This window comes from Hyperolius riggenbachi, chromosome 1 (genome assembly GCF_040937935.1).
Source record: "Hyperolius riggenbachi isolate aHypRig1 chromosome 1, aHypRig1.pri, whole genome shotgun sequence".
Taxonomy (NCBI): domain Eukaryota; kingdom Metazoa; phylum Chordata; class Amphibia; order Anura; family Hyperoliidae; genus Hyperolius; species Hyperolius riggenbachi.
This window is the reverse complement of record NC_090646.1, coordinates 194,562,013-194,634,101: the sequence shown is the minus strand read 5'-3', so window position 1 is coordinate 194,634,101 and position 72,089 is coordinate 194,562,013.

The following is a 72,089-nucleotide window of genomic DNA, read 5'->3' as shown; positions in this document are numbered from 1 at the left end:
TGGTGGCCATTTTGAAGTTGGCCATTTTAAATCCAACTCTTATTTTTTTTTTTTATAGGAAGAGGGTCATGTGACAAATAAAACTTATTGGGAATTTCACAAGAAAAACAATTGTGTGCTTGGTTTTAACGTAACTTTATTCTTTCATAAGTTATTTACAAGTTTCTGACCACTGATACAATGTGTTCAATGTGCTGCCCATTGTGTTGGATTGTCAATGCAACCCACTTCTCCCGATCTTCACACACTGATAGCAACACCGTAGGAGAAATACTACCACAGGCTTCCAGTATCCGTAGTTTCAGGTGCTGCACATCTCGTATCTTCTCAGCATAGAAAATTGCCTTCAGATGACGGTGTGGTATATGGGGTACAAAGATAGTGGGGCCATTCCTTATCAATGGAAACCTCAAGGCCACTGGATATGCGAAATTGCTACATGATGATGTGTTTCCCTCTTTATGCACTGAAGCTGGCACCTTCCCTGAGTTTTTCCAGCAAGATGGTGCACCACCACATTACGGGTGTCAGGTCCGAGCATTCCTAGATAGTTTCCTGGAAAGTGGATTGTTCATCGTGGGCCAATTGAATGGCCCCCAAGGTTTCCCGATCTGATCCCCTTAGACTTTTATCTTTAGGGTCATCTGAAGGCAATTGTCTATGCTGTGAAGATACAAGATGTGCAGCACCTGAAACTTTGGATACTGGAAGTCTGTGCTTGCATTTCTCCTGTGGTACTCAAGTTTCCCCCCTCACATATACTAATGTGACACAAACAGGAAGTTAATATCACCAACCATTCCCATTTTATTCAGGTGTATCCATATAAATAGCCCACCCTGTACATGCCACTGTAATTAAAACCCACACATTGTATTTGCCCTTTTGTCCCAGTAATTGCAACGTTTAAAATTGTTCCCTAGTACAATGTATGGCATCAATTCAATACTTTATTTGGAAATAAAGGTGCATTTTTTTTTGTTTTGCATCCATCCCTAATTACAAGCCCATAATTTATAAAGTAACAGTAATATACCCTCTTGACATACATATTAAAAAATTTCAGTCCCTAAGGTAACTATTTATGCAATTTTTTTTACTGTATATATATCATTTTTTTTTACAAAAAAATGTTGGTAACTATTTGGGAGTGTTGGAGGTAGGGGGATCATTTTAAATGTTAAAAAAATGTCTTTTAATTTAAAAAAAAGTGTGTAGATGTATTTTTACTATTTGGCCACAAAATATCCTCGTGCATAACTTCCATATGCATAGTATTACTACGCAAAGAGGAAGTAATGCGTGGATGTGTAAGTATCTGTTATTGTGAATGGCGGCGCTGTCTAACTGTGTTCCCATTTATTGATCTTCCGGTTAATGATCTGCGGTGGTAACGATCTCAGGAGTGCACGGGGGTGAGTGGGGAAGGGGTAGCTACGTCCCTGCAAGGAGATATGGGATTTTGCAGGCATGTAGTAACTCGCCCCAGGGATGGGGAAGTGGTTAAATGAATATTAGGCCTAATAGCCCAACACAGCTGTGTAGTGGTTTAGGTCTGGTTCACAACGATGCTCGGGGACATTGCGCTTAGCCAATTCTAAACTCTTCTGTGCAAAAGAGCAGAGAGGTGTTTTGCTTCAGTTCCCCTCATTTGGTAAACATGCCACATTTTGACCCCTGCAGGGTGACACGTAAGAGTCGCACTTAGCCAATCCTGGATACTATATGTAATGTCTAGGACAAAACAAGATATTAAGAGGATTACTTTCATGGTAAGGTGAGCCTCACTGTATGGTCCTCCAGCACTGTTAAGGTGTGATGACACCTCAAACAAATGTAATTAAATCTCAACTGTCCTTACAGTCAAGAACTTTTGACCATCTATTTTCCATATCTCTTTTGCTGGAATTGCTTGTATACCTGAATAGTAGTTGTTCTATAACGTTAACTTCACCTGTGTGTGTTGTGCGTTTGCATCTGTGTTTTCTAAACTTGTGCATGAAAAACTGTATTATGTTGCCACATTAACATTTCTAGAAAAATAAAGCTATATTGCTATTTTCTAATGCAATAGCACATTTTGACTTTACCTGATTAAAGCACAGCATGGTTAACACTATAATTACAAAGACGATTAAAGGGAGCAGGAAAAAGTCTGTAAAGAGGGTCAGGGGGAAACAAAAGCCTAGCTTTGTGGCAATGCGATTATCTTTCTTGCCTGTGTTTGCCAAATGCATAACCAATTTGCTCTTCATGTGAATATTAAAATGTGGCTCTACACAAAAGGAGATGAATGAGCAAGTTATCAAGCCACAATGGGCAATGTTATAAAATGAATTAAAGTATCACATTGTATTAATTTCAGATGCCTGTAGGCCTTCTTTGTGAGCTTCTCTGGGGACATCAATTGGCATGATAATGGCAACTTATTAGTTTACTCCAAGCAATGTAAAATCGCACAGAAAGAGACACTGGAGATACAAAATTTTAATTAAATTCTTATCTTGAACGACAAATTCCCTTTTCAAAGGAAGATTAACTCAGCAGCATCTGCAAATACTGGGTGATTACATCATTTTTAATTTGAACATGCAATATATCAGCATATAGAATTCACAACTTCAATGAATTCAAGTTCCCCTTGTCTGTGAAGTAATATATTGCTCAAATGTATTCATGATTTCAAGTCACACCCCGGTGCTGAAAATCTAATGTGTATACGTGACCTCCTAGGTATTAAGATTCCATCCTAGTTGTAGGATTGACATCATACTCTAGCCATGTCATGGTAACTCAAATGCATACGGGTCAAGTAATCCTGAAATACAGTTTTCCTTGTGGGCACACACGATTGTGTTCATGTGACCCCTCATCCTAATTTCATGTGCTGTAACATAACATCCTGCCACTTCCCATGACATTACTGATCCAAATTGTATGTCTCCCCCCCCCACCACCATCACCCCCACACATCCCCACACACCCACACACAATTAATGTGCCTTTCCACACTTCACGTGCTCCAATTCCTGTCTGCCTCTTTTATGTTACTTTTTCATGTTTCACTACAAACATGTGCCTTGCTATTGTCAGTACCCCATTTTACATCCATTCACCGTTATATGAGTGCTTGCAGAATAGTACTTTTGCTGTTACGTAAAGAACCAAACTAAAAATAGCTTTGAATATGTAAATATAAATCAGAAATATAATACTGCCTCACTAAGTCCTCTTTCATATTAGCGGCCAGGCGCATGCTACCACTCTCTACCAGCGCTGGGCAGACGGCCCCCAGAGTCACATCTGTGCGTGGTTGCAATCATGCTTAGACACGGCATGATGAGCTCTCTGTTGCATAGTAACACCACTCTGTGTCCAGACATACTAGGTGTTACAAACTCTGTCATTTGGCTGCATTTTATTTGCTCTTATTTGTATTTCTGGGCAGCAGATGGGTCACTGACCTACTTGACAAGTGCGCAGTTCAGCCATCCATCTGAAAGAGTCCTAAACCTCACCCACTGTTTTCTGATAAGTGGGCCACTGGATCAAATAAAAGCACCATCTTAAACATGCAAACTGCAAATGCAAAATACATTTGAGGAGAACGCAAAAAGCACCACTACCACACCTCACTGGCTGGTAGCTCAAGACCAGCTCACTGGTGCCAGATTCTTGGAGGTACACCACTTCTGCAAATCAGTGTGCAATGAACAAACTTGGAGATGGCACAAAAAAGTCTTCAGCAGTGAAAAGCTGTACTGGAGCAAACATAGGTGCATAACATGTTTCTCCTCACACATGGGTGATGCCTGAAACATGTTGTGTACCTCTGTTTGCTCCAATACCGCTTTTCACTGCTGAAACATTTAGTGCTGTCTACAACTTTATTTATTCCTGACTATGTGAGCCTCCAGTCTTGGAACCTGGAGCAGTTGTAGATATGGGGGAGAAGCTACATTACTTAATACGGTAATAGGAGGGATAAAGAAAAATGGGGAGAATGGTATATGAATGTATATAATATACTGTATGTAGTGAGGCCATTAGTATTGACTCCATATTTTATCTTGCATCCACTTAAAGCACCTGCTCCTGTGATGTATGCTCTGTCGGCAATGCTGTCCTCTTATTTTATTCTTGTGTTCACATTCATCACTTGACTTCACTCCCCACAAATGGCCGAGTGGCAACACACATTTGGAGTGATGTTTGGTGATGAATGTGCCTTCCAGGTTGGGCATATATCACAGATGCAGATAATTATGCAACATCACACTCTGTAAACACAAGATGAAGTTACTTCTATAATTTATTTGTGGCTCTTAGTTAAAAAAAAAAGTGGATCTTAGTTTAAATGGTGTACTGGATTTTATAACAAAAAAAACTTCCTTCTGTAGCTTGTGTATTCCTGCCAATGTACTAATTCATGGTCCCTGACTAAATGCATCATGCTCTAACTTCGATTAAAAGCCTTGTTGCTGTTGATTTCTTATTAATTATTTCCTACTGAACAGGTCCCTACCTTAAAAAGTCCTGCTATTACATCAAAACACTGCTGATCTTACTGCCAATTTATGACTCAACAGTTCCCTGACTGAAGGGGCCAGCCATTAAGTAAAAAGAAACCACTACTGCTATCTTATTGCCAAATTCCTTCTAAGCAGGTCTCCGTCTAAAAGGGGTCCCGTTATTAGTGAAGTTATTAGTGAAAACAAAACTACAGTTCATGGGGCCCCCCAGCAAAACTTTGATGGGGCCCCACAATGTTCACATGCCATCCTTTGCCTCCCCTGGGTGACCCCATACTGTCTTGGGGCCGTTCTAGCAATGGTCATAAAAGAAGGGTGGCCATCATGATCTTCACACCAACAACAAGTGTAGCCACAAAAACACCTGATCTGAAGTATAGTCTCCTGTATCAGAGGAAGGGGGGTTAGTAGTGGCTGGATGGTGTAATGGTTAAGGGCTCTGCCTCTGACACAGGAGACCAGGGTTCAAATCTCGGCTCTGCCTGTTCAGTAAGCCAGCACCTATTCAGTAGGAGACCTTAGGAAAGTCTCCCTAACACTGCTACTGCCTACAGAGCGTGTCCTAGTGGCTGCAGCTCTGGCGCTTGGAGTCTGCCAGGAGAAAAGCGTGATATAGATGTTATTTGTCTTGTCTAGTGGTTGGAGCCCCCCACAGTAGAGATGTAGCGAACGGTTCCAGGCAAACTTTGGAGGTTCGCGTTCGCCTGCACCAGGCGAACTTTTGCGGAAGTTTGATTCGCCCCATAATGCACTATGAGGGTCAGCTTTGACCCTCTGCATCACAGTCAGCAGGCACATTGTAGCCATTCAGGCTACACTAAGCCCTGGAGCCCCACCCCCCCTTATATAAGGCAGGCTCCGGCGGCAATTAGCCTCACTCATGTGCCTGCTAGAGACAGAGTAGGGACAGCTGCTGCAGACTTGTTCTTCTAGGGACAGATTAGTTAGGCTCTTGGCTGCTTATCTTGCTCCTGGCTGATTGTTATTGCTTTTATAGCACCCCTCAATAGCTCTTTTCAGAGCTCATCCTGTACTTTTTTTTTTCTGTGTGTCAAACTGACACTTTTGTTGCATGCACAGCCTTGCAATTGATAGTGTGTGTGTGCCACTGCCAGCACCCCAGCACATTCAGTGACTACCTGTGTGTGTGAGCTGCACATTGTACTACCCAGTACTGCATATACTGCAGTACCTGTTGTGTTTACTTAACCCACCTCATCACTGCATATACCTAGCTTTGTGTTGAGTGAACTCACCTCACTGCATCTAAGTACCTTTACTGTTCAGTGAGCCCAGCTCACTGCATCTTACTACCTGTTGTGTTGAGTGAACTCACCTCACTGCATCTAAGCACCTTTACTGTTCAGTAAGCCCAGCTCACTGCATCCTACTACCTGTTGTGTTGAGTGAACCCACCTCACTGCATCTAAGTACCTTTACTGTTCAATGAACCCAGCTCACTGCATCCTACTACCTGTTGTGATGAGTGAACCCACCTCACTGCATCTAAGTACCTTTACTGTTCAGTGAACCCAGCTCACTGCATCCTACTACCTGTTGTGTTGAGTGAACCCACCTCACTGCATCTAAGTACCTTTACTGTTCAGTGAACCCTGCTCACTGCATCCTACTACCTGTTGTGTTGAGTGAACCCACCTCACTGCATCTAAGTACCTTTACTGTTCAGTGAACCAAGCTCACTGCATCCTACTACCTGTTGTGTTGAGTGAACCCACCTCATTGCATCTAAGTACCTTTACTGTTCAGTGAACCCAGCTCACTGCATCCTACTACCTGTTGTGTTGAGTGAACCCACCTCACTGCATCTAAGTACCTTTACTGTTCAGTGAACACAGCTCACTGCATCCTACTACCTGTTGTGTTGAGTGAACCCACCTCACTGCATCTAAGTACCTTTAATGTTCAGTGAACCCAGCTCACTGCATCCTGCTACCTGTTGTGTTGAGTGAACCCACCTCACTGCATCTAAGTACCTTTACTGTTCAGTGACCCAGCTCACTGCATCCTACTACCTGTTGTGTTGAGTGAACCCACCTCACTGCATCTAAGTACCTTTACTGTTCAGTGAACCCAGCTCACTGCATCGTACTACCTGTTGTGTTGAGTAAACCCACCTAACTGCATCTAAGTACCTTTACTGTTCAGTGAACCCAGCTCACTGCATCCTACTACCTGTTGTGTTGAGTGAACCCACCTCACTGCATCTAAGTACCTTTACTGTTCAGTGAACGCAGCTCACTGCATCCTACTACATGTTGTGTTGAGTGAACCCACCTCACTGCATCTAAGTACCTTTACTGTTCACTGAACCCAGCTCACTGCATCCTACTACCTGTTGTGTTGAGTGAACCCACCTCACTGCATCTAAGTACCTTTACTGTTCAGTGAACACAGCTCACTGCATCCTACTACCTGTTGTGTTAAGTGAACCCACCTCACTGCATCTAAGTACCTTTACTGTTCAGTGAACCCAGCTCACTGCATCCTACTACCTGTTGTGTTGAGTGAACCCACCTCACTGCATCTAAGTACTTTTACTGTTCAGAGAACCCAGCTCACTGCATCCTACTACCTGTTGTGTTGAGTAAACCCACCTCACTGCATCTAAGTTCCTTTACTGTTCAGTGAACCCAGCTCACTGCATCCTACTACCTGTTGTATTGAGTGAACTCACCTCACTGCATCTAAGTACCTTTACTGTTCAGTGAACCCAGCTCACTGCATCCTACTACCTGTTGTGTTGAGTGAACCCACCTCACTGCATCTAAGTACCTTTACTGTTCAGTGAACCCAGGTCACTGCATCCTACTACCTGTTGTGTTGAGTGAACCCACCTCACTGCATCTAAGTACCTTTACTGTTCAGTGAGCCCAGCTCACTGCATCCTACTACCTGTTGTGTTGAGTGAACTCACCTCACTGCATCTAAGCACCTTTACTGTTCAGTAAGCCCAGCTCACTGCATCCTACTACCTGTTGTGTTGAGTGAACCCACCTCACTGCATCTAAGTACCTTTACTGTTCAGTGAACCCAGCTCACTGCAACCTACTACCTGTTGTGTTGAGTGAACCCACCTCACTGCATCTAAGTACCTTTACTGTTCAGTGAACCCAGCTCACTGCATCCTACTACCTGTTGTGTTGAGTGAACCCACCTCACTGCATCTAAGTACCTTTACTGTTCAGTGAACCCAGCTCAGTGCATCCTACTACCTGTTGTGTTGAGTGAACCCACCTAACTGCATCTAAGTACCTTTACTGTTCAGTGAACCCAGCTCACTGCATCCTACTACCTGTTGTGTTGAGTGAACCCACCTCACTGCATCTAAGTACCTTTACTGTTCAGTGAACCCAGCTCACTGCATCCTACTACCTGTTGTGTTGAGTGAACCCACCTCACTGCATCTAAGTACCTTTACTGTTCAGTGAACCCAGCTCACTGCATCCTACTACCTGTTGTGTTGAGTGAACCCACCTCACTGCATATACCTAGCATCCACCCGAGATGGACAAAATGGACAAACCAGGTAGAGGAAGAGGTAGAGGCAGACCCAGAGGAAGGCCACCAGGCACCGGCAGGTCTGTGCGAGGTGGTGTTCCTGTGATTTCATGCAGACCTGTCCCAAAATACAGTGCTCAGAAGACGGCACGCGCCATCACTTCCCAAAATTGTGAGGACGTGGTTGAGTATTTAACACAGAAGACCTCATCTCCCGCAGCCAGTGCCACCAGCGCTAGTACAAGCACCACATCCGCTGCATTTGACACTTCGCAGGAGTTATTTGGTGGTGGTGGAGAAATCACTGATTCACAGCCACTACTGCAACAACGAGAAGAAGGCGCAGGTACACCACCTCATATGTCTGAGTTAGGTGGCGATAGTATGGATGTATCGTGTGAGGAGGGGGATAGTGAACCACCTTGAGTTGGTGCAGTTGAGGAGGTGTCTGAGGAAAGTGAAGCTGGCCAGGAGGATTATGATGACGATTATACGGATACCACATATGTTTCCGGTAGAGGAGATGATCAGGGGGACAGTTCAGAGGGGGAGTCAGAGAGAAGTAGGAGGAGATGACTCCATGATAGAAGCAGAAGGAGCTCGTCCTCCGAAACAGCTGGGGGCAGTGTCCGGCGCCATGTATCGCCAGCTATGGCCAGCCAGCCAACCTGCCCTTCAACATCAGCTGCTGATGCCACCGTAGCGCCATCACCCCAGGGGGTCTCAGCAGTTTGGACATTTTTTCACGTGTGTGTCTCAGATCGGAGCAAAGCCATCTGTTGTCTCTGCCAGCAAAAATTGAGCCGTGGAAAGGCCAACTCTCACGTAGCGACAAGTGCCTTACGAAGGCACCTGGAGAGAAGGCACAAACAGCTATGGCAAGAACACCTGAGGAAAAGCAGCACCCCTCAAAAGACAAGCCACCCTCCTTCTCCTCTTCCTCCTTCAGGTGCATCGTCTTCATCCACTTTCTCCCGTGCACCTTCACAGCTACCCTCCTCCACACCGCCTCTTCTCTTCAGCGGTTCCTTCTCCTCTGCCCACAGCAGTACCCAGCTGTCCATGAAGGAAGTATTTGAGCGTAAGAAGCAAATGTCTGCCAGTCACCCTCTTGCCCGGCGTCTGACAGCTGGCATGGCGGAACTATGAGCTCGCCAGCTATTACCATACAAGCTGGTGGAGTCGGAGGCTTTCCGTAAGTTTGTGGCCATTGGTACACCGCAGTGGAAGATACCAGGCCGCAATTATTTTTCACAAAAGGCCATACCCAAACTGTACCGTGCAGTTGAGAGGCAAGTGGTGTCATCTCTGGCACACAGCGTTGGGTCAAGGGTCCACCTGACCACGGATGCCTGGTCTGCCAAGCACGGGCAGGGCCACTACATTACATACACAGCCCATTGGGTCAACCTGGTTACCGATGGCAGCAAGCAGGGAGTTCATGGCTGCGCAGCGGACCGACTTGTCACACCTCCACTCCACCTGCTACCACTGCTTCACTGTCGTCATCCTCCTCCTCCTCCTTGGCTGTTGCCGCGATCTCCTCTCCAGCTACACAGCCCCAGCACCCCAGGGCCTATGCTGCATGCCAGGTACGACGGTGTCACGCAGTGTTAGACATGTCTTGCCTGAAAGCGAAGAGTCACACTGGAGCAGCTCTCCTGGCTGCTCTTAACAAACAGGTGGAGCAATGGCTGACCCCGCACAAGCTTGAGATTGGCAACGTGGTGTGTGACAACGGCAGCAATCTCATTGCTGCATTGAATTTGGGAAAGCTGAAACACATACCCTGTATGGCACATGTGCTGAATCTGGTTGTGCAAAGATTTGTGTCCAAGTACCCAGGCTTAGAGGACGTCCTGAAGCAGGCCAGGAAGTTGTGTGGGCATTTCAGGCGCTCTTACAAGGACATGGCACGCTTTGCAGACATTCAGCGTAAAAACAACTTGCCGGTGAGACGCCTGATTTGCGATAGCCCGACTCGCTGGAATTCCACTCTGCTGATGTTCTCTCGCCTGCTAGACCAGGAGAAAGCCATCGTCCAGTACCTGTATCATTACAGTACAAGGACACAATCTGGGAGGATGGGGATGTTGTGGCCCAACAACTGGACACTGATGCGAAATGCATGCAGGGTCATGGAGCCCTTTGAGGAGGTGACCAAACTGGTGAGTAGCGATGAGGGCACTATCAGAGACTTGATCCCCTACGCCTACTTCCTGGAGCGTGCCGTGCGTAGAGTGGTGGATACAGCTGTGGAGGAGCGTGAATGAGAACAGTTACAGCAGCAGAAGTCGTGGGAGCCATTTACACCCGAACCCGATGTTTCCACAACACCTGCAGCAGCACAGAGGGGGGAGGAGGAGGAGGAAGAAAAGAAGTCGTGTGGGGAAGGAGAGGAGTCAGACTCTGATGATGGTGATGATGAGGAAGGTGTTTCTGTGGAGGAGGAAGAGGCGGCGGAAGAAGAACAACCGCGGCAGCCGTCACAGGGGGCTTCTGCTGCTCCACGTTTCCGTGGTATTGTTCGTGGCTGGGGGGAGGAAGAGGAGTTGCGTCCCGTCACTGAGGAAGAGCAAGAGGAGATGGAGAGTACGTCTGCATCCAGCTTTGTGCAGATGTCCTCTTTCATGTTGTCCAGCCTGTTGAGGGACCCCCGTATCAAAAAACTCAAGGCGAATGACCTGTATTGGGTGGCCACGCTACTAGACCCTCGGTACAGTGGTAGTTAGGAAAATCTGCACAGCCAGTCGATTCAAGATTATGAGATGTACCTGGAGATGGGATCAACAGCCAACGATTCCAATCTTTAAATGAATAAAGTTGAGTCCGGCACCATCTTCTTATATGCTCTTTCACTTTATTATAAGATAGCTGGCATATCAAACGACGTTTCGGAGGACAAGCCTCCTTTCTCAAGTAGTGTCAGCATCTAACTTAAATCACATATAACACGCTTTATATAGTATTACATTTCAAAATTGACCAATCAGCAAAAGCCGTCGCACTATGGCGACCAATCCCCTTGCGTCCGCCACACGGACCTGATGGGGAACTTCTCATGCATATGCATATTTGCTGTGTCTCCAATCACAGAGACTCTGAGCGGCAGGCGTGCACGGAAAGAGTACACCTCCACAGTGCCGCCCTCTGCAGCGCCGACCTATTGGAAAACAGCCTCCAGATGTCATGTTGTCAGGCCCCGCCCACAATGTGAGCGGACCTGACAGGAGACTGTTTCCCCGAAGGCGGAGCATTGCTCCGTCCTCTGGCGGCGTCACAGTGCGGGGAAAGAAGCAGACTCGTCATCGTCTGCCCGCCCCCCGTTGCCAGGCGACCCCATGGACGCCTCAATCCAGCACGCCGTGCTCTATTGATAAAAGCCAGGAACAATAGAAACACTGCACATATAGCTATTAAGCAAACATCATACGCAGCAACAGATTATCTCAAATAAACATTCTATATAAATGGAAGCATGTCATAATCTCTATTCATGCCCCTCGGTTCTAAGGTATCTAATCTCCAAATCCATACTGCCTCTCTATACAGTAATCTCCTAACTCTATCACCTCCACGTCTTAAAGGGGGAACCTGCTCCAAAATTTGAAACCTCAATTGACTCACTGAGTGATTAGCTACCGAGAAATGATTGGGCACTGATAATTCTTTTGTATTATTTCTAATCGTGCTTTTGTGGGCTGACAATCTGACTTTCATAGGTTGTGTGGTTTGTCCTATGTATAGCAAACCACACGGGCATTTCAAGGCATATATAATGAAACGAGAGTTACAATCAAATTGACCCTTAATATGGAACCTTGTCCCTAGATGTGGATGACAAATATAGCTACCCCTAATTACACTATGGCAGTGGACACAATTAAGGCATGGGTATGTTCCATTGGGACGGGCCGACTGTGCCCCCCTAGACTTTAGGGTGCCCATATCGGCCCGTACCGGCCTATCCCTCAATGTTGGAGCACGCCGATATGACATTAATGGTAAATTTTGAAATTCCTCAATGTGAGGAAATTAATCTCCTAATAAATTCCAGTTGCTGCGTATGATGTTCGCTATCTTGTCACTATAGACATTAAACTGACACACGAAAGGTATCCTTTTACTGCTACTGTATTTCTGACGTCCCTGTTTTTCTCCAGGTATCATGATTTTTTCCCTGGCTTTATTTAGCAGTCTAGGTGGATATTGTCTCTTAATAAATGTATCCTGCATTTCATTCAATCTTATCTCCCTAGTATCTATATTGTCCACTATCCTAGTCACTCTTTGGAATTGGCTCATAGGTATGGAGCGTTTGGTAGCCTCAGGGTGGAAGCTCCCATAACACAATGTGGAATTAGTGTCTGTAGGCTTAATATAAAGGTCTGTGCCCAGCCTACCTTCTGAGACACCCACCATTGTGTCAAGGAAGCTCACACTCCGGCTATCACTATGTATAGTTAGACGTATAGCTGGACATTGGGTATGCAGGATATCCACAAATTCTAATAGGCTCGAATGTGGCCCCCCTCCCAAACACAGAAGACATCGTCTATGAACCGTAGCCAACATCTGGCATACTTGGTAAAAATTTCATTAGTGTATACAAAGGTTTCCTCGTATGCGTTCATGAAGATGTTAGCGTAGGAAGGGGCCACATTCGAGCCCATCGCTGTGCCCCTTAGCTGTAGAAAGAATTGGTCCTCAACCAGGAAATAGTTACATGACAACACTATCTTTAGTAGACTACATAAAAAAGTAATCTGTTCACGGCTAAAATCTGATGCACATGTCAGAATGGACTCTACCGCCTCCACACCCCCATCATGTGGGATGGAGGTGTAGAGGCTCTCGACGTCCATTGTGACCAACAGCGCACCCTCAGGTATCTTAGGCAATTTTTTGATTGTTTCAATAAACATGGAGGTATCCCTCAGATAGGATTTACCCGCAACCACATATGGTCTAAGTACCACATCAAGATACCTAGCTATAGGTGAAAAAATAGAGTCTATCCCGGCCACTATGGGACGGCCCGGTGGCCGGGATAGACTCTTGTGTATCTTCGGACAGATATAGAATACTGGTATAACAGGAAATGACTGAGTAAGATATTCCATCAATTTTTCATCAATAACATTTTCCTCCACTGCTTTTCTCAACACCATTTCAATCTTTCCCTGAAATACTCTTGTTGGATCTGCGTCCAACTTAGCATAAGTAGATGAGTCTGACAGTAGGCGATACAATTTTTGTAATCAACAGTATCCATTAATACTACCGCCCCACCCTTGTCAGCCTGTTTGATAGTGATATAAGGGTTATCAGCCAGTTCTTGAATAGCTCTTCTCTCATCAACTGTTAAATTATGTCTAATTTGAACAGATCTGTCCATAGATACAGTTCGCAACATGCTATTGATTTGATCATTGTTTTTTTTCATAAACTGATCAATTATTTGACAAGAGGGGGGATTGAATTTACTCTTAATCCTCAATGGAGTGTCCCTTAGGGATAATGTTTCCTCCTCTCGAGTTTGTGTATTACCAAACAAATTAGCCTGGGGTGCACTGAAGTAATACTTCAAACGTATTGATCGATAGAATCTCTGCAGATCTATGTCTAGATCTACCGGTTGAGGCCAAGCTGTGGGAGCAAATGAGAGACCTTTCTCCAACAAAGACTGCTGAGCCACTGTCAGATCCAATGAAGATATATTTACAACAATAGTCTCTATTGTACGTTCCTGGGTTTTATCTTCTGCTGTCGTGGTCGTTGTCTCAATCGATCCTTTATAATTGTGTCGCTTCCCCCCTCTGCGCGTTCGTCTGCGCTTCCTGGGGGATCTGAGGATGACTGGGAATTGGATGGTAAAAAATCAGATGAATCCTCTGTTGGTACAGCGCCACGCCCCCCAGATGGTTTGGGGAGTATTGGTTTTCTCTGCCTTGTCATTGGTTTTTGCCATGGGTAAACGTAGCACGATGAATAGTCTAAGGCGTCTCTTTGGAATTTATCTCTTTTGATGACTTGAAGTTGTTTTTTATGTACTTGTATCTTATTGTCCATTTCCAGCGTGAATTTACCACATTCATCTGTGCTCATGTTGTCCATGAGTTTACGTTTGAGATCCACGATTTGTATCTCCAATTTGGGTAACTCCTCCATAATTCGATCAATAGTTAAGGTCATGGAGTCAAAGGACGCCCTTATTCCAGATCTTAGTCCATGTGAGGCAGAATTTGGTATCATTAGGAAACATCAGTGGACTGACATTGGACCGTATTCCACGTGGTATCCTTCCCACCTTAAGATATACTTTTTTATGTAGTCTACTAAAGATAGTGTTGTCATGTAACTATTTCCTGGTTAAGGACCAATTCTTTCTACAGCTAAGGGGCACAGCGATGGGCTCGAATGTGGCCCCTTCCTACGCTAACATCTAGCCGGAGTGTGAGCTTCCTTGACACAATGGTGGGTGTCTCAGAAGGTAGGCTGGGCATAGACCTTTATTTTAAGCCTACAGACACTAATTCCACATTGTGTTATGGGAGCTTCCACCCTGAGGTTACCAAACGCTCCATACCTATGAGCCAATTCCAAAGAGTGACTAGGATAGTGGACAATATAGATACTAGGGAGATAAGATTGAATGAAATGCAGGATAAATTTATTAAGAGACAATATCCACCTAGACTGCTAAATAAAGCCAGGGAAAAAATCATGATACCTGGAGAAAAACAGGGACGTCAGAAATACAGTAGCAGTAAAAGGATACCTTTCGTGTGTCAGTTTAATGTCTATAGTGACAAGATAGCGAACATCATACGCAGCAACTGGAATTTATTAAGAGATTCATTTCCTCACATTGAGGAATTTCAAAATTTACCATTAATGTCATATCGGCGTGCTCCAACATTGAGGGATAGGCTGGTACGGGCCGATATGGGCACCCTAAAGTCTAGGGGGGCACAGTCGGCCCGTCCCAATGGAACATACCCATGCCTTAATTGTGTCCACTGCCATAGTGTAATTAGGGGTAGCTATATTTGTCATCCACATCTAGGGACAAGGTTCCATATTAAGGGTCAATTTGATTGTAACTCTCGTTTCATTATATATGCCTTGAAATGCCCGTGTGGTTTGCTATACATAGGACAAACCACACAACCTATGAAAGTCAGATTGTCAGCCCACAAAAGCACGATTAGAAATAATACAAAAGAATTATCAGTGCCCAATCATTTCTCGGTAGCTAATCACTCAGTGAGTCAATTGAGGTTTCAAATTTTGGAGCAGGTTCCCCCTTTAAGACGTGGAGGTGATAGAGTTAGGAGATTACTGTATAGAGAGGCAGTATGGATTTGTAGATTAGATACCTTAGAACCGATGGGCATGAATAGAGATTATGACATGCTTCCATTTATATAGAATGTTTATTTGAGATAATCTGTTGCTGCGTATGATGTTTGCTTAATAGCTATATGTGCAGTGTTTCTATTGTTCCTGGCTTTTATCAATAGAGCACGGCGTGCTGGATTGAGGCGTCCATGGGGTCGCCTGGCAACGGGGGGCGGGCAGACGATGACGAGTCTGCTTCTTTCCCCGCACTGTGACGCCGCCAGAGGACGGAGCAATGCTCCGCCTTCGGGGAAACAGTCTCCTGTCAGGTCCGCTCACATTGTGGGCGGGGCCTGACAACATGACATCTGGAGGCTGTTTTCCAGTAGGTCGGCGCTGCAGAGGGCGGCACTGTGGAGGTGTACTCTTTCCGTGCACGCCTGCCGCTCAGAGTCTCTGTGATTGGAGACACAGCAAATATGCATATGCATGAGAAGTTCCCCATTAGGTCCGTGTGGCGGACGCAAGGGGATTGGTCGCCATAGTGCGACGGCTTTTGCTGATTGGTCAATTTTGAAATGTAATACTATATAAAGCGTGTTATATGTGATTTAAGTTAGATGCTGACACTACTTGAGAAAGGAGGCTTGTCCTCCGAAACGTCGTTTGATATGCCAGCTATCTTATAATAAAGTGAAAGAGCATATAAGAAGATGGTGCCGGACTCAACTTAATTCATTTATAGACCCTCGGTACAGGCACAAAGTGGCGGACCTGTTAACAACTCAACAGAAGGCGGAAAGGATGCAGCACTTGCAGAACAAGCTGTCGATGATGCTTTACAATGCATTTAAGGGTGATGTGGCTGCACAACGCAATCAAGGTACCACTGGCAGAAACCTTCCTCCTCCCAAGTCCACGCAGGCAAGGACAGGACGCTCCAGCAATCTCAGGGTGATATCGGACATGCGGACATTCTTTAGTCCAACTCCTCACTATAGTCCTTCCGGATCCACCCTCCACCAATGCCTGGACCGGCAGGTAGCCGACTACCTGGCCTTGAGTGTAGACACTGCGAAAAGCGACGATGAACCCTTGGACTACTGGTTGCGCAGGCTTGACCTGTGGCCAGAGCTGTCCCAATTTGCCATACAACTTCTCTCTTGCCCTGCCGCAAGCGTCCTGTCAGAAAGGACCTTCAGTGCAGCTGGAGGCATAGTTACTGAGAAGAGAAGTCGCCTAACTCACTACAGTGTTCAGTACCTGACCTTTATCAAAATGAATGAGGAATGGATCACGGAGGGCTACTACACGACCGAAGACTAAGTCAGTCCCCACACACAGCATCTCTGCCTGCAGGCCGCTTGCCTTCTCCGCCACCACCAACAGGGTCCAGGATTCTAGGTGGATTCCTGAATTTTTAAGGCCGCTGCTAGCAACGGCCACTACACTAATTTTTCTGGTGCGTGTACATGCCTGCCTAATTTTTCTGGCTGCACTGCGGGCAGCTGCAACAAATAAATAAAAGGCATGAACATGTGCCCATCCCCCTTCGTGATCATTACCTTGCCGCGGTGAAGGGGCTTGCGTATCACAATGAAGCAATGACCGCCGGCTATTTGAGTGTCTCGGGTGGGGGTGGCACACAAAAGATAATAAGGTCGTTGCTTCATTGTGGTCAGACCAAATTTGATCAGCTGGACAGTCACTGTTGTTCTATCATTGAGCTACCACAGCCCGGCGACCATATGGCCTTCAAAAACGCCACGGCCTACACTCTGGCCACGGTGCGCACCAGTCCAGCACGGCCGTCACTACGTAAACAGCTGTTTGCGGTGCGTTACACAGTGAGTTTGGTGTGTCAGTGTGAAGCAGAACTCTAATTACACTCCCTGATTGATGTATACCCATGCAAGATGTTTTAAAGCACTTTAGGCCTGCAATTTAGCATTCAATGTGATTTCTGCCCTTAAAACGCTGCTTTGCGCCAAATCCAGATTTTTCCCCGGGACTTTGGGCATGTATCCCACTCCGCCATGCCCCCATCCAGGTGTTAGACCCCTTGAAACATCTTCTCCATCACTTTTGTGGCCAGCATAATTTTTTCTATTTTTCAAAGTTCGCATCCCCATTGAAGTCTATTGCGGTTTGCGAACTTTTCCGCAAACCGAACCTTCCGCGAAGGTTCGCGAACAGGGTTCTCGAACCGAAAATCGGAGGTTTGCGGCATCTCTACCCCACAGCTCTGTGATCGCAGGGGCTGCCCCTCTCTAGTTATGCCCTTGCCTGCTGGTGGTGTCATTGACAATTTCCTTCTAAGCTGGTCCATGCTTAAAGGGGCTTTACTTTTACTTGAAAAGAAAACCCTCCTTTTGCTGCTGTAGTGTTAATGCTGATTTCCTCCTAAGCAGGTTCCTGTCTGAAATGTGTCTTGCTAACATGTTTAAAGAAGAATCCTCTTTCTGGTTTCTGGTTGTAAGCTCACACAGATATATATATATGCATTTTAAAAAATGCATATAAAGGAACTTGCATATATAAGGCTAATCACATGCCTACAACCTATTACATTACATTTAAGTGCTTGAAATAATTATTTAATAAAAAGAAAAATCTTAATGCGACCAAATGGACCTAGCAGTAACTATGTGCTCAGTCATCAGCATCAATGTATAAAGCCAGTAATATTAACATTGGGTTGTATGCACTGCGTTTTACTGTACATTGAAAAGAGCATCCTCCAATACATTACATGCAAGGCATTACAACCTATTCATTGTGTGTAAGACTTAACACACATAAATCTGCTTAATGCAATTTAGTGCATACACTCCATATGATTTTTTTTATTTATATTTCCTTCTAATTGTTTTTTAGATTTGCCTTTAAAATTATGCAGAGTCTCTCAAAAAGTATGTGGCCTTTGCAACTTTGCTTTGGTTGGAGAACTTGCCAAAAGTTTGCATGAAATAACCCAATATGATCAAAGGCATAATTACCATAAAAATAAAAAAATGTAGAATGCAGCACCTGGCTTTATCCAATGGACCACTGACAATTATATTTTCCTAAACTGTCTGATGAACATCAATGCACTACTTTACCTATATTGATTGAACATGCAACATTGTCTAAGCTAAAGGTTCCTAGAAAAAAGGACTATTTTGAACTGTGCTCTACTTACCATAAGAAAACGTTTCGATTCCTGATGGTTAGTTGGTTACCCGTAACCTCCAACTCTCTGTGAATGATAGAGACAAGGATCCCAATGGAGCAATAACGTTAGACAAAGGGATGTAAGCACACATGTACTAAGTATTATACTCACAAGGATTGGTTGCAAAACTTGGAACCCCCATCTGAGCCTGTGAGAATATAACTATGCCTGCTTGGGGTCCCAGGTCTGTTGGTACAGATTCTGGTAGGTCGCTCACCTGGATTGTTTGTGAGAACTAAAGGTCCTTGTGACTAAAAAACCCATGTGGAGTATGGACTATACTAAAAAAACACTGGTAGAGGTGCCCTTGATGATATGATACTACTAGATGTTGTATATATGAGAAACATAATTTCTTACCTTCTCAGAAGGTCAAACCATAATTTAATGGGAAAAGTAGGTACATATACCTACTCCATTGGAGTACTAATAACCACCAGCAGGGCATAGATATACTGCCTCCACTGCAGAAAATGGTTAAAATAATAAAAAGAAAACAAGAACTCACCTTGTTACAATGCAGCAATACACTATTGCACAATAACCAGTAAAGTGCCAAGTGCATAAAAATTTGCCAGATAGTAGTTAGGATTATGTCCATCCTCCTTGGAGTAAACCAAAAGAAAATACCGCTCCACTCACAGAAGGGGGGGGGGGCAGTGCTGGAACAAGGGCTGCCCAGCCCGTACACAATAGTAAGTAAGTAAGGTCCGCACAATGTCTCCGCAATCCAAAAGTTTATTCAGGACCTATCCCAATCAGATAAAAGAGTACTCCGACTGACATGTTTCAAACCTACATAGTTCTTAATCATAGCCATTTTATGACTAGCATCTTCACGATTTTATAGAGAATGATGGGAGTGACCAGGGGGAGTAACAGGTCGGCCACACCCAAAATGGGTAATGACCAGGATCTGCATCCTCTAAGCTGGCTACCACATCAGCCTTTACAATGTTACATGTGCAAATTTAAAACACTTAAAAAACCAAAAGATGAGTAAATAAAAACAAACGCACTCAACAATAACAATGCAGCCATAATTTACAAAATAATTGATGTATATGCAGTCAGAAGATTCCAAACAAACACAGAAATCCTCAAGATGATAATCTAGAATCCAGGGAGGGGGGAAAGGGGGGAGGGGGGGAGGGAAAAAGGAAAAAGAAGGGAAGGAGGGGAAGGGGGGGGAGAAAGGAAAGAAAAGGGAAAGGGAGCAAAGGTGGGGAAAGAAAAAAAGATGGGGGGGGGGATTCCAAATGAATCACTATCCGGTCACCAAAGCTAAATTCCACCTAGCATTTAAACCAAGAGGGGTCCTAGTCCTCAATCAAAAAATCCACAAGGCCTTTCTCTTTCGGATCATAGCCAATAAATCTCCCCCTCTTTTTGGTAAAAAGACCCTCTCAATGCCGTGAAAACGAAAACCAGACATGTTTCCCCCATGTTCCATGCGAAAGTGTTTCGCCACATTCGAAATGCTATTTGTGAGCCAACCAGCCCCCAAGTAATGTTCGGCAATATGAGCCTTGAGGGGCCTAGTGGTACATCCCACATACTGTACAGAACAAATGTCACAAGTAATCAAATAAATAACATTTTTTGTATTACAATTGATAAAATGTTTAATGGGGGAAACATGTCCATTCGTGAGAGAAACTATAGTCTGGGTCTTCGCATGTACAGAGCAATAGTGGCATGAGGCCACTCCACATCTAAAAGATCCCTTAACTGTTAACCAAGTGGGAGGTCTAGAAGGGGATTTAAACAAGCTAGGTGATAAAAGACTTCCCAAGGTGGGCGCCCTTCTACTTGCAAAGCTAACTCCCTCCTGAAGAAATGGCTGTAAACCCCATCCTCCTCCAGGGGGCCAGCTTAGAGGATGCAGATCCTGGTCATTACCCATTTGGGTGTGGCCGACCTGTTACTCCCCCTGGTCACTCCCATCATCCCCTATAAAACCGTGAAGATGGGAGTCATAAAATGGCTATGATTAAGAACCATGTAGGTTCGAAACATGTCAGTCGGAGTACTCTTTTATCTGATTGGGATACGTCCTGAATAAACTTTGGGATTGCGGAGACATTGTGCGGACCTTACTTACTTACTATTACATCCTCCTTGGAGCTGAGGGTTGATAATCAGATTTGTAGATTCCAGTTTCCTGATAAACAATGCAAACAATTAATAAACATGCAAGGAAATGAAAAAAAAAAAAGTAAATGTTTGGAAAGAGAAAATATGTTTAATATTATTTTTTAAAAGAAAAAATGGAAACTACATACTAATGATCCTACTACACTGTTCATGTGTATTCATAATAAAATACATTTAACAGAAGAAGAACATAAAGGTGTTTAGAGAATACATTAGTTTGACATCTTTAAAAATTGTTGAGCAATTTTAACATGTTCCTGATTTTCAAAGAAAAATTATATTTATGTAGAATTATAATAATTGTAAATCTTATTTATGACATTTTACATAAAAGCTCAACTGCCCAAATAAGCTCTCTTATACTTACAATTTTTGAATGTGACACAGGTATGCTTTTGCATTCAATAAGAAGAAAATTTTGCATGATTGGATAATTATATTTTGAATGTAGACCTGAGTCAATTGCCCTTTTCCTTTTCACAATGCACAATTTGAAATGCCAGAAATGATCCTGCTTGATTTTCATGAACGGCTATCTACTGTTTTTGCATGAAGTAGAGTGCTAGGGTAAGTTTTACCACCCTCTGAACACACTTCCAGTGTTAATGTGATGACCATATTTATGGTCTTGCAGCCTATTTTTTTTAATTATCCGATCAACATTTGTTTAGGGGGAACTAAGTACTATTGATAAAGACATTTTGTAATTCATGTAGTCATGTGATTTTAGGAGGTTGATTCACAAAGTAGAATAATGCTGTAAGGCAAAGATCTACACATGTTTTTTAGTGAACTGCACATGCATTTATTTTTCATTTATATAATGATAACATCTCCCACAGTGCTTTATGGAAAATAGTCTTATCACTAGCTTTACCTCATAGGAGCTCAGAATATAATGCCAGTCATATCTATTATACTCTAAGGTCAATTTTGAAGGAAGCCAATTAACTTGCATGTTTTTGAGAATATTGTGAGGGTACATAAAAAAATACCAAATTAATAAGGTGAAGTAGGGTGTTAACACTACAGCTGAAAATGTAGGGTTGGGGAATATGGGTAAACCATAAACAACCTTAATCAATTCACTTTTTCTTTGACTATAGGTTTTTGTAGTTGGTGGGTTCAAAACTACTGGGTGTGGTGTAGGCTGCTTTTTAGAGTCTCCTGTTAACAAAGTGTTTGCCTATTTATGCAATACAAGTGTGGGGGACTGCATAGCAAAATACTGTAATTGAGTGTTGTGTCTTGGGAATTTATAGCCCCATTTCAATTCACTTTTTCTTTTAAGTTTTCTCCTAGGTGATACAGTATTTTCACACCTTATCAATAAAATGCCTCTTAAGCCACCAGCAAGTAAAAAAATACTCAGAATAATTTTGACACAGTACTTTTCCCCTACTTTTTGGTACTCTTTCAATTACAGCATTCTGAAAAGTTACTTTAAAGCGGTATTGTCACCATAAAAATCAAATTTCAACAGCACCTGGTCTGAGTGTATTAAGTGATAAAGATGCTAATCCTGCATTCAAAACTTTTTCTGCTGTTATGGTTTGGAGTTATTACATACTTTAGGAGCACTGATCCTAGTGCCAAACAGTGCCAAAAAGTTGAATGCTGGGAGTTCTTTTGAATGCTGGGAGTTCTTTTTATCTATAATATATTCCTCCTCTTCCTTTTATTTCCCTGCCTAGCTGATCACTTGTATTTACAAGCAAGGCTGAGGTGACTCAGTGATTGGATGTGTAAATAAAAAAAGACTCTGGGAGGGGGGCAGCTAATGAATACACAATGAGCAAGAGAAAGGAGGGGGGAAAACAAGAGTCTGGGAGGATATGATGTCAGCATTAGCTTGGCAAGATGGCCCCTGCCTAGACTAGGATTTTCTGCTTTTCCTTTGTAAAATTCACAGGAATCATTACCTGGATAGCACAAGACATCTGTTATGTAAGTAGAAGTAGTATTTATCTACTTATATATGTGTTTTTTATTTCTAGGTTAGCATGGGTGTCACTTGTTCTTTAAGCAATAGACGAAAAATTATGTCCTAGAAGAAAGCTTAGGTGATAAAGTGAACTGAATAAGGAACGAAGAGTCATACCACTGAAAACTTGAAGTCCCTCAAATATATAATGCATTATAAAAGGGAGGAGCAAACAGGTGCATTCTTGTGCATTGTTTTTGCTATTTTCCCTGCCATTCTATGCATTATATATAAATTATATATTTTTATTACAGCACAATACCCCTTTGTGAATCAATCCCTACATGTAGTTAGTTTATTTTTTTCCAAAATCTTTTTGTTGGCAATGCACCCATATAACTTCTCACTGTCCAGGCAAGTCATGTTTATTGCTTTTACTTTTAAAGCTGAGAAGGAGGGATGAATCAGGGGTGGGTCTTATTGATAAATGTTTCATATTGAAAATAAACTCGTACACCCAAGTCATGCCCAGTTCTAAAACTGAACATATGTTTCCAATTCTAATTTTACAGTATAGAGAAACTCTGATGTTTCAATCAGTTAGGCACTGAATAATGATGAGCAAAAATTTCACATAATCTTAATTTAATGTCATAATTCACAATTGCGATGAGAAATCATAATGCAAAATTTTTGGTAAAATCATAAATTATTTTGATTGTAAACACAACCAGGAACAGTAATTTTGCAGTTTCACGTAATTTTGTGCCAAATTCAGTGGTTAAAAGCAAAGCCCCCATACACACTATCATCACCAAAATTGATATGCATGTTAGAAGGAATAGTGGGAATGAGGCAAAAATATTTATTCAAAAAGACCTTGTAGTTTTTGAGAAAATGGATTTTAAAAATGCAAAAGAAAAATGGTTTTCAAACTGTAATTTTTCTGAGTTTAAAAACCATTTTTCCTTTGCATTTCTTAAATCAATTTTCTCAAAATCTACAAGGTCTTTTTTTTTTTTGCCTTGTTCCCACCCTTCTTCTTACCATGCATAGCAATTTTGGTGATGATATATGGGGGCTTTGCTATTAACCTAATCTAAAGTCTGAAAAAAAATTACACAAACATTACGCAAAAAATTACGCAACATTATGAATGGATTACACAAAATCAGTTCAATGTCCAAATTGTAATTGTGTATGGCCATCATTGTGAAAAATGTACTCAAAATTTTGCGCAATCGTAATTAGCAGATTACGATCATCACTAGCACTAAATAAAAAGAAATTTGTAAATAATAACATTTTTCATTTTTTTCCCTTGAAATCTATTATTTGCTAAAAAAAAAAACTAAATTCCTTAAGAAGTGTGTCTAGTCATGTCAGTTTACGGCTGTGGAAATTAGACTGGTCTGTTCAAATACCTTGATGGACAGCTGTGAACAGAACTAGCACAGTGTGAGCAATGGGGAAGGTGGGTTCTGACTGCAAAACAAAGTTGTTAACACAGCGGAGGGCACCACAAGCATGTTCTGAAATCAGGAGCCACAGAGAGCACAAAAGAGAAAAGATGAAAAGATTTAATACCAAACCTTAAAAGCAGATTGTATATGCAAAGAGAAAACAGTATTTAAACATACATTTCAATAATTAATAGAACCAGAGAGACACGTGTATTTATTGCATCCTTTAATTCTTCAATTCTGTTGCTATGGTTGCAGTTAAGAAAGGTTTGAAATGTTGTTAGGAAGCTATAGAAATTCACAGACGACTGAAAACTGAAATATATATTTTTTAAAAGCTGTTCTACATGAAGAGAGCTAAACATATAGTTTAATTACACAAGGCCTGATTACTTAACAAGAAACATTAAGGAATTATAATGTAATTCAGGAAATTGCTTATTTTTTTACAATTCTTTATGAATTGATTAGTCGGTGTTAGCGTATCGTAAAATTTTTACTGGTGGCAAGGTGCATCATTCTGGGATGTTTGCTTGTGAAATGAGCAGGAATGGCACCTGGTCTCCGAGTATTCCGCAGCGCAAGGCTGTGTGACATCATAACCTAGGCTAAGTATCACTAGGAGGGTGGGGTTACATACCTATATACAGTGATAGATAGATAGATAGATAGATAGATAGATAGATAGATAGATAGATAGATAGATAGATAGATAGATAGATAGATAGAAGAAGTGTTAGGCTGTGTTCACAGTAGGGCATTGTGGTACATTGTGTTGGGCAATATATTAGATGCAATTATGCTGTAATGACACATTCATATCGTGCAGTGCAGTGGAACACATTGGCATAATGTGGTGTATGCTTTACAGTACTACATAATGTGTAAGCGTTGTTGAAATGTTAGACTATTAGCAGGTGTGTGATTACAGTCTCCTGTTCAATCAAGTAAGTCTGGTCTTGTATGGTCTGGTTAAGAGATCATTTTACTGTGGATGCTGCATATAAACTCAACACTGCCTCACACACCTCTCAGGAGATCTTACTATGATCTAATATAAGCCAGATAAGGGTGTTACATCCTAAAGGTGGACACACAGGTTCATTTAAACCTATGGGAATTGCTCCTCCCCGACAATTTTCTATTCCTTCCATGGTATTATATCTTCATTATATTTCTGTGCTTGCTTTTTTGTTTTTGCTAGATTTTTTTTTGCTAGTAGTGAAAAGATTCTGTCAAAATTCATACATTTTTACATCTATTGATTTTAGTTCCTTTTCCGCCAGCTCCTGCATCCGTTTCACAACTGCTTTAGAGCAGAGTCCCATTTCCTCCTGGATGCTTTATTCACAGGCCAGGACAATCCAACTCGTGGTGTGATTCACTGATTGGCAGATGGCAAAAGACTTTCATGTTCTCATCCTCTATAATCTTTTTCACATGGAAGGCTGACCTGCATACTTGGCATGCAGATCAGCATACAACTGGCAGGTCACAGACTGCCTTTCAGTTGCAACTTAATGCAGCCAAACTGGTAATGTTTGTAACCCAACGTATGTCAGACTCCCAATACGGTTGTAGCAGCGGCCATGCTGACATGTGACTCCCTGTAATGGACGTCTCTCCTCTTCCCCTTGCGATAGATAGCAAGTGCCCAGCCAATGTACAGGACAAGCTGACAGGCACTGAATGCACCACCTTCAGCTGGTTATGTAAAAGATGCCTGTAACGATTGGGTGCTGCAACTCAGACGTCTGATTATTTGTGATCTGTAGAATCACCAATAATACAGACGCTATACCTGATGATGTGGTGATCTGTAGTATCACTAATAATACCAGTATAGCTAACAGAGAGTAAGGTGTGGTGTTTTGGTGCAACAGTATAGACTTCTCCAGCCATGAGACAAACTTCAAAATATGAAAGGCATCGATTTTTAAAATTTTGAAAATCGGACCTATGCCCAGAAAATTTCTCTGGAAGAGGTAGTCTGGGCTCCAGAACAAGAGGAGATGACACTGGTATAGTATGTGTTGGAATGTCTTGTAAAGCTTCAGATAGTTGGAAAATCCGAGTCTGTTGAGTACTAACTGTAAGAGACAGTCGGTCAATAGCTGTGATCAAGACTTCCACATGACCAGCCAGTGTATCCATGATATCTGGTCTGATGTTCTGTAACGATTGGGTGCTGCATCTCAGACGTCTGATAATTTGTGATCTGCAGAATCACCAATAATACAGACGCTATACCTGATCATGTGGTGATCTGCAGTATCACCAATAATACCAGTATAGCTAACAGAGAGTAAGGTGTGGTGTTTTGGTGCAACAGTATAGACTTCTCTAGAGGAGCTGGAGGGTCTACCAACACAAGTAACAATAGGCCTTTGCCAGAGGGGCTGGCAAACTACTATCAGTCACTAGAGCTATATAAATAGGTCGGAACCTCACCAGAGGGGCTGGTAGGTTCTAATAGCTAAGATCACCTCACCAGTGGCAAGGGCCCACTGGTGAGTAGAGTAGTCAGACAGGCTAGGTTCGATAACAGGCAGGCAGAGATAGTACCAAATTGGCAGGCAAGAGAGTAGTTAATATCAGGCAGAGGTTCAGCAACTAAGTCAGAAAGGCAGAGATACAGAATCGTATAGAAATAGCAAGGTCAGAGAGTAGCCAGAATCATACACAGGTTATCAGAATACAATGTAATAACAACTAACTATAGATAGATGTATATTGCAAACACTGCATATACATCTATCATCAACAGGAACCTCACTAGGTCTGAGTGCTAACACGAGTGTATTCGCAACAGCAGACGAGTTGCCAATGATCAGTGAAGGCTTAAGAAGCCGAGGAGAGCCCAGCGCCATGCCCCTTAGCAATCAGTCAATCCGAACGGCGCGAGCCACTCTAGACGTCAGCCAACCGGCAGGTCAGCTGACGCGCCTTCTTCCAGCATAAAGGTCCTGTCTCCGTGCGCGCGCCCGCGTGACACAGAGACCTTATGAGCAAGAGACAATGCCGTTCCTGGCGTGCTGGATGCCACTGGGATGAATAAGGCTGAACAGGGAACAAAGGTGGCTGCGGGTATATCATGCGTATCCGCAGCTGCCAAATTTACGGATGTTACTGTACCCCCCCCCCCCCCCCCCCCCTCTAGGCATGGACTCCGGACACGATCCATTCTGCGTGACAAGCCACAAATCCTGGGACCTCTGCCCGATTTTATCTGTCCCCACGGATCCAGGGAGGGAGGGAGAGGAATGTCCCTGTATAAGTGAATCAAAACACATACTAGAGGAAGTTCTGGACTCTCTTAATCTCGTTTGCAGAGCCCAAACTATATCCCCTGGAATGAACTCCCATTCCTCAGGCTGTTTTACGTTGTCTAAAGAAGAGCTTATAGATGACCTCTGTTCAACCTGAAAAATAACAGCTGCAAGAACAATTTTTTCGGGAAGAATACTGATTTGAGTAGTAGTCTGCACTGATTCAGGCTCAAAGCATCTAGACAATGCCTCTGCTTTTGTGTTTTTGCTACCTGGTCTGTAGGTAATAATGAACCTGAAACATATGAAAAAAAGGGACCACCGAGCCTGTCTAGGAGTAAGACGCTTGGCGGTTTCAATATACTCTAAATTTTTATGGTCCGTATATACTGTTATCATGTGCTCAGCCCCCTCCAGCCAATGTCGCCACTCTTCAAATGCAAGTTTAATGGCCAGAAGCTCGCGATTCCTAATGTCATAATTCCTCTCAGCAGGAGAGAACTTTTTAGAAAAATAAGCGCAAGGATGCAACCTGCCTTGCAAGCCAGAATGCTGAGACAACACAGCTCCTACTCCAATCTCTGAAGCGTCTACCTCAACAATAAAGGGTAGGGACACTTCTACATGTCTCAAGATGGGGGCAGAACAAAACACATTTTTGAGAGATGAGAAGGTGGCCGAGGCCTCTGCCGACCAGTTGTAAGTATCTGCCCCCTTCTTGGTGAGTTCCGTCAGAGGTGAGACTACAGAAGAAAAGCCTTTTATAAATCTTCTGTAGTAATTGGCGAAGCCAAGGAATCGCTGGAGCACCTTTAAGCCCACCGGTCGAGGCCACTCCAATACTGCAGACACCTTTTTGGGATCCATGGACAACCCTGCAGTGGAAATCACATATCCCAAAAAGGGAACCTCCGAAACCTCAAAAAGGCACTTTTCTATCTTGGCAAACAATGAGTTCTGCCGTAACTTCCTCAAAACATATTGCACGTGTTTTCTATGTTCGGTCAGTGTAGGGGAAAAAATAAGGATATCATCCAGGTAAACGAGGACAAATTTCCGCAAAACCTCATTGAACACCTCATTAATCAATTCCTGGAAGACGGCAGGTGCGTTGCACAAGCCGAAGGGCATAACGAGATACTCGTAGTGCCCATCGGGCATGTTGAACGCCGTTTTCCACTCGTCACCCTCTCTTATACGGATCAGGTTATATGCTCCCCTGAGATCGAGTTTAGTAAACACCCCAGCCTTAGTAACCTGGGAGAATAAGTCATCAATTAGGTGTAGAGGATAACGATTTTTTACTGTAATCTTATTCAGACCCCTGTAATCGATACACGGCCTGAGGCCCCCATCCTTCTTCTTCACAAAGAAAAAACCTGCCCCGGCCGGGGACCTAGAAGGGCGAATGAAACCTTTGGCCAAATTGTCCATGATATATTCCTGCATAGCCAGTTTTTCGGGCCTAGACAAATTATATAGATGACCCCTAGGAGGCATACAACCCGATCTTAAATCTATGGGGCAATCAAAGCTTCGATGGGGTGGAAGCTTGTCTGCAGCCCAGTGACAAAATACATCTGAGAAATCAGAATACTGTCCAGGCAAACACTCCACCTGAAGTTTCGTGGCGCATACCGTGACTTTCCCCAAACAATGCTGCTGACAAAAAGAGGACCAACTTAATAATTGTCTGGAACTCCAGTCAATCTGAGGGGAATGCTTCTGAAGCCAAGGCATCCCAAGAATCACTGAGGAGGTCGCCATTTTGAGAACAAGAAACTGAATTTGTTCTCTATGGAGAATTCCAATCTGACATAACAAGACTGGAGTATGCAAGAGAGATCGTTTTCCCTGCAGTGGTGAGTCATCCACTGCAGTAAGAACAACCTGCTGTCCTAACGACTGGAGAGGAAGAACGAGCTGTACTGCAAAATCATAATCCATAAAATTGACTGCTGAACCTGAGTCTATGAATGCCTGTATATCCTGGACCTGATCTTCCCAGGTAATAGTGCACGGAAGGAGCAACCTACAATCTCCTATTGGAATGGCTGAATCGCCTACGGTGGTACCACCAACCACCAGAGAGCGATGTAAAGTGTCCGTCTCCTTGAGACAATTTTGCCCCCGCTGATCTGTCTCCGGCGAAGGAAAACAGGATCCTGAACGAGAGCTCTCATCTCCCTCAGACACGGACAACTGAAATAAATCAATTTCTCTCGAGTTATCCTGAAAAAGCGAAGGACATGGTCCAGTTTTCCTAATAATCTTACCCCGAGTCCCTCTCTGATATCGAACTTGGCGAACAATTTTAATAGCCAAAGATATCGCCTCGTCGAGAGACCTAGGTTCGGAGTGACCTAACATCAAATCGATCACTGCGTCAGATAGTCCCAATAAAAAACAATCAAGTAAAGCATATTGCTCCCATCTAGTCATCACCGCCCACCTTCTAAACTCTGCTGCATATACCTCTACAGTATTATGACCTTGTCTGAGGGCCTTAAGCTTCCTCTCTGACGTTATAGCTAAATCGGGATCATCATATATAACTGCCATAGCGTCAAAGAAACCCTGCACAGAAACCAAAGCTTCATAGTTATCTGAAAGACTATAGGCCCATGCCTGTGAATCTCCTGATAATAAGGTTTTTAACAAAATGACCCTCTGGCTCTCCGACCCTGAAGCCATGGGACAAACTTCAAAATATGAAAGGCATCGATTTTTAAAATTTTAGTTTCAAACATTTTTATTGTGAAAAGAATAATAAAACATCATACAGCATTGGGATAATGCCCCAAATGGGGCAGAGTTCTGGATAAGACATAACATGTCATAAACACAAATAACGGTACTACAAATATAATAGCATTATATATAGGTGTACATGGTAGATGAAATAATAGGACATAGGCCAAAGTGAAGGCAAGTTCTAATTTTATATAGAAAATGCACAGGATCGAAGGCCTAGCAGAGTGGAGGCGTTCATCCATGGCTCTCCATGTTTTGATGAATGACTCAAAGGTGTCATTTGTGATTGCAAGCAACCTCTCCGAGATTACAATATCTAACAAAATCTGATCCACTATTTGTAGTGAGAGTGTTGTTTGCAGCCATTGCCGGGCAATGTGTGATCTGGCAGCTTTGGCAATGTGTTGCGCTAATCGATGTGGTGTATGTTTCCATTTTTTAAGGTTTATTTCTGCAGTATTAATTACTGATGTGATTTCGGCCCAGAAGTTCTGAGCTTTCGGGCGGTACCACCATAAATGCGCAATGTCTCCAACTCTTCCACATTTTCTAAAGCATAGATTAGATTTGGAGACATCAATGGCGTGGAGTTTTGAGGGGGTGATGTACGCACGGTGAAGGAGTTTGTAGTTTGTTTCGATGTGGGAGTAATAGTTACTTCCCTTTGACAGGGTGGTACAGCACTTGGACCATCTTTCTGGGGTGAGAGTGATCCCAAGGTCTGATTCCCAAGATATCATAGCCTTAATCTTTTGAGGTTGGGGGGCTGCGAAAGGGTAGAATATAATAGGGATATGAGACCTCCTTCTAATGGTCTAAGGTCGCACCATGCCTCATATGGTGAGCGTTGAGGGACAGTTGTGCCCTTTAAACCTATAGATGTTATGAAATGGTATAGCTGCATTGCTGCAAAATATTCAGACGGAGGCATGCCTGTTTTAGATTTAAATTGGTCCCATGTGGGAATCTTGCCATTCACTACTACATGTTTTAATTGGGTGATTTCTTTAGTTTTCCACCATTTAAACGTTTTAGGGTCCAGTCCTGGGGGAAACATGGGATTATTGAATAGCGGGAGTAATAAGGGGATCTTTGTCTGTAATTCTTTTTTGTATCTGGAGGATCGCCATATGTGAAGGGAATGAGCTGATAAGGGAGAGTTGTGCTTTATTGATGCGGGTAGGGCTGCTAGGGACCACTGTATTGCTGGTAAGGTAAATGGTTGCAGGAGGTCTGATTCTATTTGCGCCCAGAGAGGGAAGTTGAGTGTAGAATGTATCTGCGCAAGTTGTGCTATCTGGGCAGCCCTATAATATGTCATGAGATTGGGGACGCCGAATCCACCCTTTGTTCGATTTAGGTACATGAGTGTGCGGTTTATGCGACTCCTTTTGTTGTTGTTAATGAATTTAAAAATTTCATCTTATAGGCCTTTAAGTTTTTGTTAAGTAACTAGGATTGGAAGGGTGCGGAATAAGTAAAGTAAGCGAGGGAGGAGATTCATGCGAATTGCCTGTATTCTGCCTGTCCAAGAGATGGTTGGGAGATTCCACTTCGATATGTCCCTGATCAGCTGTGAGATCATAGGTTTATAATTAAGATCATAGAGATCAATTGGATTAGTGGAAATTTTTATTCCAAAGTATGTGATGTATTTGTGTTGAAGAATGAGACCTAATGAGGACGTCAAGTGCTCTGCTTGGGCCTGTGGTAGATTAGTAAACATAATTTCTGTTTTGGCTACATTGAGTTGTAGACCCGATATGGTTCCAATTTTTTTTTACCAGGGTTAGCAAGTTGGGGATTGAGGTATGTGGTGAGGTGAGCGTAAGGAGTAGATCATCTGCAAAGAGGCTGGTTTTATAAGTTTTATCTGCTATTTTTATGCCTTGTATGTCATGGGATTGCCTGATTTCCTCTGCCAGGGGCTCAATCACCAATGCGAAAAGCGCCGGTGAGAGCGGGCAGCCCTGTCTTGTGCCTCTTCTAATTGGTATATTGATAGTGGAGGAAGATGGCAGCTTCAGCTGGGCCACAGAGCACGAGTATAACCCTTGGATTGCTTGTAAAAAATTACCCCCAATGCCCACTCTCCTCAGAGCTTGCAACATGTAATCCCAGTCTATGGTGTCGAAGGCCTTCTCCATGTCTAGCGCAACAAGTGCTAATGGCTCTTTTCGTTTTTTAGCGACATGGAGAAGGCCCACAACTTTTCTTACGTTATCAGGTGCTTGCCTTAAGGGGATGAACCCCACCTGGTCTTTGTGTATTAATGGGGATAGGAATTTGTTTAGTCTAGTGACAAGGATGGATGTGAAAAGCTTATAATCTAAGTTGAGGAGTGAGATAGGGCAGTAGTTTTTAACGTCAAGGGGGTCCCTATTAGGTTTACGTATTACTGCAATCATTGATTGTAGAAACTCAGCCGGGGGGGCCCTACCTAGAAGGATGGAGTTGAAAAATTTAAGGAGGTGCGGAATGAGATAATTTTTGAATTTTTTATAGTACATGGCGGAGTAGCCATCAGGCCCGGGGGCCTTGCCATGTTTGAGACGCTTGATTGAGTTTCTTATCTCTTCTTCATTAATAGGTAGGTTAAGCTCTTAAGCCTTTTCAGGTCTAAGGGAGGGTATTGGTAATTTTCGTAAGTATGAAGCTGGAGGGGTGTGGGACGGGGCAGCGGGCTTCGGGGCATAAAGGTCAGTGTAGTAGTCAGCAAATTGTCGGTGAATTTTTAATGGGTCGGAAGTGACGCTGCCATTTTTGGTTGAATTTGGAGGACTTTGTTGAGATGCTGAGTTTCTCTGAGTTTTTTGGCGAGCCATGAATTAGGTTTATTGTATTGGGCGTACAATTTAGAACGTGTTCATCTCAGTGCCTTTTCGGTTCTCGAGGATAAGTTAATTTCTAGTTGGGCTAAGGTCGATTCAATTTGTCTCTGTAGGTATAAAGTTGGAGAGCAAGCGTGTGCTATTTTTAGTTTAGAGAGTTTAAATTCTAGATTAGATTGCTGTTCAAGCTTTTGTCTTTTGTGTTGTGCTGCTAAGCGGATTAGGTGTCCCCTAATTGTAGCCTTATGTGCAAACCACACCATTGAGGGTTGGACTGTTGACGAGTCATTAAGTCTAAAGTAGTCTGATATTTTGATTTTGAAAATTTTGAAAATCGGACCTATGCCTAGAAAATTTCTCTGGAAGAGGTAGTCTGGGCTCCAGAACAAGAGGAGATGACACTGGTATAGTATGTGTTGGAATGTCTTGTAAAGCTTCAGATAGTTGGAAAATCTGAGTCTGTTGAGTACTAACTGTAAGAGACAGTCGGTCAATAGCTGTGATCAAGACTTCCACATGACCAGCCAGTGTATCCATGATATCTGGTCTGCTGTTCTGTAACGATTGGGTGCTGCAACTCAGACGTCTGATTATTTGTGATCTGCAGAATCACCAATAATACAGACGCTATACCTGATCATGTGGTGATCTGCAGTATCACCAATAATACCAGTATAGCTAACAGAGAGTAAGGTGTGGTGTTTTGGTGCAACAGTATAAACTTCTCCAGAGGAGCTGGAAGTTCTACCAACACAAGTAACAATAGGCCTTTGCCAGAGGGGCTGGCAAGATACTATCAGTCACTCACTAGAGCTATATAAATAGGTCAGAACCTCACCAGAGGGGCTGATAGGTTATAATAGCTAAGAGCACCTCACCAGTGGCAAGGGCCCACTGGTGAGTAGAGTAGTCAGACAGGCTAGGTTCGATAACAGGCAGGCAGAGATAGTACCAAATTGGCTGGCAAGAGAGTAGTTAATATCAGGCAGAGGTTCAGCAACTAAGTCAGAAAGGCAGAGATACAGAATCGTATAGAAATAGCAAGGTCAGAGAGTAGTCAGAATCATACACAGGTTTTCAGAATACAATGTAATAATAACTAACTATAGATATATGTATATTGCAAACACTGCATATACATCTATCATCAACAGGAACCTCACTAGGTCCGAGTGCTAACACGAGTGTATTCACAACAGCAGACGAGTTGCCAATGATCAGTGAAGGCTTTAGAAGCCGAGGAGAGCCCAGCGCCACGCCCCCTAGTAATCAGCCAATCCGAGCGGCGCGAGTCACTCCTGACGTCAGCCGACCGGCAGGTCAGCTGACACGCCTTCTTCCAGCATAAAGGTCCTGTCTCCGCGCACGCCCGTGCGACACAGAGACCTTATGAACAAGAGACAATGCTGTTCCCTGTGCTGGACGCCGCCGGGATGAATACGGCTTGTGAACAGGGAACAAAGGCGGCTGCGGGTATAGCATGCGTATCCGCAGCCGCCAAATTTACGGATGTTACAATGCCCTAGGAGTATTTTAATGGCTGCAGTTTTAATGCCTAAAATAATATTTCTAGCAAATATATAGTACTGAATTGAAAGGATTGCTTTTGCTTTGCAGCAAAAGTGAAGTTTAATTCTAGGTGTCCTTACTTCTATTTGAAACAGACTTTCTGCAAGATAAAATAGCTGGAGCCTTGTTCATAGGTCCTGCTTTTAGCACTAAAGAATTTTTCAGCTAAGAATACATTAAGAGAGAGTAATATATATTAATATTTCTCATTAATTGCCTGCAAAAAATATAAAACTAAAGGTATGCAAATAAGGAATATTTTTATGGAAATGAATTTGACACATAAGAATACTTAGGGGAAATAATTGTGCTATGAATTCATACACAAAATGGAAATGTAATCTCTTTTTATTTTCTGGGAAGTCTAAAAATGTACTTTTTTATCCAAAACCCCTTACAAGCAAGCTGACCTTGGCAGAAAGTGAGAGATTGAAGAGCAATTCCCATAGGTTCAAACTAAAGTCGTATATCAGTCCTAAGAACTTAGTAATATAACAAGATCTACATTTTTACATACAGCCACAGGCGTAGAGGTGACCAAATCGATTTGCATATTGCAACAAAGCATTCAGATTTCAGAAATCTGTAACTTAGCGCAGAAGTGATTAAAACGACCAGTAAAACTTAAATCTTAAAAAAATTAAGTAGTTGGCTGCTGTCAGTGACAAAAATCAGGACCCATGGGAATGATACTGGGAACACACACTCAAAGTGGTAAGGTCTCAGATTTACAACTTTACCAGTTCATCTTATTAAGGATTATTACTGCAGATATTACCTTGTCCTGACTGAATTCCAGATTTTGCAAAATGCACTCATCATCACTACTATTGGATTGATGGTTTAAAGGGATCTTAGCAGCTACTAGTTTCAAATAGCTGGAAGGACTGCCATGTTTGAGAAGTTAACCCCCCTGCTCCCTTTTCACTGCCATTATCCATGCTAGGAGTGAAATTCATCAAGTGTGAGTAATGTTATTTGTTTGAAGCATAGTAGGGAAGACTCATCTCCCTCCCTTATGCTTAAAGGACATCCGAAGTGACAAGTGACATGATGAGATAGACATGTGTATGTACAATGCCAAGCAGACAAATTACTAGGCTGTGCTCCTTTTTTCTTTCTCAGTCTGAAAGAGTTATACATAAGGTATGCAAAAGTGACAGTTTCTGTCTGGGTCGGGAGCTGTTCGGACTGGGTCAGACTATAGTTTAACCCTCACTGATAAGTAATTACAGCCATAAACACTTTCCTGGCAGTAAATTACTTCTGTGAGCAGTAAAAAGATAAAAAGAGGCAATAGTTCATAGATTTTAGCTCTGGCATATGTCAATGAAGGTGTCATTGAGCAGAGGCAATGAAACAGTAAAGACATAAAAACTAGATTTAAATATAAAATAACACTCTGGTATATCTAAAAAAGTCATTTTTATGAGGAGGAGGATAGATACAACTGTTTATCTCATCAGTTTATTTTCACCTCGGATGTCCTTTAATGGGCTTGCTTGATCTAAGCTTGTGGGTAATTAGGTGAGTTCTTATCTGCCTTCCATCTTCTGTTGCTCACTACCTGTGGACAGACAGAGGAAGTACAGAAAGTAGAAGGATTCTGTCTGTAATTAATCCTTGGATGTAAAAAAAAATGAGGTAAAATGAAAGTTTTTCTTAAATAATAAACCACATTTTAGCATGCATTTTTAATTTGCTGTTGAGCTCCTTGGGAGTTAAAAATGATGCTCAATTCCCTTTAATGTGTAGATATCCAGAACGACACCTAAACATATTTGAAATATTCTATTGCAGGACAAGTAGTTGTCAGTAGTAATATTAAATAGTTAGTAGTAATAAAGTCATGGTTACACTATCTAGTGTATATATGTAGATATGTAAAAAGCAATATATAATTTTGTGTTAAAGCAAAACAAAAAAAATCTTTATACGTGTATAAATAAATATGCAAGAAAATGTATATTCCCATAAGTATACAATGGGCTCTATTCACAAAGAGCCAAAATTTCCGCAAAATTTTACCGCTAAATTTCCGCCAGCGGTAAACTCCGCATTTTTTCCACATTCACTAATATTTTCCGCATGTTTTCCGCATGCGGGAAAAAAGATGCGGAAACAGCCATTATTCATGTGGGAATCATGCGGTAAAAAGGTTGCATGAAAAAGTGTTTTAAAAAATTTTTTAAAGTCCAGCAAGCACAGCCCTTAAAGAGAATCTGTACTCTAATATTCTTACAATAAAAAGCATACCATTCTATTCATTATTTTCTCCTGTGCCCCTCTGTGCTGTTTCTGCCACTCTCTGCTGCAATCCTGGCTTGTAATTAACAGTTTTAGGCAGTGTTTACAAACAAACTAACCAGCTTCTAATAGGCTCAGCTAAGCATAGTGTATGAGTCATTCAGAGTGTGCAGGGGGCCTGCAGAGGGTGTGTATCGCTTCTACCAATTACAAGCAGCCCTGCACATTCCACACAATCAAGCTTTAGCCCGACAAACAGGACAGAGGAAAGATACATTGATTTATTACAGAGACAGTGCAGTTAGGAAAGACTGCAGTAAGCCAGAGCAGATTAGAACAGGCATAGGAACTTATAGGATAGAAGAACTAAGGCTGAAAAAATTGTTACAGAGTCTCTTTAAGCCTCCAGACTTCATTAAAGTCAATGGGATGCGGAATATATCACCTACTACTTGTAGGTGATAAAAAATCAGTAAATAATGACGAAATGATGCTCCTGAACATTTTTGAGAATTTATTTTTTATTGCAGAAAATACCGACTTTTGCGGAAATTTTTCCGCATGAATCCCGCACTTTTTCCGCACGCGGAAAAAACATGCGGAACATTTTGGGGTTTTCAACTTGACGGTGTTTTTGTCGCAAACTGCGGGAAGTCTTTGAGAATAGAGCCCATTATGTGTTCTTTCTAAGAATTCATGTAGAATGTACACATCATACATAAGGTTATCCCCATTTAACATGTTAAAATAAGCTCCATAGGGATAGTTTTAAGTATAAATAGGGGGATACAGGTTTGCATTGCTGATGCCCTCACTGATTTACCTGTCATCTGACGCAAGGGAGTAGTCAGCTGCCAGGACACCTCTTCTCTCAGATGTCACATCCACCACTACTCTCCATTGTTTCCTCACATCAACTGAGTGTTTCTCTCCTGAGGTCATCACATGGTGTCATTCTGAAGGAAATCCTGGTTTTCTAGCCCAGTCCCTTTGTCACAGAAGATGATATAATCATACCAACAAGAACATACTATTGTATAATGGTAAAAAATACTGTGTGCCCGAGGGTTCAATACTATCTGCATTGTTGTTCACCATACATATGCTACCACTCAAGTCATCCAAAAAAATGGTCTGACATACCACTGCTATGCTGATGACACCCTACTATATTTGTCATTCAAACCTTACATGACAGACCCCATTACAAAAATAAACATGTGCTTAGCTGAGCTTCACGAGTGGATGAAGGACAACTGGCTTCAGCTAAATGGTGATAAAACGGAGGTACTTATTATCAAAGGTCAGCGCCTACCAGCAAAGCAGCTCCCGACACAGTCAACACCACTGAGTGCAGGGAGCTCAGACCTTACTAGCTCCAATACTGTGCACAGCTTGGGTGCACTGGTTGATGTGTAATTAAACTTCAAGAATCAGTTTTCATCTGTTGTGAAATATTCTTATTTTCCCTTAAAGAATATTGTAAAAATTAATTCTTTCAGAGGATCAGCCAAACCTAGTTCACGCCTTCATCACTAGAGATGGCCCGAACCACCGATTTTTGGTTCGCGAACCGGGTTTGCGAACTTCTGCAAAAGTTCGGTTCTTGAAAACTTCCGCGAATCACAATAGATTTCAATGGGGAGGCGAACTTTGACAACTAGAAACACTTATGCTGGCCAGAAAAGTGATGGAAAAATTGTTTCAAGGGGTCTAACATCTGAGTTATCGCATGGATGAGTGGGATAGACGCCAAAACTCCCGGGGAAAAACCTAGGGAGTGTAACTAGAGTAGCGCTTCACACTGACACACCACTGTGTAACGCACCGCAAACAGCTGTTTGTGTTGTGACGGCCATGCTGGATGAGCTGGATGAGATAATTCAACTTTAAATCCTTTAACGAGAAGCTGTTATGGAGGGCAAGTCTGACATCCATTCAAGTGAAAGGTATGCACTGATTACCAAGTATAATACAATGTGCAGTCAAAGATGCAGTGAAAGGTATTCAGTGACTGTAAACAGCTATTTGTGTAGTGACGGCCGTGCTGGACTGGTGCGCACCATGACGAGAGTGCAGGTGATGGCGGCTTTCCAGCCCATATGGTCCCTGGGCTGAGGTAGCTGAATGACAGAACAGTGACTGCCCAGCTGATCAAATTTGGTCTGTCCACAATGGAGCAACAACCTTATTATCGTGGCTGTGCCACCCCCCCACCTTCGAGACACTCATATAGCCGGCGGTCATCAGAGATGGGCCGAACGGTTCGCCAGCGAACGGTTCCAGGCGAACTTTGGTGGTTCGCGTTCGCCTGCACCAGGCGAACTTTTGCGGAAGTTCGATTCACCCCATAATGCACTATGAGGGTCAACTTTGACCCTCTGCATAACAGTCAGCAGGCACATTGTAGCCATTCAGGATACACTAAGCCCTGGAACCCCCCCCCCCCCTTATATAAGGCAGGCTTGCCGGCTATTACGCTCACTCGTGTGCCTGCTAGAGACAGACTAGGGACAGCTGCTGCAGAATTGTTCTCCTAGGGAAAGATTAGTTAGGCTCTTGGTCTTGGCTTGCTCCTGGCTGATTGTTATTGCTAAAATAGCACCCCTCAACAGCTCTTTTGAGAGCTAATGTTTTCGAGATGTGTTTTTTTTTTGTGTGTGTTGCTCACTGACATTATACAGCCCTATCTGTTGCAGCTGGACCTTGGTAATTGTTATTACTTTGCCAGCCAGGCCCTGCCTAACTATCTATACTGGGACACCTACCTATGCCTACCTAACTACTGGGGCACCTACTTACCTATACGGATACACCTACATACCTACCTATACTAGGGGACCTACCTATGCATACCTACCTATACTGGGTCTCCTACCCATGCCTAGCTAACTACTGGATCTCCTACCTATGTCTAGCTAACTACTGAGGCACCTACCTATGCCTACCTACCTATACTGGGACTCCTACCTATGCCTACCTACCTATACTGGGTCTCCTACCTATGCCTAGCTAACTACTGGGACACCTACCTATGCCTATCTACCTATACTGGGACTCCTACCTATGCCTACCTACCTATACTGGGTCTCCTACCTATGCCTAGCTAACTACTGGGACACCTACCTATGCCTATCTACCTATACTGGGACTCCTACCTATGCCTACCTACCTATACTGAGACTCCTACCTATGTCTACCTACATATAAGAAGATAATAAGGTCGTTGCTTCATTGTGGACAGACCAAATTTGATCAGCTGGACAGTCACTGTTGTTCTATCATTGAGCTACCACAGCCCGGCGCCCATGTGGGCTTGAAAACCGTGACGGCCTACACTCTCGCCACGGTGCGCACCAGTCCAGCACGCCATCACTACGCAAACAGCTGTTTGCGGTGCGTTACACAGTGAGTTTGGTGTGTCAGTGTGAAGCAGAACTCTAATTACACTCCCTGATTGATGTATACACATGCAAGATGTTTGAAAGCACTTTAGGCCTGCAATTTAGCATTCAATGTGATTTCTGCCCTTAAAATGCTGCTTTGCGTCACATCCAGATTTTTCCCTGGGACTTTGGGCATGTATCCCACTCTGTCATGTCCCCCTCCAGGTGTTCGACCCCTTGAAACATCTTTTCCATCACTTTTGTGGCCAGCATAATTTTTTCTATTTTTCAAAGTTCGCATCCCCATTGAAATCTATTGCAGTTCGCAAACTTTTTCGCGAACCGAACCTTTTGTGAAGGTTCGCGAACCTAAAATCGGAGGTTCGGCCCATCTCTAGCGGTTATTGCTTCATTGTGATACGCAAGCCCCTTCACTGCAGCAAGGTAATGATCACGAAGGAGAATTGGCACATTTACATGCCTTTTGTTTTATTATTATAATGGCCACTGCTAGCTAGCCTGGAGTCCTGGACCCTGTTGGTGGTGGCCGAGAAGGCAGTCAAGTGACCTGCAGGCAGAGATGCTGTGCGGGGAGCGACTTAGTCTTGGGGCAGACAGCCAGTCACATGGCATGCAGGCAGAGATGCTGTGTGTGGGGACTGACTCCGGGATCCATGCATCATTCATTTTGATAAAGGTCAGATACTGAACACTTTTGTGACTTAGGCGACTTCTCTTCTCAGTGACAATGCCTCCAGCTGTGCTGAAGGTCCTTTCTGACAGGATGCTTGAGGCAGGGCAAGACAGAAGTTAAATGGAAAAATGGGACAGCTCTGGCCACAGGTCAAGTCTGTGTACCCAGTAGTCCAGGGGTTCATCGCTGCTCACAGTGTCTACATCCACACTTAAGGCCAGGTAGTCGGCTACCTGCCGGTCCAGGCGTTGGTGGAGGGTGGATCCGGAAGGGTTAAGGTGAGGCGTTGGACTAAAGAATGTCTGCATGCCCGACATCACCATGAGATCACTGGAACGTCCTGTCCTTGCCTGCGTGGACATGGGAGAAGGATTACTGGCAGTTGTACCTTTATTGTGTTGTGCTGTGACATCACCCTTAAACGCATTGTAAAGCATAGTTGCCAGCTTGTTCTGCATGTGCTGCATCCTTGCTTCCTTCTTGTGAGTTGGTAACATGTCCGCCACTTACTTGTGCCTATACCGAGGGTCTAGTAGCGTGGCCACTGGCCACCCAGTACAACTCATTCCCCTTGAGGTTTTTTTATACGGGGGTCCCTCAACAGGCTGGACAGCATGAAAGACGCTATCTGCACAAAGTTGGATCCAGATGTACTATCCATCTCCTCTTGCTCTTCCTTAGTGATGTCAGGTAAGTCCTCCTCCTTCCACCAGCCACACAGGGTACATGTGTCAGCCTTCCCAAAATTCAATGCGGAAATGATATTGCTGCCATTGTCACACACCAAGTTGCTGATCTCCAGCTGGTGCAGAGTCAGCCACTGGTCCACCTGTTTGTTAAGAGCAGCCAGAAGAGCTGGTCCAGTGTGACTCTCCGCTTTGAGGCAAGACATGTCTAAGATGGCGTGACACCGTCGTACCTGGCATGCAGCATAGGCCCTGGGGAGCTGGGGCTGTGTAGCTGGAGAGGAGATCGCAGCACCAGTGAACTCATCTCCTCCTACTCCTCTCTGACTCCCCCTCTGTACTGTCCCCTTGGTCATCTTGTCTCTTAGGAACACATGCGGGATCCGTATCATCATAATCATCATAATCATCCTGCCCAGCTTTGCTTGCCTCAGACACCTCCAAAAATGCACCCACAGCAGGTACTTCATCATCCTCATTCTCACATGTTACGTCCATAGTGTCGCCGCCTAACTCAGACATATGAGGTGGTGTAACTTGCTTAGCACCTTCATCTGGTTGTAACACTAATGGCTGTGAATCAGTTAATTCCCCACCAATTAACTCCTGCAAAGTGTCAAATGCAGCCGATGTGGTGATTGTAGTAGCGCTGGTGGCTGCGGAAGATGAGGTGTTCTGTGCTAAATAGTCAACCACGTCCTGACAATCTTGGGAGTTGATGGGGCGTGCCTTCTTCTGAGCACTGTACTTTGGGCGAGAGCTGCACGAAATCACATCAACACGACCTCGCACAGACCTGCCGGGTGGCCTTCCTCTGGGTCTGCCTCTACTTCTGCCTCTACCTGTTTTGTCCGTTGTGTTCATATCGGGGGGGGGGATGAAGTAAAAGGTATGCACTGACTTGACTAACACAATGTGCAGTCACACAGGTGCAGTTAACAGGTATGCACGGAGTGGTATATTACACTAAGTTCACTCACGTAGGTAATTGGGTGCACTGAACACAACAGGTAGGTATATGCAGTGATGAGGTGGGTGCACTGAACATAACAGGTAGGTATATGCAGTGATGGGTATTACAATGTGCACCTGTCACACACAGACAGGTACCGGACAGGCACAGTAACACTGCGTGCGCTCAGCTCACGTAGGTAGGGGGGTGCACTGTGAAAAACAGGTAGGTATATGCAGTAATGGGTATTACAATGTGCACCTGTCACACACAGACAGGTAGCGGACAGGCACAGTGACACTGCATGCGCTCACGTAGGTAGGTTGGTGCACTGACATGAACAACAGGTAGGTATATGCAGTGATGGGTATTATTTACAATGTGCACCTGTCACACACAGACAGGTAGTGGACAGGCACAGTGACACTGCGTGCACTCACGTTAGTGTTGGGCGAACAGCTAGATGTTCGGGTTCGGGCCGAACAGGCCGAACATGGCCGCGATGTTCGGGTGTTCGACCCGAACTCCGAACATAATGGAAGTCAATGGGGACCCGAACTTTTGTGTTTTATAAAGCCTCCTTACATGCTACATACCCCAAATTTACAGGGTATGTGCACCTTGGGAGTGGGTACAAGAGGAAAAAAAATTAGCAAAAAGAGCTTATAGTTTTTGAGAAAATCGATTTTAAAGTTTCAAAGGGAAAACTGTCTTTTAAATGCGGGAAATGTCTGTTTTCTTTGCACAGGTAACATGTTTTTTGTCGGCATGCAGTCATAAATGTAATACATATAAGAGGTTCCAGGAAAAGGGACCGGTAACGCTAACCCAGCAGCAGCACACGTGATGGAACAGGAGGGGGCGCAGGAGGAGAAGGCCACGCTTTGTGAGACACAACAACCCAGGCCTTGCATGAGGGCAAGAAGCGTGCGGATAGCATGCTTTGTACCGCCATGCAGTCATAAATGTAATAAAGATAAGTGGTTCAATAAACAGGGACCACGCGGCAACGCTAACCCAGCAGCAGCAGACGTGATGGAACAGGAGCAGGCGCAGGAGGAGAAGGCCACGCTTTGTGAGACACAACAACCCAGGCCTTGCATGAGGGCAAGAAGCGTGCGGATAGCATGCTTTGTACCGCCATGCAGTCATAAATGTAATAAAGATAAGTGGTTCAATAAAGAGGGACCACGCGGCAACGCTAACCCAGCAGCAGCAGACGTGATGGAACAGGAGCAGGCGCAGGAGGAGAAGGCCACGGTTTTTGAGACACAACAACCTAGGCCTTGCATGAGGACAAAAAGCGTGCGGATATAGCAGCAATGCTTTTTGCCGCCATGCAGTCATAAATGTAATACAGATGAGAGGTTCAATAAACAGGGACCGGAAATGCTACACCATCCCAGATGTTCATTGGTCATGTTACTTGGTTGGGGTCCTGGAGTGTTGCGTAGTCATTTCCAATCCAGGATTGATTCATTTTAATTTGAGTCAGATGGTCTGCATTTTCTGTGGAGAGGCGGATACGCCGATCTGTGATGATGCCTCCGGCAGCACTGAAACAACGTTCCGACATAACGCTGGCTGCCGGGCAAGCCAGCACCTCTATTGCGTACATTGCCAGTTCGTGCCAGGTGTCTAGCTTCGATACCCAATAGTTGAAGGGTGCAGATGGATTGTTCGACACAGCTACGTCATCTGACATGTAGTCCTTGACCATCTTCTCCAGGCGATCGGTGTTGGAGGTGGATCTGCACGCTTGCTGTTCAGTGGGCTGCTGCTGCATGGGTGTCAGAAAATTTTCCCACTCCAAGGACACTGCCGATACCGTTCCCTTTTGGGCACTAGCTGCGGCTTGCGTTGTTTGCTGCCCTCCTGGTCGTCCTGGGTTTGCGGAAGTCAGTCTGTCTGCGTACAACTGGCTAGAGGAGGGGGAGGATGTCAATCTCCTCTCTAAAGTCTCCACAAGGGCCTGCTGGTATTCTTCCATTTTGACCTGTCTGACTCTTTCTTCAAGCAGTTTTGGAACATTGTGTTTGTACCGTGGATCCAGAAGGGTATAAACCCAGTAATTGGTGTTGTCCAGAATGCGCACAATGCGTGGGTCACGTTCAATGCAGTCTAGCATGAATTGAGCCATGTGTGCCAGAGTCCTACCAGAATCCTCATCATCCTCTTGTGAGCGTTGTGATAGTTGTTGTGATGCATCATAGTCGTCACCTTCCTCCTGGTCTGCTTCTGCTGACCATTCGCGTTGAATTGTGGAAGTCCAACGTGCACCGCTCTGGCCCTCGTCAGTGGTGGCATGAAATTCCTGCTCCAACTCCAGCTGTTCCTCCTCCTCTTCTTCGTCATAGCTGCTGGGGCCAGCGTTCCCTGAGGCGGATGGCCTGATGTTGGTACCATCACGCTGATCGTTTTCTCCTTCAGATTCCCCCAGTTGCATCATGACAGCTGTTTCCTTGATTTTCAACATTGACCTCTTCAGTAAACACAGCAGTGGTATGGTAATGCTGACTGAAGAGTTGTCACTGCTCACAAGCAACGTGGATTGCTCAAAATTTTGGAGGACTTGGCAGAGGTCCAACATGTTGGCCCAATCGGATCCACAGAAGCTTGGCAGCTGTCCGGATGCGCCTCGGTACTGCGCCGTCATGTACTGGACCACTGCACTCTTCTGCTCACAAAAGCGTGCTAGCATGTGCAGCGTAGAATTCCAGCGCGTAGGGACATCACACAGCAAGCGATGGTGGGGGAGATTGAAGCGCTCCTGCATCTTGGCGAGTGCCCCCGAAGCAGTACTGGAATTTCTACAATGTTTGGCCACTCGACGCACCTTCAACAGAAGATCGGCCACGCCTGGGTATGTCCTCAGGAACCGCTGAACTACTAGGTTCATCACGTGCGCCAGGCAAGGGATGTGTGTCAGCTTAGCCAACCTTAAAGCGCGAATGAGATTACTCCCATTATCACACACAACCATGCCCGGTTTCAAGTCCAGCGGTGCCAGCCACAAATCCGTCTGTTCCTTTATTCCCTTCCAAATTTCCTCCCCTGTGTGCTGCTTATCCCCAAGGCAGATCAGCTTCAGCAACGCTTGCTGACGCATGCCAACAGCTGTGCTGCACTGCTTCCACGATCCTACTGCTGCTGGGTTAGCGTTTCCGGATGAGGTACAGCTTTGAGATGCGTTGGAGGAGAAGGAGTCAGAGAGGTAGGTGCTGCTGTTGTTATCCAGTGGGAGGGACGGCGGTGCAGCTGTTTGCGGCGTGGGCAACACCCGCGCCGTAGCAGGTGAGGAATCGCTGCCAGGCTCCACAAGGTTCACCCAGTGCGCGGTAAGGGAGATGTATCGACCCTGGCCGAACGCACTCGTCCAAGTGTCAGTGGTGAGGTGAACCTTGCAGGCAACGGCATTCTTCAAGCTTCGGGTTATTTTGCTGACCACGTGCTCATGCAACTCAGGCACTGCAGAGCGCGCAAAGTGGTAGCGGCTGGGAACCACGTAACGTGGGATGGCCACTGACATCATGCCCTTGAAGCTGTTTGTCTCCACCACTCGATATGGCAGCATTTCGCAGGCCAGAAGCTTGGCTATGCTGGCTGTTACTGCCACGGCCCGGGGGTCATTTGCTGGCAATTTCCTCTTGCGCTCAAACATCTCCGACACAGACAACTGAACCGTAGCGCTGCACACGGAAGGGCTGTTGGTTGTTGTGTTTGATGAACACTGGGAGACCTCAAGAGCACTACTCCGGAAAGTGACAGTGTCAGCGTCGTCTGATGTTTGTGAATGTTGTGAACCACGCAATGGCTGGGCTACTGCTGCTGCTGAGGCGGGTCTGGTGGTGAGTCTGGTGAACCCAAGGGAGGCAGTGTTGCTGGTACCCTGTCCTGCCACGTTTGCCCACAGAGTGGGATGTTTGGATAGCATGTGGCGGCTCATGCTGGTGGTGGAGAGGTTGTTAATACTTTTCCCCCTGCTCAGGCGAGTCTTGCACACCTTGCAAATCGCCATGGTAACATCCTCAGTGCAGTCTTCAAAGAAAGCCCAGACTTTGGAGCACCTGCCTCCTTGCTGGCGATTTCTGTTTCCTCCTCTTTTGCCTCTCACTCTAACTTCCACGCTTGTGGTGCCTGAAATTGCGCGCCGCCTACCTTGTGGCACAAGGCGAACTCGTGCAGCAGTGGGTTCTTCAACAGACTCATCTGTGCTGCTGCTACGACGGCGATGTTCTCGTTCACAAATAAAATCTGGGTCTCTGTCCACATTGTCCATACCCTCCTCTTCCATCTCCTCAAACTCGTCATATGTCATTGTGGGGGGCCGCCGCCGTGGAGTAGAGCTCCCCAGAACAACCTCTGCGCAGCTCACTCCAACGTCGTCTTCCAGATCTTGTCGGCCGACCTCCTGCAATTGCAACCCCTCCTGCCCAACTTGCTCTGGGATTTGGGTTTCCGAGTCCTCCTCGGACTCGCCTTGTATTTCAGTGCGCGGTGCATTTCCCACAGTTAATGGTTGTGAATCCGGGCACAACATTTCTGGCTGTTCCTCCATTGACCTTTCATAGGTGGAAGTTTGTTGGGCTGGGAATAGCTCCTGCGAATACCCCATTGTGTCCTGAGGTAATTCATAGGACTGGTTATCTGGCAGTTGTGTGCGTGGTGTCGCTGCCGGTTGTGTCAGCTTTGTGCCCACTGGCTCCTTGTAACTGGCTGAGGACTCGGACCTCGTGCGTGATGTGCTGGTGCTGCTTAACCCACTGCTGGACGCTTGAGAGGTCATCCAAGTAATTATCTGGTCCTGTTCTTTTGAATTTGTGAGGTTTGTTGTCCTGGACAACATGGGCGGTATTGAGTGGGTTTTCTTGGGTGCTCCCCTGTGGCCTGTACATGAACCGTCAGGGGAAACACCTCTTCCCTTGCCCCTTCCTCTTTCACCGGATTTCTTCCTCATTTCACTTATCCTTACAGTACACGCTGACTGGCAGCAGTACAGTGGCAGTACAGAAATGCTATACAGTACCACTATTCCCAGCAGTGACACAGAGCACAATGCTATACAGTGGCGGGTGAGCGGTGTACTACTGTTCCCAGGCCCAGCAGACACAGAGTGGAAGTAAACACAATGCTATATAGTCTGGCTGAGCGGTGTACACAGAGTGGCAGTACACACAATGCTATATAGTCTGGCTAAGCCGTGTACACAGAGTGTCAGAAAACACAATGCTATATATAGCGTGGCTGAGCGAGGTGCACAGTGGCAGTACACACAATGCTATATTAGTCAGGCTAAGCCATGTACACAGAGTGTCAGTAAACAATGGTATATAGTCTGGCTGAGCGGTGTACACAGAGTGTCAGTAAACAACGGTATATAGTCTGGCTGAGCGGTGTACACAGAGTGGCAGTAAACACAATGCTATATATAGCGTGGCTGAGCGAGGTGCACAGTGGCAGTACACACAATGCTATATAGTCAGGCTAAGCCGTGTACACAGAGTGTCAGGAAACACAATGCTATATATAGCGTGGCTGAGCGAGGTGCACAGTGGCAGTACACACAATGCTTTATAGTCAGGCTGAGCCGTGTACACAGAGTGTCAGTAAACAATGGTATATAGTCTGGCTGAGCGGTGTACACAGAGTGTCAGTAAACAACGGTATATAGTCTGGCTGAGCGGTGTACACAGAGTGGCAGTAAACACAATGCTATATATAGCGTGGCTGAGCGAGGTGCACAGTGGCAGTACACACAATGCTATAGAGCCAGGCTAAGCCGTGTACACAGAGTGTCAGAAAACACAATGCTATATATAGCGTGGCTGAGCGAGGTGCACAGTGGCAGTACACACAATGCTATATTAGTCAGGCTAAGCCGTGTACACAGAGTGTCAGAAAACACAATGCTATATATAGCGTGGCTGAGCGAGGTGCACAGTGGCAGTACACACAATGCTATATATAGCGTGGCTGAGCGAGGTGCACAGTGGCAGTACACACAATGCTATATATAGCGTGGCTGAGCGAGGTGCACAGTGGCAGTACACACAATGCTATATATAGCGTGGCTGAGCGAGGTGCACAGTGGCAGTACACACAATGCTATATTAGTCAGGCTAAGCCGTGTACACAGAGTGTCAGAAAACACAATGCTATATATATAGCGTGGCTGAGCGAGGTGCACAGTGGCAGTACACACAATGCTATATATAGCGTGGCTGAGCGAGGTGCACAGTGGCAGTACACACAATGCTATATATAGCGTGGCTGAGCGAGGTGCACAGTGGCAGACAGTACACACAATGCTATATATAGCGTGGCTGAGCGAGGTGCACAGTGGCAGTACACACAATGCTATATTAGTCAGGCTAAGCCGTGTACACAGAGTGTCAGAAAACACAATGCTATATATATAGCGTGGCTGAGCGAGGTACACAGTGGCAGTAAACAATGCTATATATAGTGTGGCTGAGCGAGCGGTGTACTACTGTTCCCAGCAGCGACACACAATGACTGGGGGGGACCCTGGCTAGCGTGGCTGGAGAGCGAACTACCCTGCCTGCCTACCCAAAGCTAAACCCACAGAGAAATGGCGGAGATATGACGTGGTTCGGGTATTTATTTACCCGAACCACGTGACCGTTCGGCCAATCAGAGCGCGTTCGGGCCCGAACCACGTGACCCGTTCGGCCAATCACAGCGCTAGCCGAACGTTCGGGGAACGTTCGGCCATGCGCTCTTAGTTCGGCCATGTGGCCGAACGGTTTGGCCGAGCACCGTCAGGTGTTCGGCCGAACTCGAACATCACCCGAACAGGGTGATGTTCTGCAGAACCCGAACAGTGGCGAACACTGTTCGCCCAACACTAACTCACGTAGGTAGGTGGGTGCACTAAAGTGAACAACAGGTAGGTATATGCAGTGATGGGTATTACAATGTGCACCTGTCACACACAGAAAGGTAGCAGACAGGCACAGTGACACTGCGTGCGCTCACGTAGGTAGGTGGGTGCACTGAAGTAAACAACAGGTAGGTATATGCAGTGAGGGGTATTACAATGTGCACCTGTCACACACAGACAGGTACCAACAGGCACAGTGACACTGCATGCGCTCAACTGACGTAGGTAGGTGGGTGCACTGTGAACAAAAGGTAGGTAGGTACGTGCAGTAATGGGTATTACAATGTGCATCTGTCACACACAGACAGGTAGCGGACAGGCACAGTGACACTGCGTGCGCTCAACTCACGTAGGTAGGTGGGTGCACTGTGAACAACAGGTAGGTAGGTATATGCAGTTAAGGGTATTACAATGTGCACCTGTCACACACAGACAGGTAAGGGACAAGCACAGTGACACTGCATTCGCTCAACTCACGTAGGTAGGATGCTCTTTGTTGACTACAGCTCAGCATTTAACACCATTGTACCTAGCCAGCTGACCAACAAACTCCATGCACTAGGTCTTGCTCCCTCCATATGTACTTGGTTATTGGACTTCCTTACTAATCGCCCTCAAACTGTCAGACTAGGAAAACAGACATCCTCCACCCTTACCCTGAGCACTGGCGTGCCACAGTGCTGTGTATTAAGCCCTCTCCTCTATGCACTTTTCACCCATGACTGCCAGCCTATCCATACCTCAAACGTAATTGTTAAGTTTGCAGATGATACGACTGTCATTGGGCTTATATCAGACAATGAGGAAGCTGCATACAGAGAAGAAGTTAGGAACCTGACTGCATGGTGCGACATTAACAACCTGTTATTAAATACAAAGAAGGCCAAAGAAATTATTCTGGACTTTAGGACCACCAAAAAGACTACTCACCTACCGCTAATGATCAATGCAGAGGCTGTGGAGAGAGTTTCCAGCTTCGAATTTTTGGGAGTCACCGTCGCAGAGAACCTGTCCTGGGCTGACAATGCTTTAGCTCTAACTGGCAAAGCACAACAACGCCTCTACTTTCTGAGAAAACTAAGGAGCGCTAACCTCCCACAGAAGCTGCTGGTTAATTTGTACAGATGCACTATAGAAAGCGTTCTGACCAATTGCATGACGGCCTGGTACAACAGCTGCACGAAGGCTACTAGAGAAGCCCTGCAGCGAGTTGTTAAAACAGCAGAAGCCATTATTGGCACTGAACTACCATCACTGGAACTTTTGTATAATACTCGCAGCTTGAGAAGGGCCAAAAACATTATCAAAGACAACACTCACCCTGGAAATGCTTTGTTTGAGCTCCTTCCATCAGGTAAACGTTTTAGATCAACCCGCACACACACAAACAGACTGAAAGACAGCTTTTTCCCATCCGCCATAAACTTGATAAACTCTGAATCCTCTCTGAAATAATTAACACTGTGTACAAATTTTTTAAACATCTGTAATACCTGGCATACTTGTATAATTTCTTCTCTTCCTTGTTACTATCACTATGTTCCCTATATGCACCGTGGGGTTGTCATGAAAAGTAATTTCGTTGTGTTACACAATGACAATAAAGTGAATTGAATTGAATTGAATAGGTGGGTGCACTGTGAACAACAGGTAGGTAGTAGTGTTGGGCGAACATCTAGATGTTCGGGTTCGGGCCGAACAGGCCGAACATGGCCGCGATGTTCGGGTGTTCGACCCGAACTCCGAACATAATGGAAGTCAATGGGGACCCGAACTTTTGTGCTTTGTAAAGCCTCCTTACATGCTACATACCCCAAATTTACAGGGTATGTGCACCTTGGGAGTGGGTACAAGAGGAAAAAAAATTTAGCAAAAAGAGCTTATAGTTTTTGAGAAAATTGATTGTAAAGTTTCAAAGGAAAAATTGTCTTTTAAATGCTGAAAATGTCATGTTTCTTTGCACAGGTAACATGGTTTTTACCGCCAGGCAGTCATAAATGTAATAAAGAGAAGAGGTTCAATAAACAGGGACCGGTAACGCTAACCCAGCAGCAGCAGCAGCACACGTGATGGAACAGGAGGAGGCGCAGGAGGAGAAGGCCACGCTTTTTGAGACACAACAACCCAGGCCTTGCATGAGGACAAGAAGCGTGCGGATAGCATGCTTTTTACCGCCATGCAGTCATAAATGTAATAAAGATAAGAGGTTCAATAAACAGGGACCGGTAACGCTAACCCAGCAGCAGCAGCAGCACACGTGATGGAACAGGAGGAGGCGCAGGAGGAGAAGGCCACGCTTTCAGGTGCAACTCAGGCCTTGCATGAGGACAAAAAAATGTGTGCGCAAAGCAATGCAATGAGTAGTTTTCAGGACACAATGGGCTATTCGGAGGAGCTATTCCCACCCCCACAATCTTCTACCTGTGAAAGGTCAATGGAACAGCCACAAATGTTGTGCCCGGATTCACAACCTTTTTCTGTGGAAAATGCACCTCGCACTGAAATGCAAGGCGAGGCCGAGGATGAACATGACATCAACAACTCAACATGACGCAAAATGGGGGCGGAACAGAAAGCTGCTTTCAATGTTTTGAAGGCCTTAATTGCCTCCGGTGGCCAGTTAGATGCATCATTCATCACACCCAAATCCCAGAGCAATGTGTGCAGGAATTTGAATCGCAGGAGGTGTACCGAGATCATCTGGACAAGTGACCAAGTGACCAAGTGACAAGTGACCAAGTGATAAGTGACAAAGTGAAAAGTGACAAAGTGACCAGTGACAAAGTGACAAAGTGACAAAATGACAAAGTGACAAGTGACAAGTGACAAGTGACAAGTGACAAAGTGACAAAATGACAAAGTGACAAAGTGACAAAGTGACAAAGTGACAAAGTGACCAGTGACAAAGTGACAACTGAGAGGTTGTTCTGGGGAGATCCACTGCACTCAGTCGCATATGAGGAGAGGTCTCGTCGGGACTGCTGATCCTCCTCAGCTTGCTCAAAGCCTTGAGGGTTCCTGAAGATCCTCTGCTTGGAGTTCGCCGGGGTTCAGCTTGGTGTCGGGGTCGGCGGCGTCCTCCTCACTCCAACGTGGCAGATCTGTTGAAGGAAAAAAAAAAAAACATTGTTAAAAGTCCAGTACCGCTTCTGAAGGACTCACCAAGAGATGCTAGCGCACCATCGCTCGCTGGGTGATGTCCCTCCCTACGCGCTGGAATTCTACGCTGCACATGCTAGCACGCTTTTGCGCAGTGCCGAGGCGCATTCCAGCAGCTAGCTAGCTACCAAGCTTCTGTGGATCTGATTGGGCCACCATGTTGGATCTCTGCCAAGTCCTCCAAAATTTTGAGCAATCCACGTTGCTTGTGACTGAGCAGTGACAACTCTACAGTCAGCATTACAATACTACTGCTGTGTTTACTGAAGAAATCAATGTTGAAGATGGAAACCGCTGGCATGATGCAAGTGGGGGATTCTGAAGATGAAAACGATCAGCGTGATGATACCAACATCAGGCAACCTGCCTCAGGAAACGCTGGTCCCAGCTATGACAAAGAACAGGACGAGGAACAGCTGGAGTTGGAGCAGGAATTGGATGCCCCCACTGCCGAGGGACAGAGCGGTGCACGTTGGACGTTGGACTTCCACAATTTAGCGGGAATGGACAGCAGAAGATGAAGAAAGTGATGCTGGTGACGAATATGGTGCATCACAACAATCACAACGCTCACAAGAACATGAAGACAGAGGAGTCTGGCAGGACTCTCTGGCACACATGGCTCAATTCATGCTAGACTGCATTGAACGCGGCCCGCGCATTATTCACTATTCATTATTATTCATTATTCTGGAATCTGGACAACACCAATTACTGGGTTTATACCCAGTTTATACAAACACAATGTTAAAAAACTGATTGAAGAAAGTGTCAGACAGGTCAAAAATGGAACAATTCCAGCAGGCCCTTGAGGATGGAGACTTTAGAGAGGAGATTGACATCCTCCTCCTTCTCTAGCCAGTTGTACGCCGACAGACTGACTTCAGCAAACCCAGGAGGACCAGGAGGGCAGCAAAGAACACAAGCTGCTGCTAGTGCCGAAAAGGGAATGGTATTGGCAGTGTCCTTGGAGTGGGAACATTTTCTGACACCCATGCAGCAGCCCACAGAACAGCAATCGGGCAGTTCCACGTCCTCCAACACCAATCGCCTGGAGAAGATGGTCAAGGTCCAGGACTACATGTCAGATGGCGTAGCTGTGTTGAACAATCCATCTGCAGACAGACGGTGAGTGTGACAGGCAGCACAGAAGGACCATGGCAACTCACTCATAGTACCACAGTTTGATAGTGCTGCCCAAAAAATTATATGGATCCGTGAACCCGGGCACTGCGGGCAGTACTGGGAAGTGGGAACGCAGATTTTAGTACCTAAACACACGATACAACATGATTTCCGGGGTCGGACTCTGAGGCACATACAGATGGTCCCGATCATCATCCTCATCATACAACTCTTCTCCTGAGTCTGACCCACCCACCACCTCTGCCACCCCAACATCCCCAGACACAGACCCCTCATCGTCCTCAACATTAACTTGGGATGCTGGCCTGAGCCAGACCTCCTCCTCCACATCAGGCCCCATCATCTCCTCAATGGCAGCCCTCATTAATCGCTCTGGCGACGGACCGATGGACACAACGTTCTCCTCCGGGGAGGGCTGCTGCTGACCACTGGCTGCTGGGGTGGATGTTATAGCTTGCGTGGGGCGTTGGCTGTTGCTGTTGTTGGGAGTGCTGCTCACAGCGGAGGTCTCTGAGGAACTCATGGTGAGCTCATATAGTGGTTGGCGGTGAGTGGAGTATTACTGATCCCAGCAATATACACACTGACTGGCAGAGTACGCAATGCTATATAGTCTGGCTGAGCGGTGTACACAGAGTGGCAGTACACACAATGCTATATAGTCTGGCTGAGCGGTGTACACAGAGTGGCAGTACACACAATGCTATATAGTCTGGCTGAGCCGTGTACACAGAGTGGCAGTACACACAATGCTATATAGTGTGGCTGAGCGAGCGGTGTACTACTATTCCCAGCAGACACAGAACAGTAAACAGAATGCTATATAGTGTGGGTGAGCGAGCGGTGTACCACTATTCCCAGCAGACACAGAGCAGTAAACAGAATGCTATATAGTGTGGCTGAGCGAGTGGTGTACCACTATTCCCAGCAGACACAGAACAGTAAACAGAATGCTATATAGTGTGGCTGAGCGAGCGGTGTACCACTATTCCCAGCAGACACAGAACAGTAAACAGAATGCTATATAGTGTGGCTGAGCGAGCGGTGTACCACTATTCCCAGCAGACACAGAACAGTAAACAGAATGCTATATAGTGTGGGTGAGCGAGCGGTGTACCACTATTCCCAGCAGACACAGAGCAGTAAACAGAATGCTATATAGTGTGGCTGAGCGAGCGGTGTACCACTATTCCCAGCAGACACAGAACAGTAAACAGAATGCTATATAGTGTGGCTGAGCGAGCGGTGTACCACTATTCCCAGCAGACACAGAACAGTAAACAGAATGCTATATAGTGTGGCTGAGCGAGCGGTGTACCACTATTCCCAGCAGACACAGAACAGTAAACAGAATGCTATATAGTGTGGCTGAGCGAGCGGTGTACCACTATTCCCAGCAGACACAGAACAGTGAACAGAATGCTATATAGTGTGGCTGAGCGAGCGGTGTACTACTATTCCCAGCAGACACAGAACAGTAAACAGAATGCTATATAGTGTGGCTGAGCGAGGTACACAGAGTGGCAGTAAACAGAATGCTATATAGTGTGGCTGAGCGAGCGGTGTACTACTGTTCCCAGCAGCGACACACAATGACTGATGGGGACCCTGGCTAGCGTGGCTGGAGAGCGAACTACCCTGCCTGCCTACCCAAAGCTAAACCCACAGAGAAATGGCGGAGATATGACGTGGTTCGGGTATTTATTTACCCGAACCACGTGACCGTTCGGCCAATCAGAGCGCGTTCGGGTCCGAACCACGTGACCCGTTCGGCCAATCACAGCGCTAGCCGAACGTTCGGGGAACGTTCGGCCATGCGCTCTTAGTTCGGCCATGTGGCCGAACTCGAACATCACCCGAACAGGGTGATGTTCTGCAGAACCCGAACAGTGGCGAACACTGTTCGCCCAACACTAGTAGGTAGGTATATGCAGTGATGGGTATTACAATGTGCACCTGTCACACACAGACAGGTAGCGGACAGGCACAGTGACACTGTGTGGGCTCAACTCACGTAGGTAGGTGGGTGCACTGTGAACAACAGGGAGGTAGGTAGGTATATGCAGTAATGGGTATTACAATGGGCTTTGTCACACACACAGGTCAGGTAGTCACTGAATGTGCTGGGCCTGGCAGTGGCACACACAGTATGAATTATCAAGGCTGTCTATGCAACACAAGTGTCAGTGGGACACACAGAAAAAAAAATAGATCACAAGAACAAGATTAGCTCTCAAAAGAGCTGTTGTGGGGTGCTATTTTAGCAATAAGTATAAGCAAGGAGCAAGCTAAGAAGCCTACAAGAGCCTAATTAATCTTTCCCTATGAGAGTCTGCAGCAGCTGTCCCTTCTCTATTTACTGCAGGCACACAAGTGAGTTGCTGTCAGATTTGTTCCAGCACCAATGTAGTAAGTAGACGTGCAGAGATCCACTTTGGAGCAACAAGCAGTACATGATGAAACGTCAAGATCCGCACCGTCAAAGGTATTATCTGTAATGATCTGTACCTGTGTCATCCTGCTGGTGGCAGCACTAAGGAACTTGAGGTGGACTTCAGCTGTTTACCAGCAGGTGGCTCTCATATTGCTGGGAGCAGTGCTGTTCCTCGGCTCACCAGCGGATGGAGCTGTGGAAGATTCTGGCCAGTCACCTGAGCAATGTGCTGCATATAAAAGGATGGACTTGCTAGCAGCACATTGCTAGGTCATTCCGTCTGTTTGTCTGCTCGCTGCAGTTGTGACTCTGGCCATCAAGTCCTGTGTTCCTGAACTTTGTTCCAGTATTCTGTACTCCTGGTATTTGATCCTTGCTAGTCTGACTATTCTCTGTCTCCTGCCTTTGTACTTCGCATTCTCTGGTTATTGATCCTGGCTTGTACGACTATTCTTCCGTGTGCTGATTCTGCTGAGACGTGTCTGTATATATTGTGTGTGTTACTGTATATTCTGTGTGATCCAGACTCCTGTGTTCTGTTATCTGGTGTATATATATATTGTGTGACCTGTGCCCTTGCATATTCACTGTAAATATTAGTTAGTTAGTCAGTCAGGGTGATATTGGGTCACAGTGGTCACCTTGTACGATTGCATGCATATTGGTGGTATGTGTATGTGCATTCTTGTAAATAAACACATTTATTATCTTACTCTGTGGTGCAGACATCAGTATTTCAAGTGTGATCTTCCAGTTTGTTTAAACCAAAACGATTGCCATGCAGAGATCGTGGATCTGCCAGTCTGGTTCCAGTCACGACCACGTTCTGCATGACCAATCGTTACAGAATGACCTAGCCCACCCATATATTGATCACAGAAATACTGCAGATTCATCTATCTGTACAAAGAGTTGGAGTTTTGATGATGTGTACTACTATGTCTTGCTCGCTGAGGATAGCAAAAGTTATTCCTTCATGTATTTTGCAGCTTACTCCAGAAAGCAGCTTCAGCAGTTATTGGAGTTAGTGCAAAACTATGTTAATCAGAAAATCTTGTCTGCAGAAGAGGTGCAGAACTTGCTGCAAGTCCTTCAATGGTTGCTGAAAAGTAAATTATCCAAGGATAATTTTCTTGATCCTCCATTTAGCCCATCTGATGTTACCGTTTTGATGTCTATTTTGAAAAACGACAGGGAATCTTTCTTTAAGTTCTACTCCAAGAAAGACAAAAATTTTATGCAAGCTTGTGTCCAATCCCTTCAATCATTGATTGATTTAAGAGTATGCAAATTTGAAAAAACCTCCTTGTTAATGTCTGCCTGGGAAGAGATGTTAATTTCCCAATGCAAACCTTGTTCTGTGACAGCAAAGAATAAAATACAAACTGGTTCTTTGTCTGTTACAATCCAGTCCAGTCTTGATTCTGTTTCTGATGTAGTTCAGTCAAGTTCTATTAATAGACAAATAAATTCCCTGCCAGCTAGGAACCAATCTCGTTTAGAGCCTGTCTTTTGTGCAGCAGATATTAACTATCTATTTGATCATTTAAAGAAGGATAGGAAAAGTTTTTTTAAACCACTATTCTAAAATGGAAAGTTCTTGTCTGCTGAAATATGTGCATGCTGTGGAAAGGATGAGTGGTTTCAAATTGTGTCCGCAGAAAGCCGCCTCTGCCCTGATCCAAGTTTGGGAGGAAATCTTGTCATTTGATGCAGATGCATGCATGCATGTGATTGAGGAATCAAATGAGTGGAGAGATTGCAGCAATCGAGTCAGTTTTGATTTTACTGCAGAAGAGATCAATGCTTATTATGGCTATTTGAAGAATGATAGGGAACAGTTTATGTCATTCTATTCGCAACAAAATGAGGAGTTTATTAGAAATTGTATCTGTGGAGTAAGATCTCTGATGGTTAATGCCTTGTGTGAGAATGAATCTGCCTCTGCTTTGATTGCCATCTGGCAAGAAATTCTTTCCTCTAAATTTCAATCTCATCCTCTCTCTGATAACCCTTATGTCCAGAGTTCACAACCTGCAAGTCAGTTATCTGTACAAACTCCATTGCAAACTGCAGTCAGAACCACACCTTGGTCCTGGCAAAAATCATTAGAAAATAAGTCATCATCCAAAAAGAAAAAGAAATTCTTTCCTACCAACTCCATTCAGCATGTGCAGCCTCCAGCCGATTCCAGTCGTGTGCAGCCTCCAGCCGATTCCAGTCGTGTGCAGCCTCCAGCCGATTCCAGTCGTGTGCAGCCTCCAGCCGATTCCAGTCGTGTGCAGCCTCCAGCCGATTCCAGTCGTGTGCAGCCTCCAGCCGATTCCAGTCGTGTGCAGCCTCCAGCCGATTCCAGTCATGTGCAGCCTCCAGCCGATTCCAGTCGCGTGCAGCCTCCATCCAAGTCGGTGCAGACTCCATGCAGGTCGGTGCAGACTCCTTGCAGCTCCATACAAACTTCATCCATGTCCATGCAGACTTCAACCATCTCCATGCAGACTTCAACCAAGTCCATGCAGACTCCAGGTGATTTGTGTCCTCAGCAATCTCCAGTCTGTCCTGAGCAGTCCTTCGCCTTTCTTTGTGCACTCTTTCATGGACTAGGTTTGCTGACAGTGGGTCAGCCTGCCAGGCCCGCAGAGTGTTGCATCCAGCCCGCAGAGTGTTGCATCCAGCCCGCAGAGTGTTGCATCCAGCCCGCAGAGTGTTGCATCCAGCCCGCAGAGTGTTGCATCCAGCCCGCAGAGGCCCGCAGAGTGTTGCATCCAGCCCGCAGAGTGTTGCATCCAGCCCGCAGAGTGTTGCATCCAGCCCGCAGAGTGTTGCATCCAGCCCGCAGAGTGTTGCATCCAGCCCGCGGAACTTTGCTCTTTGCCTGCGGAACTTTGCTCTTTGCCTGCGGAACTTTGCTCCCAGTCCGCACAGGCTCAGTTCACACCGTTTCAGTGCCAGTCCGCACAAACTGTATCGGGATCTCAGCCAACGGTCCAGCCAAGCGCTCAGCCAACGGTCCAGCCAAGAGCTCAACCAAAGGTCCAGATCCATGAGGTTACACAGGCTGCTGTCCTGTCTGAAACTACTGAGCCTGCTGTCCTGTCTGAAGCAGCCCAACCTGTTAACTTGCCTAAAGTTATCCCGTCTTCTGTTTTGCCTGAGGTTATGCAAGCTGCTGCCCAGCCTTCACAGACTTTTGTTGCTGCTGTTCCTGTAGGTGCCAAGTCTGTTGATGATCCTGCTCCTAATGGTGCTCAGACTGATGTTCCTGATGGTGCCCGGCCTGCTACTGTTCTTGCTTCTCCTGGTAGTGCCTGGTCTGCTGGACTACTTGAGGGCACCCAGTTTACCATCCAGCTTGTTGCTGCCCTGCCCGAGACTATTCAGTCTGTTGCTAATCTGCCTGCAGCACTACCTGAAGTTTTCCAGTTAACTGCTCAGATGTCACAGGACTCTGCTGTTGCTTCCAAGTCTGGCGACTCTGCTGTTGCTTCCAAGTCTGGCGACTCTGCTGTTGCTTCCAAGTCTGGCGACTCTGCTGTTGCTTCCAAGTCTGGCGACTCTGCTGTTGCTTCCAAGTCTGGCGACTCTGCTGTTGCTTCCAAGTCTGGCGACTCTGCTGTTGCTTCCAAGTCTGGCGACTTTGCTGCTGCTTCCAAGGTTGGTGAGTCTGCTGCCGCTCCTGAAGATATCCAGTCTGCTGCTGCTTCTGAGGGTATCCAGTCTGCTGCTGCTTCTGAGGGTATCCAGTCTGCTGCTGCTTCTGAGGGTATCCAGTCTGCTGCTGCTTCTGAGGGTATCCAGTCTGCTGCCGCTTCTGAGGGTATCCAGTCTGCTGCCGCTCCTGAGGGTATCCAGTCTGCTGCCGCTCCTGAGGGTATCCAGTCTGCTGCTGCTGCTGAGGGTATCCAGTCTGCTGCTGCTGCTCCTGAGGGTATCCAGTCTGCTGCTGCTGCTCCTGAGGGTATCCAGTCTGCTGCTGCTGCTCCTGAGGGTATCCAGTCTGCTGCTGCTGCTCCTGAGGGTATCCAGTCTGCTGCTGCTGCTCCTGAGGGTATCCAGTCTGCTGCTGCTGCTGCTCCTGAGGGTATCCAGTCTGCTGCTGCTGCTCCTGAGGGTATCCAGTCTGCTGCTGCTGCTCCTGAGGGTATCCAGTCTGCTGCTGCTGCTCCTGAGGGTATCCAGTCTGCTGCTGCTGCTCCTGAGGGCATCCAGTCTGCTGCTGTTGCTCCTGAGGGTATCCAGTCTTCGGTTCCAGTTGTTGCTTCCAAGTCTTCGGTTCCAGTTGTTGCTTCCAAGTCTTCGGTTCCAGTTGTTGCTTCCAAGTCTTCAGTTCCAGGTGTTGCTTCCAAGTCTTCAGTTCCAGGTGTTGCTTCCAAGTCTTCAGTTCCAGGTGTTGCTTCCAAGTCCGCAGTTCCAGGTGTTGCTTCCAAGTATGGTGTTCCTACGGATCTCAAGTCTGCTCTGGCTCTTCTTGATCCTGATGGGTTCCAGTCTGTTCCTGCTCCTTCGGATCCTGATGATCTCCACTCTGCTGATGTCTCTGTGTCCCAATTTGTGTTTCTGCGTGACTCTTGCCAGTCACATCATGTCCAGGCTGTCCAGCCTCTAAAGACTCTGGTGGTCCATTCATATTTTATGTTTTTTGATTTCTCTCCCTCCCTGCCCACCCAGCCTCAGTTTTTCTATTGGGACCCAGGTGGGGCTAACTCTGGAGATCGTGTGGAGCGTTCGGAGTCCGCTCCTAAAAGAGGGGGGTACTGTAATGATCTGTACCTGTGTCATCCTGCTGGTGGCAGCACTAAGGAACTTGAGGTGGACTTCAGCTGTTTACCAGCAGGTGGCTCTCATATTGCTGGGAGCAGTGCTGTTCCTCGGCTCACCAGCGGATGGAGCTGTGGAAGATTCTGGCCAGTCACCTGAGCAATGTGCTGCATATAAAAGGATGGACTTGCTAGCAGCACATTGCTAGGTCATTCCGTCTGTTTGTCTGCTCGCTGCAGTTGTGACTCTGGCCATCAAGTCCTGTGTTCCTGAACTTTGTTCCAGTATTCTGTACTCCTGGTATTTGATCCTTGCTAGTCTGACTATTCTCTGTCTCCTGCCTTTGTACTTCGCATTCTCTGGTTATTGATCCTGGCTTGTACGACTATTCTTCCGTGTGCTGATTCTGCTGAGACGTGTCTGTATATATTGTGTGTGTTACTGTATATTCTGTGTGATCCAGACTCCTGTGTTCTGTTATCTGGTGTATATATATATTGTGTGACCTGTGCCCTTGCATATTCACTGTAAATATTAGTTAGTCAGTCAGGGTGATATTGGGTCACAGTGGTCACCTTGTACGATTGCATGCATATTGGTGGTATGTGTATGTGCATTCTTGTAAATAAACACATTTATTATCTTACTCTGTGGTGCAGACATCAGTATTTCAAGTGTGATCTTCCAGTTTGTTTAAACCAAAACGATTGCCATGCAGAGATCGTGGATCTGCCAGTCTTGTTCCAGTCACGACCACGTTCTGCATGACAAATCGTTACATTATCTTTTATTAACCTCCTTGGCGGTCTGATTCTTTCCAGATTTTAGGGTCTAAAAGCGGTGCAATTTTTTTTCACTCTTTCAGACCCTAAAACCTGAAAAAAATCATTCTGGCAGGGAGATCTGCAGCAAAATAAAAAAAAATGTACCTTCCTGGGCTCCTGGGCTGCAGTTTTCTCTTTGCCCACAAGATGGCGCTAATATACATATAAACGAACTTCTCTATATTTCTCTAATATAGAGAAGTTCGTTTTCAATGTTAGCCCCGCCCCCGATGACGTCACGCTGCCACCACCGCTCTGCTGCCACCACCACGGCTGCGCTGCTCCAACTGACTGCCGGGTCCCCGGAAGAATAGCGGGGACATGGGGATCCCGGCGGCCAGGGAAAGACCCCACACTGCCGGGGAGAGAGGCTGGAGTCCCGCTGCGCAGCGAGATCGCGCGCGGGACTCCACAACTAAAGGTAAAGCTCTGTAATGCCTACCCCGACCTGAGCTCGGGATCACCGCTAATAGCTTCTTTTTTCTACCCCGAGCTCAGGTCGGGAAAACCGGCAAGGAGGTTAAAGTGCAAAATTTAAAACATGATAAAAAGAGTGGGTCAAAGGTTTGACCCCCTCTTTTTATCATGTTTTAAATTTTGCACTTTAATAAAAGATAATACCTTTGACGGTGCGGATCTTGACGGCACACAAGTGAGTAAAATGGCATGCGATGCCTACCTTTTATAAAGGGGGGGGGGGAAATGGTTCCAGGAGGGAGTGTAGTCTGATTGGCTACAATGTGCCTGCTGACTGTGATGTAGAGGGTCAAAGTTGACCCTAATGGTGCATTATGGGGGCGAACCGAACTTTTAGAAAAGTTCGCGGTTCTCCGCGATTGCGAACCCCCGGAAGTTCGCCGGGAACCGTTCGCTGTTGAGCTGTTCGAGCCATCTCTATTCATAACATCACACCTTGACTACTGCAATGCCCTCTATGCAGGCCTTTCAGATAAAGACCTACACTATCTGCAGCTAGTAGAGAATGCTGCCACAAGACTGTTAACAAGCCACATAAAACCAATCCTTCACTCGCTCCGCTGGCTATCCATAAAATGGAGAATCTTCTTGAAAGTTGGCATGTTAACATTCAAATCTCTACACGATCTAGGTCCCGGATACCTAAAGGACTGTGTCACATCTACCACAATTTCAGATCAACAGGATCTAATAACTTGACCACCCCCAAAATCCAACTAAAAACTTTTGGAGCCAGAGCCTTCTGCCCTGTTGCCCCTAACCTTTGGAATGCCCTCACACATTTCATCAAGACAGTTCTAACCATGAAGGCATTTAAATCAAAACTAAAAAGTTACCTGTTTATTTTGGCATTTATGATCACATGACTTTTTCCCCTGTAACACATTACTATGTACTGATCTGAGAAGAGTTTATGCACTTTAGTTCCTACGGGAGAAAAAGCGCTTTGCAAATGTTTTGTTGTTTTAGTTATTATCAAGGTGAAAACTGTCTTATGCCTTGTACACTCAATGAGGTTTTCTGGCAGATTTACTGTCAGATCGATTATTTCCAATATGTCCGATCTGATTTCCGATAGATTTTCTGTAGAGGAGAACCGAAAATCAATCGGAAAATCAATCGAAATTCAGATTGGACATGTTGGAAATAATCGATCTGGCAGTTAACCAGTTAATCTCATTGTGTGTACCAAGCATAACTTAAATAGGAACTCCAGTGAAAATAATGTAATAAAAAAATAATGCAATAATGTAAAAAAAAATTATGAAATAAAAACAAATATTTTTGCAATAATTATGTATAAATTATTTAGTTAGGGTTTGCCCATTGTAAAATCTTTTAAATCCCTAATTTACATTCTGACATTTATTACATGGTGACATTTTTACTGTTGGCAGGTGATGTAGCTGCTGCATGTTTTTTTTTTTTGGCAGTTGGAAACAGCTGTAAACAGCTATTTCCCACAATGCAGCAAGGTTCACAGACAGGAAACGGCCAAGAGTACATACTCAGAATTTCTTTGTGGGAGGGGTTTCACCACAATATCAGCCATACAGCGCCCCCTGATGGTCTTTTTGTGAATAGGAATAGATTTCTCATGTAAAAGGGGGCATCAGCTACTGATTGGGATAAAGTTCAATTCTTGGTTGGAGTTTCTCTTTAGGGCCCAATAAGTCTGCTTTTCATTTATTACTCATTTACTGTGAGCGCTATTTTGTCTTGTCCTCTCTCACTGTTTTTTGACAGAGCAGCAGTAGATTGTTTGTTTATTTTTTAGCCGTTAGATCACTGACCTTCTTGTTCTATCACATACCTAAGAGATGTCTATTATAAAACTAGAAGCTTTCTTAATGCAACATTTATTAGCAAACAAAATATAAAAAAAAAATAATTGGTATCAGGTCTTCAAATGTCTCTTCTAATACGTGTGTAGTGAAACAGGATCAACTTTTAAATATTCAATGGTACTTTGGCCTCTAAACCCAATTTGAAGCCACAAATAAGCCTTCAGTCCTGTACACCTGATGGATATCCTTGGGCAAAGTGTAAGGGGATGGAATTGCAATCACAGTTATGGAAAGCAACATCAAAGGAAAAATCTTATCTTGTGGATGCCATGATTCTTCAAACTGCTGTTGAGTCAATGTAGAAATTATTTAAGTAGATATAACATTTTTACCTTTCATAGATGGTTTGTTGTAGTGATAATCACTTCAGCTTGGGTGAAATGCATATAACTAAAAATGTAAAATTGAAATCAAAGAAACATAGAAACCACTGTTGCCATAGTCATAGTCTAATGTTCCTTTTATAGTTTAAGGTCATATTTATTATTTATTGGGGGGTGGAGCAATTAAATTATTAGTGTATCTCTGAGAAGAGATCCGTGTCCCTGGCAGAAAACCACACAGACTTGGGGAGAATTTACAAACTCTGTGCAGATAATGTCCTTGCTAAGATTTTAACTTAGGACCTAGTGCTGCAATGTGAGAGTGAAAAATAGTGCTGCAATTCCACAGTTCTGCCCATGCAATATTTTAATTATATATATGCTGAATGCACAGCGCACAAACCGCGCTGATATGAACCTTCTCATAGAGATTCATTGCACACGCGTTTTGTGGGCGATTTTAACCACTTAAGGTAATCTGGACGGATAGACTGTGCAGCTGCCGCTGCCTGAGGCACACACTCCCACACGCGCTCCCACTGCCTGCCATTGCCCCCCGACCAGTGAATGTGAATATAATTCCCATTTACCGATCTAAGTCCCCCCCAGAAAAAACGACGCTTTCTAATCAGAGAGCGCTGTATTTCTGCAAAAAAACAAAATGTACAGCCTCCTTATAGTTCCTGATAGCATAATCGTACGCTTCAGGACTTTTTGGACTGTGGCCGTCTTGTGGCCAAATGGTAAACTACACCCACATACATTTTTTACATTACATTACATTATTTAAAATTATCTGTTTACCTCCCACACCAAAAATTACCCAAATACATTTTTTTATAAAAAAAATAAAAAAAAAATTAACAATTAAAAAAAAAACATAAATAGTTATGTAAGGGTCTGAACTTTTTAAATATACATGTCAAGAGAGTATCTTTTTATATTTTTTTTAATTATAAGCTTGTAAATAGTGATAGACGCAAATTGAAAAAATGCACCTTTATTTCTAAATACAATATCGGCACCATACATTTTGATAGGGACATAATTTAAATGGTGTAATAACCGGGACAAATGGGCAAATAAAATACATCAGTTTTAATTACAGTAGTATGTATTCATTTTAAACTATAATGGCCAAAAACTGAGAAATAATGAATTTTTTCGGTTTCTTTCTTAATCTTCCTGTTAAAACGGATTTAGAAAAAATAATTCTTAGCAAAATGTACCACCCAAAGAAAGCTTCATTAGTGGCGGAAAAAACAAGATATAGATCAATTAATTGTGATAAGTAGCGATAAAGTTATTGGCGAATGAATGGGAGGTGAACTTTGCTCGGATGCATACGATTTTCGACACTGTAGGCTGAAGTGGTTAAAAATCGCCTGCACTTGTAAAAAGGACGAAAACACCCCTAGTGTGAACGAGCCCTTAGAAAAGAACTTGTAGTTTGAACCAGCCATTTATAATAATAATTTCAAGCTGGTGCAAATCATATGTTAATTTAAACCAAATGAATGTATCTTGATATTGGCCCTGTCAAAGGCATCACCTACTGAATTAGATTGGTATTTTTACAAACTGCAAATAACCTGCATATAATTGGCCATATCTATTCTCAGTCTTGGAATAATACTTTCAACTGAGCGTATTGGAGGCTGTAACTGATAAACCCAATGTGTAGAGTCCCTCAACGATTTGCAGTTTAGCCACCATATCAATTATAGGATTCCCGTACATGTGACCAAATAAATATCACAAATTACCACTTCTACATCCATGTGCTATAAATATTTTGGTATGGCTAGAAGTTAACAAGGAACTTTGCATATTCTTAAAAACAGAGTAGCTCATTTACGCTTACATTTTAAACTCAAAATCATCTCATACATATTCGACAAAGCAACATAATCTAGGCATTCCTATGGTCACAGTGACCTTATCATAAGAGGAATGTAGAAACTGCTATATATATTTTTCTTTTTTAACAATAAGAATTGTCTAACTGTCCCGCTGAACCTGAATACTTACATCTACTGACGCAGATCAAGTAATTTGACAAAGTGCACTAGCAACATGCTTGTATCAGATGCATGATTAGCAGACTGCTGAAGTAAAAAAAAAAGCACAGCAGGACAGTCTGGCTAGGAAATAGGTATGTATTACAGCTTATATATCCTATTCACTACTTGGTACCTTAAAACATGAAATCACTTTTCACGTCCCGCTACATCTTTAATTGTCAAAATTCAGGTTTCATAAAGGTTAACACTACATTAAAAATATTGATAGATTTTTTTTTCTTTTTGGTATGCAATTGTAGTGGAAATTTTCAAAAACATGACTTCAGATTTGTTTTTATTTTCTACTAGCTGGTCGCCCGGCATTGCCCGGGTATGTAATTAGCTAGTGTTAGCTCTGCCCACTTTCTCTAATCCATTCCTAACACACAATTACTCAAGGATGACCTAGTTTGTGAGCTTTGCGGTCTTTGGCATCAATAATTGACATTGAAATTAAATAAATCTAATTGGCTGTGGCTCCACTCCTTTGAAATACATCAGTTTTAATTACAGTAGTATGTAATCAATAGGTGAATTTTGATTAGCTTTTGTAGGCTCCACCCACTTTTCTGAATATTAACCCCAGTCACCAACTGTGCAAAGTTTAAGAACCCTGCCATTGACAATGTAAGAAAAACAAAAGTTTGCTTTCTTAAAACAGAAAGAATTTGCAATAATTCAGGTTGGAGTGAGCTTAAAATGTCACCCAGTGCATCACTGTTGAATATATGCAAATTAACCATTGTTACCCTTAAAAGCTAAACATACCTCCAGAACTGCTGGAATGCAATGATGTGTCATTTTGTTAATTTGTACAGAGCCATGATAATCCAACATGCATAGGGACTGTTTTGGATTGTTTGATCCTCATCAGTGCATGGCATGGATTAATTTGGCTCTATGCAGTAGGGCTTGTAACACCGAGAGGTACAGACTAACCAGCAAGCTCATGGTGACCCAGAACTCATTGGAGTGTGTAAGGGACTACAATGGTCCTAAAAGCCCCCTTACTAAGATGTTAAGAAAAACAAAAGTTTGCTTTCTTAAAACAGAAAGAATTTGCGATAATTCAGGTTGGAGTGAGCTTGAGATGTCTCCCAGGGCATCACTGCTGAATATATGCAAATTAACCATTGTTACCCTTAAAAGCTAAACATACCTCCAGAACTGCTGGAATGCAATGATGTGTCATTTTGTTAATTTGTACAGAGCCATGATAATCCAACATGCATAGGGACTGTTTTGGATTGTTTGATCCTCATCAGTGCATGGCATGGATTAATTTGGCTCTATGCAGTAGGGCTTGTAACACCGAGAGGTACAGACTAACCAGCAAGCTCATGGTGACCCAGAACTCATTGGAGTGTGTAAGGGACTACAATGGTCCTAAAAGCCCCCTTACTAAGATGTTAAGAAAAACAAAAGTTTGCTTTCTTAAAACAGAAAGAATTTGCGATAATTCAGGTTGGAGTGAGCTTGAGATGTCTCCCAGGGCATCACTGCTGAATATATGCAAATTAACCATTGTTACCCTTAAAAGCTAAACATACCTCCAGAACTGCTGGAATGCAATGATGTGTCATTTTGTTAATCTGTACAGAGCCATAATAATCCAACATGCATAGGGACTGTTTTGGATTGTTTGATCCTCATCAGTGCATGGCATGGATTAATTTGGCTCTATGCAGTAGGGCTTGTAACACCGAGAGGTACAGACTAACCAGAAAGCTCATGGTGACCCAGAACTCATTGGAGTGTAGGTATGTATTTGGCTGGTGTTGGCTCTGCCCACTTTTTCTAACCCTAACACAAAATTACTTAATGACCAAGTTTGTGAGCTTTGCGGTCTTTGGCATCAATATTTGCATTGAAATAAAATAAATCTGATTGGCTGTGGCTCCACCCCTTTTCTGAATTTAAGCCCCAATCACCCAATGGCCAACTGTTCCAGGTACAGGTGATTAACAGTGTAAGAATGGCATCAATTAAATATTCCCCTTAAAGATGAATAGGTGGATTTTGATTGGCTTTTGTAGGCTCCACCCACTTTTCTGAATATTAATCTCAGTCACCCAGTGACCAACTGTGCAAAGTTTGAGAACCCTACCATTAATAGTGTAAGAATTGCTGCACTTTACATTTTCTCAGTGAAATTTGTATTTGTCTCCGCCTACTGATGACCCGACATTGCCCAATTATGTATTTGGCTGGTGTTTGCTGCGCCCACTTTTGCTAACCTTAACCCTAACACACAATTACTCAATTATTCAATGACCAAGTTTGTGAGCTTTGTAGTCGTTGGCATCAATAACCTGCATTAAAATGAAACAAATCAAATTGGCTGTTTGGGGCTCCACCCCCTTATATACATTTAAAACCCAGTCACACAATGATCAACTGTACCCGGTTTGAGTCTTGTGCCATTAACAGTGCAAGAATGGCAGCAATGAAATATTCCCCTGAAAAATCAATAGGTAATTTTTGATTGTTTTTTGTAGGCTCCACCCACTTTTATGAATATTAATCCTAGTAACCAACTGTGCAAAGTTTGAGAACCCTACCATTAACAGTGTAAGAATGGCTGCTGTTTACATTTTCCCAGTAAAATTTGTATTTGTCTCCGCCCACTTATGACCCGGCGTTGCCCACTTATGTATGTGGCTGGTGTTGGCTGTGCCCACTTTCCTAACCCTAACACACAATTAATCAATTACTCAATTACCAAGTTTGTGAGCTTTGCGGTGTTTGGCAACAATAATTTGCATTGGAATGAAACAAATCTGATTGTCTATTTGTGGCTCCACCCCCTTTCTGAAATTGAACCCCAGTCACCCAATGATCAACTATACCAGGTTTGAGGCTTGTGCCATTAACAGTGTAAGAATAGCAGAAATACAGGATCTTCTAAAAAAAATTAGCATATTGTGATAAAGTTCATTATTTTTTGTAATGTACTGATAAACATTAGACTTTCATATATCTTAGATTTATTACACACAAGTGAAGTAGGTCAAAGCCTTTTATTGTTTTAATATTGATGATTTTGGCATACAGCTCATGAAAACCTAAAATTCCTATCTCAAAAAATTAGCATATCACGAAAAGGTTCTTTAAACGAGCTATTAACCTAATCATCTGAATCAACTAATTAACTCTAAACACCTGCAAAAGATTCCTGAGGCTTTTAAAACTCCCAGCCTGGTTCATTACTCAAAACCGCAATCATGGGTAAGACTGCCGACCTGACTGCTGTCCAGAAGGCCATCATTGACACTCTCAAGCAAGAGGGTAAGACACAGACATACATTTCTGAATGAATAGGCTGTTCCCAGAGTGCTGTATCAAGGCACCTCAGTGGGAAGTCTGTGGGAAGGAAAAAGTGTGGCAGAAAATGCTGCACAACGAGAAGAGGTGACCGGATCCTGAGGAAGATTGTGGAGTAGGACCGATTCCAGACCTCGGGGGACCTGCAGAAGCAGTGGACTGAGTCTGGAGTAGAAACATCCAGAGCCACCGTATACAGGTGTGTGCAGGAAATGGGCTACAGGTGCCACATTCCCCAGGTCAAGCCACTTTTGAACCAGAAACAGCGGCAGAAGCGCCTGACCTGGGCTACAGAGAAGCAGCACTGGACTGTTGCTCAGTGGTCCAAACTTCCAAAGTACTTTTTTCAGATGAAAGCAACATTTGCACGTCATTCGGAAATCAAGGTGCCAGAGTCTGGAGAAAGACTGGGGAGAGGGAAATGCCAAAATGCCTGAAGTCCAGTGTCAAGTACAGGTCAGGCTTTTCTGCCGCTGTTTCTGGTTCAAAAGTGGCTTTATCTGGGGAATGCGGCACCTGTAGCCCATTTCCTGTACATGCCTGTAGACGGTGGCTCTGGATGTTTCTACTCCAGACTCAGTCCACTGCTTCCACAGGTCCCCAAGGTCTGGAATCAGTCCATCTCTACAATCTTCCTTAGAGTCCGGTCACCTCTTCTCGTTGTGCAGCGTTTTCTGCCACACTTTTTCCTTCCCACAGACTTCCCACTGAGGTGCCTTGATACAGCACTCTGGGAAAAGCCTATTCGTTCAGAAATTTCTTTCTGTGTCTTACCCTCTTGCTTGAGGGTGTCAATGATGGCCTTCTGGACAGCAGTCAGGTCGGCAGTCTTACCCATGATTGCGGTTTTGAGTAATGAACCAGGCTGGAAGTTTTTAAAAACCTCAGGAATCTTTTGCAGGTGTTTATAGTTAATTAGTTGATTCAGATGATTAGGTTAATAGCTCGTTTAGAGAACCTTTTCATGATATGCTAATTTTTTGAGATAGGAATTTTGGGTTTTCATGAGCTGTATGCCAAAATCATCAATATTAAAACAATAAAATGCTTTGAACTACTTCAGTTGTGTGTAATGAATCTAAAATATATGAAAGTCTAAAGTTTATCAGTACATTACAGAAAATAATGAACTTTATCACAATATGCTAATTTTTTGAGAAGATCCTGTATTCCCCTTGAAAATCGACCAACTGTGCACAGTTTGAGAACCCTACCATTAACAGTGTAAGAAAAACAAATGTTTGCTTTCTTAACACAGAAAGAATTTGCGATAATTCAGGTTGGAGTGAGCTTGAGATGTCTCCCAGTATATCACTGCTGAATATATGCAAATTAACCATTGTTACCCTTAGAAGCTAAACACACCTCCAGAACCACTGGAATGCAATGATATGTCATCTTGTTAATTTGCACAGAGCCATAATAATCCAACATGCATACAGACTGTTTTAGATTTTTTTTTTTTTTTTTTAAAAGCCTTTCAGATTAAAATCACTTAAAAACCAGCCCTCACACGGATCTCTCCATCAGGTTGGCAGCGATCTTGCCCTTCCTTCACTGTTCAATCATCATGCCGGCTTTTATTAAGTCTGTTCTTTATCAATAAAAAGAAAACAAAACATTTTAGAGCAATGAGCTCCACTCCTTTTGCTTCCACAATTCTTGTGCCTTCTCCTCTCCAACACCTTTTTTTTCCCCCAGGTATACCACATACAATTTTGCTAAGAAAATATTGCACACTGCTTCAAGTGACAACTCCTCCTTCTGGAATACTATTAAGTTTCTTACATCCCACAAAACTTCCTTAAGTACGGAGAACACAATCCACCCCTTCCTATCCTTCTCCTTTGCACCCAGTGACACTCCACCCATCACAATTGAAAGAGATGTGACCCTAACCTCCACCACCACCTCTAAAAATTTCCTCAACTTCCTCCGAAAACCCTTTGCAAAATCACAATCCCAAAACACGTGGTCCACATCCTCTTCCCCTCCACACCCTTCTCTTGGACACCTTCCTGAGGGAGTCATACCCCTCAATTTGCAAAAAACCCTAGTAGGGAGCGCTGACACCAGAGCCATCCAGACAACATCTTTTTGCCTGTTTGTTATTCCTTTAATACTCATTCTTTTCCATACTGTCTCCGCTTGTGCACTTGTCATTCCTTTTATATAACATATTATATCATTTCTTGTGATCCATTTTTTTATATTCTGCTTGTTTATGTCTGTTAAGGCTGCTCCTGCCATATTGAAATTGTCCAGAATTCCTTTAACTTTTTGGTA